The sequence below is a fragment of the Episyrphus balteatus genome, chromosome 1 (assembly GCF_945859705.1).
Source record: "Episyrphus balteatus chromosome 1, idEpiBalt1.1, whole genome shotgun sequence".
Lineage (NCBI taxonomy): Eukaryota > Metazoa > Arthropoda > Insecta > Diptera > Syrphidae > Episyrphus > Episyrphus balteatus.
The window spans coordinates 11,843,265-11,915,353 of record NC_079134.1 but is presented as its reverse complement, the minus strand read 5'-3'; the positions used below and the strand labels follow the sequence as shown (position 1 = coordinate 11,915,353).

Here is a 72,089-nt window from a genome sequence, read left to right as displayed (position 1 = left end):
TATACTAACAGTAATTTTTTTTGTTTTACCATATTACAACATTTAAAAAAATAATGTTTTCTAAAAAAAAAGTACATTTGACTTTAAAAGGGGTACATTTGAAATGGTGGATTAAACCACACATCGTGTGCATTATATTTTTAAAACTATCAGCGAATCTTGCTTGTCTATTGTTTAATTAGAAAAAAAAATTTTGGTTTTAAACAATCTACTAAACAATATAACGAAAAAAAAATCAAAAAAATTATTTTCTAAAAAGAAGAAGAAAAAACAAAAAACCATAAAATATTTCAAAAAATCTCTCCATTTAAATCTTAATCAAAATTAATCGATGTCGATTTATTTTCAAATAATTTATTTAATATAAACTCCTGCTCAAAATTAACGCACACATTTTTCGTCTGAAGTTATACCCCTGCATCTTATTTTAAAAGGCTTTAAAATTCTTTGGTGCATTTTTTTGTGTTTTGTTATTGTTTAGCAAGTCGAAAAAATGCTAAACTGCAACAGTATTATCAACCAAAAAAAAGATAAACCAAATTTAACAATTCAAGGTCTGAAAACTGATTATAAAATAATTTTTATTTTTAAGAAGAAAAATTTAAAAAAAATGGAAGCGGGTGAAGGTTCTTTCCCATAATTATTGTATGCAATACTTGGTATAGTCTCCTCTAGCGCATATGACAACCTGGAGTCGTTTGTCCATTCCACTAATTAACTTTTGAAGGTTTTGTTTTAACACTTCTTTCACTGAAGTTTTCAGTTGATCAAGACTGCTTGGAGGTGGATTTCGGTCGCGAATGCATCTTTTCAATATTTCCTACACATGTTCTATTGAATTCAAATCCAGATTTCTGTGTGGTTAATCCGAAGCTGGAATATTAAAATCTTGAAGATATTCTCAAACTACTCTAGCATGCATTATCGTGCATCAGACTAAACTGTGGACCAAATCTAGGGGTGATTGGAACCAGATGCTGTTCGAGGGCATCAGTCAAGTATTTTTGGGTACTTAACTTAGGTCTAGAAAGGTTCGCTAACTCCGTAGGTGTTGTAAAGCAGATTTAACTCCATGAAATTTTATGACTCTTCTTTAAAAGGCTCGCGGGTTAACAGACAGACTTCAGCAAATCTCTCCCCAAATCTTCCCGACAAACATATTATTCCATACCTTTAATTTAAGATCACTATTGTCTCATTTGAGAAAATAACCATGATGCTGTGGCATAAAGTAATAGCAGGACTTTACTTTAAAATAAATAGGATGTGCGTTAAATTTGAGCAGGAGTGTATAATTCCCCAAAATCAACGTAAAACTGTGCGCACATTGCAAAAGTCAAAGGTGCCCCGAAGGAGCCACAGAACTGTTTTTCTTTTTTTCCAATAATTAATACCATTTTTTTTCAAAGCTGGTTTTAATTTACTTAATTTTAAGCTTAGTGCTATCAAAATATTGATTCACCATTAAAAAAACTGTTTTATTAGGTTCAGAAATCGCTTACATACCGGTGGTCAAAAATTAGATCAGAAATACAGAAAACACGAAAACACGTGGTACTTCGCGAAAAGTTAATGAAAGACTGCAAAATTTCGCAAAATTTCTTTAAATCAAACTAAGCTTCTTTCTTCATCCAAACTATTGTTAATTAAGGGCACGATCATACCGAAAAACGCAAAGTCAAATGTGCCCCGGTGTCAAATGTAGCCCCGCTTACCCTAAGTAAGTTAGTAATTCATACAAGATAAGTTAGTTTAATTCATACAAGGTTTAAATAGAAATAAAGAATTTTAAAGCTTTGACAAAAAATATTTTTATTATACAAGAATTTCAATTTTTGTTTTCCAAAAATTCAACAAAATAAAAAGGCCCAAAGGCTCTAGAGCTCAAAAACACTTACAATTTTTTTTTTTTTTTTTTTTTTTTAACATCAACAGAGTAGGTATAAGACTCTAAAAAACGATTTTCGTCAGTCCGTGCGTCTGTTCTTTTGTGTATGTATGTATTTGTACATCGAGTTAGAGCCTTAACGGATGGATGGATTTTCATGATATTTGGTAAAGATCATTTTTAAGTAATTATTTCATATTTAGTTTTGTTCTCTACTCTAAGTTGATATAAAATTTCAGCCACTTCCATCGTTTTAAAATCTATCTCATAAGTGTTCCAACTATAAATAAGCACGCTTGCTTTTGATAGGATTTAAATACCAACAACAATATCAGACTTCAAATTAATTTCTGTAATCTATTTATTAGTTCCCATTATTGATATGTCAAACTCAATGACTTAGTATTTATATATCAAAAGTTATTAAAATCAATAATTCTAACAATAATAATATAATAATAATTCTTTAATTATTGTGCATTCTTTTGAAGATATAAAACATACATGAAACTACACCATGATCTTATCGCAATTCAAACTATTGTCAATGTCAATTTAATAGATTTAATGGTCTGTCAAGAATGTTTGTGGCTTTTGTTTGCAATTTTTAGAAAGTTCACTCCACACATGCTAGATTTCATTGTCACATTAATATCTTATAATTGCACTTTTATTAAGGCTTTTGTTGTGTTAATATTCATATGTCATAAAAGATCTTATCTTTGCATGTGTCAATAAAAGGTCGATTTAATATTATTAATTGGCTTACTCGTTTATTGGTGTAATCTAAAGTACCTGTGTATTTTATATCGAAAAATTTCAAAATATGTTGGTAACTAGAGACCTCAAGATTTTTCTTAGCGGAAATGGGTTTTCCATAATAAATAAATCTTTTTAAATCCAAACACGTGTTAATGTTTTTTAAGCCGACCGACGATATCTTAGTTAAGTTTGTAGATAAGAACTTCTAAAAGGTATCATAAATATTTAAGTTCATCATAAATGGATACTTACTTTAACTAGTCTATTAGATTTTCTATTAAACAGTTCTTTATTCCACAATTGCCTCAATTCTGATGGAATTTGATTAAGTCAGACCAATTCCAATCAATTAGTAAATTAATTTTGCTGTATTGGCGTATTTGAACAAAATTAAAAAGCAGAGATATGAATCAGTCGATTAAATTAAATAATATAAACTAAATAGCGTTTATTCATTGGAGCAAAACAATTTTATTTAACATGCCCCACATTTATTGTTTGTGTATGGTATTTTTTTAATTACGTACTCAATCAACTTGGTCTTGAACCTGTCAAAAATTTTAAACAATAAGTCTAGATTTATGTATTTTGATTGTGCAATAAAGTATTATTAAGATATTTAAATGCTTTTGTAATTTGTGTGTGTTGTTCAAGGCAAAAGTGATCTTGTTTGTTTTATTTATTATGTTTTAAGTCATGATTCTATTATGTTTCATCCTGCAATAAAAATCAATTTCTAAGAAATCATTATTGGGTTGAAATAGATTTCCTGAATAAACTCTGAATATTGTTGAGGTTTTTCTTTGTTATTTTTCTTCATTCGTTTTTAATTTGCGTAAGATAAATCCATTTTCGATCTAAATTAATATACTAACCACAAAATTGTTTTGAGTCATTTGATAAAAATGGGGAAGTTGGAAGCAGAAAATGAAGGCGGATCTATCTATCACATATTTTAATATTATAGACTTTGTTTCTATAACAAAAAAATTACCGGATAAAAGTTTAAACAAAAATAATTTTTTATAAGATTCGAGTCGAATTACAAAGAACATTTTTTATGAATAGTTTTTCACATCTAATTTCCCCAGTAACATTACCAGTGGCAACATATCTTCTAGCGACATGTCCTTTAGCTACATGTTCCCTAGTGACCCCTGTCTCCAAAAGAAATTTCCGCTGACAAATTTCCGTTGAAGTGTATCTTACAGTGCCCCACAGTGAGATGACCTCAAGAAACATATCTTCTTGCTACATATATCGCCTAGCTACATGTCTTAGGAAAATATGTTCGCCAACAACTTGTCATTTGAAAAGTATCTGCCAGTGACATATCCTTAAATGAAATTAAATGACGCCGCCCAGCAACATATCTCCTAGCAACATGCCTTCTAACACATGTCTTCGGAAGATATGTCCACCACCACCAGTTTGATGACTGATATCGCAGTCCAAATAAAATCGTAGAAGTTTGAAACAAAATGAATTTTAAAGTCAAATAAATAGCCTTTCTAAAAATAATATAATCATAATCATATATAGTGGAGTAACTAAAGCTCAAAAATTGGCAATATTAGGGAACCCGGCCGAACAGCTTAGATTTTGATGATCTTTTTTTTCAAACGTCGGTAATTAAAAATACTTTAAAGTCTATAGATTAAAAATTGCCGGTGTTGCCGTTTTGATTTTATAAATTTAATTGAAGTTTTTTGTGAACAAAAACAAATTTTTTTCAAAATTTTTTCTTAAATTTCATAAATTAATTGATGCCAAAAGATTGTCTAGGAAATTCAAGGAAAAAAAATATATGGGAGTGAGGGACAATCTTCCATAGTTCAAGCGATAGATGCAATTTTCTTATTAATTGACTTCAAACACAAAAAAAAAATATTTGAACACAACGGCAACACCTACAATATTCAAATATACATTTTTTAAAAGCTTGAAGCTTAGTCATATATGTAAAATTAAAATTAAGTTAATTGAATGAGCGGCTTTTGAAAGAATGGTAATTGAACTCAGATTTTGAAAAAAAAAAAATTATTGAAAAAATTTTAACATGTCGTTTTTAAACTTGGTCGTAATATGAAATGCATTTATTTTCAAATTTTTTTGGCCGCATTTATTATGATTTCAAATTATAAAAGGAAATGTCAATATGTATTACGGTTTATGAAAAAAATTAAAAAGTATTTCATTTTCGAAGAACTTTTTTTAATAAAAGTTTTGAAAAAAATGTAACTTATTTTTTTTTTTAAGTTCAACATCTAAACATAAAATTATTTTTTATTTATTTAATAACCCTTACTGTTGAAAGTTAAATAGCAAAAATTTAAAGTTCCTATTTACCACAGTCTTTGAGAAAATTAATTATTTCAATGCAAAAATTCAGTTTTAATAAAAAAAAAAACCATTGAAATTGAAGTAATTTTTCATTTTTTTTCAAAAGTGTGATATATTTTACCTTTTTGGCTTCGAAATTCAACTGATAATATTAATGGCCAAACATTTAAAAAAAAAAAATTCATATTTTATTAGAAAAAGTTTGGAAAAAAGTCATTTTAAATTTTTCTAATAATATTTTTTTTTTTTAATTCTGAGTTTGAGGACCATTTTTTCAAAAAGTCTTGATTAAATTTAGTGGATTTAAATTTAAGAGATAAGAATGAGCTTCTGGCTTTTTAAAAATGTATTTTAAAATATTGTAGGTGTTGCCGTTGTTTTCAAAATATTTTTTTTGTGTTTGAGGTCAGAATGTTAGAAAATTGCATTTATCGCTTAAACGATGGAAGATTGTCCCTTACTGCCTTTTATATATTTTCCTAAAATTACCTAGAGAATCTTTTGCTATCATTTGTTTTATGAAATTTAAGCAAAAAAAATGGTTTTGTTCAAAAAAAATTTAATTTTAATTTTAAAAAACAATACGGCAACACCGGCAATTTTTAATCTATAGACTTTAAAGTATTTTTAATTACCTACGTTTGAAAAAAAAAATCTTCAAAATCAGAGCTGTTCGGCCGGGTTCCCTAATAATTTGATTTAGTTACTCTACTAATAATCATTTTGTTAGAACAAATTTTCCCAATTTCTTAAGAGAAAAGTAAAAACAAAAATAAAATTTTAATACAGTAAAATAAGGAGAAAAAAGGGGTAAATCTCGGAATGAATGTTAGTAGAAATTTTTTTTGCTCAATATCTTCCTTTTGCCATTCTATAACATATCTCAAAAGTCTAGAAAAATCTCATGTCCGCTTGTCGCGATTTCAAGGTCAAATCGCGAAATGCAGATTTTCAAAATTAGCAAAAATAGGCTATGGTATTATATACACATATGATACATGATTTCAAGCTATTTTTTAATGCTGATTCCAAAAAATCAAAAATCAAGACAATCTGACGTCTCTGGAAAAAGTTATACCTGTTTTTCATCTGTCAACTCATATTATTATAACAGTTGCAAACTTACTGCCGACAAACCCTTAAAAGTTATGGTAGATGAACCAAATTTTGCATGAAGATTTTAGAATCCATCATTATTAAAAATCAAAACAATCCATTACAAAAAATATATATACCTACGAAATAATGGTATTTTTTTATGGAGCGGCAAATTTTAGGATATGCACTAAAGAAGATTTTTGTTCATCTTAGGAATAAGTGCTAATAGGCTAATTTTTTCATTTTAATCTTTGTTTGGATATTCTTTAACTACCCTCAAAAATCTAAAAAAATCTCATGTCCGCAAGTCCTAATTTTCTTGGTTTGAAGATAAGGTGCAGATTTTAAAAAATTAATAAGAAAAGTTTAAATTTTTATATGTATACCAACATAAGCGACATGAGTTAAAGGTATTTTTTAACACTTATTCCAACAAAACTCACAAACAAGTCAACCTGACCATCCCTGAAAAGTAAAGCACCTCATTCATGTTGATCTGACACAAATATCTGAAGTGTAGTTTTTCAATTTTTTAAAATCTGCACCTTATCTTCAAACCAAGAAAATTAGGACTTGCGGACATGAGATTTTTTTAGATTTTTGAGGGTAGTTAAAGAATATCCAAACAAAGATTAAAATGAAAAAATTAGCCTATTAGCACTTTTTCCTAAGATGAACAAGAATCTTCTTTAGTGCATATCCTAAAATTTGCCCCTCCATCAAAAAATACCATTATTTCGTAGGTATATATATTTTTTGTAAGGGATTGTTTTGATTTTTAATAATGATGGATTCTAAAATCTTCATGCAAAATTTGGTTCATCTACCATAACTTTTAAGGGTTTTTCGGCAGTAAGTTTGCAACTGTTATAATAATATGAGTTGACAGATGAAAAACAGGTATAACTTTTTCCAGAGACGTCAGATTGTCTTGATTTTAGATTTTTTGGAATCAGCATTAAAAAATACCTTGAAATCATGTATCATATGTGTATATAATACCATAGCCTATTTTTGCTAATTTTGAAAATCTGCATTTCGCGATTTGACCTTGAAATCGCGACAAGCGGACATGAGATTTTTCTAGACTTTTGAGATATGTTATAGAATGGCAAAAGGAAGATATTGAGCAAAACAAATTTCTACTAACATTCACTCCGAGGTTAAACCCTTATTTGACTGGATTATTTGAAAATTTTGGTTTTTGAACAGTTCTAACGATTTAGCTATTTTACGATCATTTTTTACTGAGATACAGCCTATCGAAAATCACTAAAAAAAATCACGATTTTTTGTTCACTTAACCCTCTACTGCATGAATTATGAACGAAATGAAATAAAAATTTTTTTAACAATTTTTTTAGCTTTATTAGGGGTTGAAAAAAGGTATTACATAAATTTTTTTATTTTTTTACATATATATAAATTTTTAGAAACATAAACCATATATGGGTTAGTATGCAGCAAGTCAATTTCCAGCAAACAATTAATAACCCATATATGGTTTAGTATGCATTCAAGGTATGTTTTGTAAAATATGTTTTTATTACATTGGACTTTCCTTACTCATGGAATTTATTCAAACTCTTTCTTGTATCATTGTTGCAGAAGAACACCTTCATTTTCTACATGTACACAATACGTTTTCAGTCCCGAAATTTGATATATTGGTGTTTTTGCCATTCAGGGATATGGTCGATGTTTTCAGTTAGTACTGAATTCAACGGCTTTTGCCCTTGGTTGTTGTGAGTGAATTGGAGTTTCGGGATTAGATGGGGCTGGACTTCCGTGACTTGTATATAACTCCCTCAGCTTTGTTTTGTTCCATCTCTGCTTTGATCACATGCCAAAGCTGAAGGGCATCATCTTTTTCGTGACATTTTAGGTGTTACAGATTTGCAAAAGTGCTCGGAGATGGCTTGTTTGATGTTAAAAATTGCCAGAATCTGAAGCTAGATCGTCATCACTTCGAAAGCCATCACCAGTTTTAGCATTAACACACTTATTTTTTCCATAGAAAGTCTTCCAATTCATTTTACAAAAAAAAAAAAAGTCCCACAAAAATCAGTAATGTAAGTCGCCAACGCATGATAACCCATATATGGTGTTTTGGAAAAAACGCCAAAAAAAGACAAAAATTATTAAAAAAACAAAAAACAAACTTCTTAAACATATAAAAGTATAATAAATTCATTCGAAACTTATTTTTAATTGGATGCAACTTACTTATTTCTTATAAAAAAAGACTTGAAAAGTTCACACTTTTATTCACTGATTTGCACTTTAGACATGCTCTTGGTACCATGAGTTTATTTCAGAATCACGACTCTCTTACTGATAATAAAAACCGGTTAATTATAAAAAAATAGACATAGTTTTATTAAAGTTTTTTCTTTTTGACATTTGATGCAATATAACAAGAATAAATCGATATGAAATCGATAAACCATATATGGGTTAGTATGCGGTAGAGGGTTAATTTTTTGGGCTAGTGTATTTACTCTAGCAACCTCCTGTTCTTTAACGTTAGTTTGAAGACATTCCACTTAGAAACATGTCCCTTTTCCAAAGGATGCAATCTCCAAATCTATAGTATAAAAGTACCCTACTTCCTGTCAAAGTTGACAACCCATCTGGTTTCTTATTTTTACTTGCGATATAGGTACTATAGACTATAGGGCAAGTTTAGGATTCGTAAAAAAATCGAACTCGAGATAATAATTTTACATGAAATTACGATGGTAGAGAATGCCAAAAAAGTTGGTCCGGCAATTCTGTCTGTCTGTCTGTAGGAACCTCGAGCTACAGCCTAAACTACTAGAGCTATTTTCTTCAAACTTGGTAGTTAATAGTTTTGGGTAGTTCCCTAGAGGACAAATTGAAATTTTTTTTTAGAACCAAAACTAACGGTACCTGTGATATAAATTAAATAGAAAAGTTAATTTTTTTTAAAAACGGCTCTAACGATTTTGATTAAAATTTTTGTGTGTAGTGAAACACATAAAAGCTTTCTTTGGAAATAAAAACAATATTTGTTGTACCGTTATTAACGGTACCTGTCATGGAATGGTTTTTTTGATTTATGAATCTCTCGTAACCAAAATTTTTATACAGAAACGTTTAAACAATCATTATTTAAAAAATTTAAAATTTTTTCAAAAAACAAATTTTTGGATTTTTAAAAAATATTTCAAAATTTTTTTTTGAAAAATCAATTCTTGTAAATTAATTATTTGTTCAAAATGGCATACCAACTTTTTTTTTTGAAAAATATTAGAAAATTTTTATATATACAAAATTATTTTTTTAAAAAACGACTCTAACGATTTTCGAAAATTTTTTTCTAAAAATTCCGTTTTATACAAGGAATAAAATGGCATACTTAGTTTTTTTTTTGTAAAAGATCATTTAAAGTGGTATTTAATTATTTATAAAAACAGATTTTATTTTTTTTTGCACCACTTATAAAATTCCGTGCAAATAAAAAATTTTAAATATTCCCTTATTTTGTTCAATGAAAAGCTTTAACATTAGAATAACTTTTACCATAAGAGCAAGTACGTGCGACCCAAGTCGTGCAATTTATTTCTTTAAATCTGATCAACAAATTTTTTGTTTTGATGTGCAAGACCACCTTTCAAAAAAAAAAAAATTACATTGTATAACATACATACTTCTCATTCACAAAATAAACAACAAAAAAATACTGCATTCTCTTTGCCATGTTCCATTTAAATTTCATTGCCCACAAATATCCATTAATAACTCAGAAAAAAACATAAACCAAATAACGGAACGGAGTATACAATGTATCTATACAACTTTTACTGTTTTTGCACTTCATATGAGCATCATCCAACACTGAATATCAACACCAACATCATCCTACACTATATGTTACGTCATTTTCTCCAGAGCCTCGGCAACGTCAAGCCTCTTCAACTTAATATTTCAACAACAGGAACAATGCTGTTCAGACCCCTATACCCCACAACAAAATTGAAATTGGAGTAGGGCATGATCTCCTGGCTTAGGTTAATTGATGACCACTACTAACTGCTTTGCCTCTCTGCTGCTTCGTTCGTGTTGTGGGGATAACCCATAAACAGTTCTCGTACATCACAATAATATAATGTATCGAAAGTAAAAGTGGTTTGTCGACAAAAGTTGCTGATCTTTTGAGCTGAGTTGAGATCTTATGACGATGATAAGATTCACAAAGGTGTGATGGTGTTAAAGACAAATATTCCAGATTATTTTATAAGTACCTGAGAGACAATGTATTTTACCTACTCGCGTGTATATATCCTTAACCGGTTGTGAATCATTCTATTTATAGATCCGTTTTTATATTGTTTTGTTGATTAATTCATCATTAATTGTGATATTCCATTTAATTAGTTGAAATAATATTCATAAAATAAAATAAAATAAAATAAAATGTGGAAACCCCAATTGTGGATTAAACTTCCGTCCGGTCAATTAATATATCAATGTTTAGAATGTATAGTAAGTAGATGATTGATCTGTAGGGTATACTTTGTAGAATTTTAAATGAGATTAGTTTTGATAGTTTAATATTATTCAAAATTAATTAAGTTCCTTGAAGTTAAAATAATCAAGGGGATGTATTTATTCAGTTTATCAATCAAGTTTTGAATTACAAGGAAAAATAATATCATGCTTATTACTTTTTAAGTGATTCGGAAAACATAGAAGTGTTGGATGGATTACCATAATATAATAATAGAAAAGATCTATAAACAAAAGAGTACCTGTGTTTAAGCACTTTTTGTACCAAATTAGAGAATTAGTAGCTGTTTGTTACAAATTTCAGTAATTTATAAAAAAAAACACAATTAAGCTTTCTCATATGGCAATTTTAAAACATAGTAACAAAGTGTGTAAGTCTCTCGTGACTCCCTTAAAGTTGAACAACAGAAACATTACCTATTTTCAAATAAAAAATTACAAACTTCAACTTGTCTAAAAATGGAGACAAAAAACAAAAATTTAGTTCATGGATATTAAACCATCATGCAAAATTTGGTTACTGTACTATAACATTTAAATGGTTTTCTTTAATAGGTAAGTTTGCTGCTGTTATAAAAAAAAAGGTATAACTTTTTTCAGAGACGTCAGAATGACTTTGATTTTTTAAAATTAGCCTTAAAAAATACTATACCATTGTCTTCTATCGCTAATTTTCCCCATCTCGCGGTTTGACATTGAAAATCGCGACTTGTGGACATAAGATTTTTCTAGACCTTTTAGGTAAGTTATAGAATTCCGGAAAAATTTAATTTTGCATTTATTCAAGACAAAGAGTAGGAACATGAAAATGTGTGCCGTAAAGAATCCGAGTAATAGAAGAATTTTTATTTACAATCTGAGAGCAATAAAAGGTTTTTGGGTACCCTTATTAATGATTCTAATAAATAAATTCACATCGATCAAAAATTATGTTGGTCTGCAAAATGATATTATGAAAGATTAGATTTTCCTGAATCTAAATCTGGTTTCAGAAAAATTCTATCATGTACCATTTTTGTAAAAATGATTTTTGAAAAATGTGGGTAGTTTCTAAAAAATCACCTTTTTAGATTCACTTGAACTTGTATAAAATTAAAACTATTTGTCGCATTGAGCTCAAATTTTGAGGACTTATCGATTGAAAATCTCAAAAAAAAAACTACTACATATATCTCAAAAACCAGAACTGACCGAAATTTTTTGAGTTCGGATTCAAAATCAGCACATTAAAGTTCATTAGAAAAGTATACTTTTGTTCTAGGGAGAAAGATATATTAAATTTTAGAGATCAGTTTCTTTAAGGCAAGATATGCCAAACCTACTAAACTTACTTAAATTAAGATATCTCGTAGAAGAAAAGAGTTATTGAGAAGATTGAAACTGAATTTGAAAGAAAAAAATAAGTTCTTTCATAAGCCATAAAAATTTTAATTGAAAAAGATTACATTATGCCAAATTTTTTTTCGAAAACAGCAAAAAAAAAATGGGTTTTAGAGATTTTCTAACGGGAATATCTAAAAAACGTGACGTGCAAGATATGCCAAACCTACTAAACTTACTTAAATTAAGATATCTCGGAGAAGAAAAGAGATATTGAGAAGATTGAAACTGAGTTTGAAAGAAAAAAATAAGTTCTTTCATAAACCGTAAAAATTTCAATTAAAAAAGATTACATTATGCGAAAATATTTCTTCGAAAACAGCAAAAAAATGGGTTTTTGAGATTTTCTAACGGGAATATCTAAAAAATTCTGACTCCGGATTCGGAATCAGCATACAAAAATCATTTAGAAAAGTATAGTTTAATTTAAAGGAGGATTTCCTTGCAGACCAGTGTTATTGGTTCACCAAACCACAGCCACCCGGAGTTTGCGGATGAATTTTTCCACCATACGGTTAAGGTTTGGCGGTAAAAAAAAGATTATTCGTTAAAAATTTAATTTTCAATTTTCATCGTGTAATTGTGGTTCGGCTCTCAAAAAACCTTACCTAGACTGTAGTTTGGCATAATTACATATATTTTTCCTTGGGCTACCAATCTATGTATAAAACTAATTAATAAAGGTAAATAAGTGTTATTGACAAGACAGCTATTTAGCTATTATGAGCCATTAGTATATGATATAAACACATAATGAAACATCAGGAAAATTTGTCAACACCTATGATACGTATTGTAATAGCGCTATAATAAGGTTTTTCTTCGTTCAACATTACTCATAACGAAAATACATTCGATAGGGAACGAATACTATTTGTGTGATATCTTTAAACTTTAAACCCCCATTTCAAATGAATGTGCATAGATAAAGTCCCACGCTTAAAGTCTCAACACGATCATCATCTGTTCACTACGATAAACTTCAATTTTCATTCGGTGTGAGAATGCTAAATAATCTAACATAGCGTATGATGCGCAATCAAATGTCATACTAATAACACTACTTAAGAAGCAATTTACCTTAACTAAGATCTAAATTGAAGTGCAGTATCGTATCGGAAAAAAATTATCGCCTACATCAACACCAACAACCATTTGTTGTGACGTTCAATATACCCAATGACCAGTTCATTGACTAACCCTGAACAAACAAACAAACTCTATCAACAACAACTATTTTATATTAAAATGACATGCAAAATAAAAGCTCAAAGACTAATTAATCATGCCTTTCGAATTCAGTAGGGCTTATAAAGACTAATAAATTATAAAAAAAAAGACTTCTGAATGAAACAGTTTTGTCAAAAAATTATAGCATGTCTAAGCCTTTTTGCTATAAAAAAAAAGCAATATAATTGTGCCTACGGTAGAGTTTCGGTAGCCTTGATCTAGCCAGAGGTATCTATGTGTATTGTATGTAGAACCGTGCGCATTAGTTCCGAACGTGTTACCAAGTTAAAGCTCAAAACACCAATCACGCAGGTGATTGGTGGAGTGGAGCTTATAGGCTTGATAAAATGATATGTCGTTTGCTAAAGGGTCCGATCAGTTTACACATTTTTTAATTAGATTTTTAATTAATTAGCTTAGAGTGGAAAAAAAAGTATATCATGCCTCAGAGGCTGATAATCCGTCATCGCCAAACATTTTTCAAGTTATCTAGATAAATTGGCGTATTCTAGCTGTCAAATACAAACAGAACTAAATTTTGACCTTTGGGCTGATTTGAATTTACCTTCCGTCCTGTTTGTGAGTGATTTTGTGTTGTCAGTATTGTAGGTAAATGACGTTTGTTGTATATTGTTTCAACTGTCACTTAATGTCTCAGTGCTTTTTTCTAATTATAGTCCATATTTTCCTTGTTTCTATGAGTGGTGTGGCTAAATTAATTCAAAACATAACAATTCTCCGACTGCAATAATTTCAAATAAATCAAATTTCTTTGATTAGTATGCAAAAAAATATCGAGTGTATGTGACAATTTTGACATTTGAGACGTTTGCCACAATACGGCCGCAGTAGCGCTCTAGTTATGCTGATGTTTGCCCCACCTTAGAGGTGTGTATATGTGTGTTGGCGTGCGGGGTAATGAATCTTAAGAAAATACAACACTTAAGGCTTGGAAAATCCTACCGGAATTCGTAATTTTCTATTTTGATTTCTATCTTTGATTTTCTTGTGCAACGAGAGAAGAGAACATAATTTTTGCTCTGAATAACTTAAAATGTTGATTGACAGCTAGCAGAAAATTGTTTTGAGTCGCGCGTAACGATTGATTTTGATATAGACTGCGGTGTGGTAGAAGATAGATAAAAAAGTACAAGTGACAGTATCTTGGGGCAAAATTGAAATGCAGCTAATTGAAATGTTTATTCATCCTGTCAGCGCCTCCGAGGGAGGGCACTCTATGAGTCAGTATGGTTTTCAGCTTAGGCAAGACCAGTTTTGGAAAATTGAAAATCAAAAATGATTGCGTTGTTTGACAGCTGTCACACTGAATTGATTTTGTATGCACAAATAATAATGTGGAGCAATTTTGTTTTTTCTATATAACATTGAATGCATCATAACGGGAATTCACGTCACTTTGAAGCTTGTGAGTAATTGCGTTGCTTGTTAAGCTTTGCAGACACGAAATTATGATACGGTGACATAACAACGAAGGCCAGGAAGTCATAATCCATGGTGACGAAACCATTAACCTTAAAAAGGACATCGATCTTTTGAACAACAAGTATATATATTTTTGACCTTAAGAAATCTTAGTGCAAAGACGCATTTATTGAAAACCCCAGTTCATAGTGAACATTACATTACAAGGATGGGAGTTCAAATTTTGTGATAATTCAACATTTTTATGATAAATCAGGAAGCTCAGTGAATTTTCTTAGACATTTAAATGATGTGTGATAAGTTCCTAAATTATAAGGGATAGATTGTTCTTTGCGGGATTAACGAAAAGATTGGAAAAGGTACAGGGCAAACTATGATAGTTGCAGGGAGACTCGTGATATATTCACTGCCTAAGTCAAACTGTGATATTTACCAAGAGAGTATGCGTAATTCCTACTGTAAAAGCTGTGATATTTACTTACTGTGCACCGTGGTACTGGCAAAAGAACTGCTTTATGTTATGTGCGGCAGAACTAGTGATATTTTCGGGGGAAGGTTGTGATACTTTCTTTTGCAAACCTGTTGTTCTCTGTGATATTTATCATGGCAACCAGTGATACTTGTTGGTAAAACCTTTAAAACAAACCCAGGCCAAACTGTAATACTTACCAGGGTATGCGTGATATCTAATCTACAGGGGCAACCCATGATACTCAAAGGCACAGTCCGTGATATATAAGGGGGTAGCTCATGATACTTACTGTTGTAACTTGTAAACCGTGATACCTACCCTGAAAAACCTGTGATATTTACAAGGGCAACTCATGAAAAAAATACCATACCATCAGTGAAACTTACGAGTTGATGCATTATGTTGAGCTTATAGGAATTTCGAAGCTCGACGCATCTAAATGATCGCTGCTCGGGCTGTGTGAGCTATGACTCGAACATAAAATTGTTCATGCTGTTAGTATGAAGATAACAGTTGCTCCAAAGTCGGGAAGTAGGACTGCTCTTATAGCCTTCAAGAATCGTTATCAAGTCTATGGCCATTTTCTGCTGTCTAAAAAAATGTGAAATGTCACAATATCACAACTAACGAAACAAGATAGAAATGTCAAAACTTATCAAAATGACAAGTGTGAAATGAGATTGAAATTTCTTAAAACGATATAAATGCACTTGTATTGAACCTACAAAGTTTGTAGTATTTACAACTACAATCATTGTTTTATCGTTACAAACAAAATCATAACACAAATTTCTATGCCCATCATATAGCTTACCTTCTTTTCTTTATGTGTGGAGCCTCTATCAATCATCCTTAGCTGCGCTATATGCTTCAATTAAAATCCCATTATGTGATTGAGGGTCAGACCCACTTCTCGAAAGAAAAAAAAAAAAAAAAAATTCAAAAACATCATGTAATGAATGAATTGTATATCTTCGGTCTCTATGCAAAATAAGAAGAGGTAATCATCATCGAATATGCGAACAATGTCATTATGTCGACACTTTTCAACAATGGTTATTCGATTCCAATTGGAATCCGAAATTAATTGATTACATGAGGTTTTTCCATCTGTATAGCCACTAGCCAGCCATCAGCTCTATCATATTGCTTGTGTCCGTCCCGTTCGTCATCATGATGGGCTTCGCATATTTTATTGATTCACAAGTATGGAAGAAGTTACTTTTTTTTAATTTTTTTTTTTTATTTTGAAGAAGATGATCAGAAGACTTTATAGAATTACATAAGTCACGTGAAATAAGGCAAAACAAACATAAAAAATCACTCTTATCGCTATTAACAATGTAACTTGAATATCTTAATTGATCTGAAGAAGATTTGTCTAGCCTAAAAAAATATAAGCATAAAAAATCATCATCTTCAATGAAGTTGTAGAAGATCATCATCTTGTGTGTTTTGAGTTCGAAAGTCAAGTCATTTCACTATCGCACTTCAAATCGAAATAAGCAATAAGATATACCATAAACTCGCAAACTGATGAAATATTCGTGCTTTACACCAAAGAAGTCAAAAGTCGACATCATGTGCCATTGTAAATTTATTAATACAAAAAAACAAATTAATTGATGTTGGACATCTTGTAATGAAAATAAAAAGATTTTGGATTGGAATATGATTATGAAGAATAATTGTTGTTTTACCATCGAGAACATTATGTCCAACAACATTTAACGGGTAATGATCCCATAGTTCAAATCTTTGGGTCAAAAAAGTTAAACGTTTTATCTTAATTTGTGTGATGATAAATATAAATAATTTTAGTAAGCGTTATAAGAGTTATGTCTGGTTATTTTTTTACATGGTTTGGAATTTTTTTAAGTTTGCGTTTTACTGTCTTAAAAGTGGGTATTATGGAAAAAGTCACCAGGAACAATTTAAAGAACATACAATTTGGTATAATTTCAGCGCAAATACAGAGCAAGTAGATCCAAAACTTCTTCAAAGTATCAAGGTCCTTTTTTTTATTTACTTCAAATCTTATCTTAAAATTCAATCATTGATACTTTTTGTACTTGATATATGTTTTAGGTAGTCAGGAATTTGTAGATGCCTGACAATGACAATTAACTAATATAAAAACACGCAGCTTTTATTGCTGTTAATCTACAGTTTGATAACCAAAACAAATATATATATAAATGTTTTCATTATATCAACCCATGAGTTATTATCGATCACAATGTAAAAGGCAAATATAAAGTTTCAATTTACAGACAAACAAAACAACATAATGTAATTGCTACTCCCTCACTCTGTTTTTTTTTTAAACTAAAAGTGTGCTTTGAAAAAACACCCCTATATTTTTTATGTATATTCCTCTAAGTAAAATCAACAACTTAATAATTTACATAAAATTAATACAAATACAATATAATTAAACCAGTTGTAAAATATTTGTTTACTTTTCCGCAATTCTTAGTAACTCCCCTTAAGTTCTTAAAAAATATACTCACCACTATGCAACTATTTAAAATTTAACTCTCATGGAATACTCACCACACACATACTTATAAAAATCATTTAAAATATTAATACAGTCTCACTGATTTCATGTTATGTTTTTTTTTTTTTTTTTGTAAATTACACGAGAGGTGTAAAATGTTCACATTGCAGTCAGTTACAAGAATTCAAAACCTTGCTCTCTTAGTGTACCTTCATTCAACTTCAACTTCAATACAAGTATCTTATAAGTATCGTGGTTGCCAATATATAGAAATTTAAAAAAAATGCTAATTTTTATTCCATCTTTAACTATTTAAAGTTTGATATTACTTTAACTTGATTTAAACTTATTTTCAATAATATCTCAAATTCGATCTTTGTGCTCTAAGCTATCAGCTTTAAAAACTTTGAACCTCTAAAAATTTTTAATTTAACTCATGCTAATTTATATTATCATAAAAACTGTGTAAAATTTAAGTGAATGTAGTTTTCAATATCAAACTTGATTTAATTTCGTTGAATAAAAACCTCAAATTTAAAAATCACATAATGGCAACCATAAACAGCAGTGAATGGATTACTACCACAAAATCACACGCGAGAAAGAACAAAAAAAAAAAATCAATAAATTTAAGTTAACAATATTTTTTTTTTTTTGCTTCAAAACTGACATTTGCATAATAGTTTTAACTGCCGCACCGTTCAGCTGATCAGTCTTATTCGAATTGTTGGCGCGAGCGGATGACAGCGGCATTTATTGGCGGAGTGTCTCACGATTATATTTATTTTTTTTTTTTCTTACTAACGATTTTTTTCATTCTTCCCCGAACTAAAGACGTTGTCTATAAAGTTTATGTCACACTTTTTGTTCACATTGCGCACCAATGTGAGATAAGTGGATGAAAATAAAAGTATAACTAATCGATGAAAAACCGTGTGCGAATGTGCATTATCAAGCATCATCACACAGAGTGCAGTCAGTAGCATTAACAACGTGTGCGACGGCATTGAATTTTCTCAGAAAATAATAAAAAATATAAAACAAATAAAATTATACACGAATAATAAATAAATCGAGTTCGTTGCTCAGCTCTTTTGTTTGAATCAATGTTCGAGTGTTTGATTAGATTTTGTTTGTTTTTGTGATTTGAAGTTATGTTTTTTTTTTAACAAATATACAAAAATGAGATAATATTTGTTTGACAAGTGAAGAAATAATAAACGTGCTCTGGCATAATTTAGTTCCAAAGCGTTTTTTGAGTTTAGAACAAAAATGTTGTGATTTTTATTAAAAGTATAGATTTTATTTGTCTCAATAAAATATGGCGTTAGCTAATTTTTCATTACCTTTTGGTAATGGTCTTGCAGCGCATAATTGGGCGGCAACATTAAGTCCAATTCAACAAGTTCAACGTAATTCAAATACCAACGATTTATTATATGGCCCGGCTGGCCATCAGCAGCAAGATGAATTACCTACAGATTATTACAAAAATAATCCATATTTAGCACCACATGCACAAGAACAGTATCAGTATAATAATAATAATAACAATAATCGACGTAAAGGTGGTCAAACTTATTTGCCACCTATTCCACCAACAAGTCCAGGAGTTCCTACTCGCCAGCAGAGCTATGATCAGCGACAGAAACCACAACAATTTAGCCATCAAAATCAACAAGGAAATTATCAACATTCAATAGGATCTCAACAGCCACAACAACCTTCAACAAGGACCTATGGAGAGAATAATTACTCTCGATTTCCACCAACACAGCCTCAACAAGTGTCACAAGCAGGAGCTGCTGTTCAAGTCACACGTTCACAACAACAACAATATTACACAAGTTCATACAATACTCAAACTCATACTGCATTTGCGGCTGGAACTGCTGATGCTAGTCAGCGGGAAGTTGAAGGAGGTGGATATGGAGTAGCTAATCAACCAAATAATAATGATCAAGATGAAGAGGTTGAGACGGCTAGACCTCCAGTTAATACACCTGCCCCAATTATCCCTGCTTCTGGTTCTGGTGGCGGTGGTGGTAATCCGAATGATCCTTATCCGGAACGTCCACCGGGATTTACTAGAGTTCAGGCGGGACAGGGATCTAGAACGCAAGTGCATGCTGTATTGGATTATGATGTTGAAGAAGGCGAAGAAGATGACTATTACGATGCGGAGGATAATGGATCACCAGTTAGTAAAAGTAAGTTGAAATTTTGATCTCTTTTTTTTTTGTTTGGTTATTAAAGGCAAATAAATAGGTACTATTGCATATTTTGACCATATTTGTGGATCTGGATTTTTGTTTAAATTTTACGTAAATAAGAACAATCAATGAGTAAAAGAATATGGGTACCAAAGCCCAAAAGAATGCCTAAGACTAAACTAATTAAAAGACGACCAGTGAAGGATAGAAAAAGAAAAGTAGAGTATCGCTGGATACAAAAAATTAAAGACCAACCTTTACCCAACGAACAACTAAATATTTTTTTTTATTTGTAATAAGAGTAGGTACTACATACTACATTATATGTATATAAGAAGGGCGTTCGTTATTTAGGTTTTTTTCGGGAATCAAGTTCCTAAGTGGAAAAACTGTTTCTAAATAATAAAAAAAATTCCCTAATTTTTTCAGATTTTTATTTTGACGCTAGATGGCGCCCCAAGAAAGTTATCTTTAAATTAAAATTGAAACAACTTAAGAAATGTTTTTATTTTTGTCGGACTTCAGCTTTTGTATCATTTTATCACTTTAATTTCCAACAGTGAGATAGCACAGTAGTAGTGACCCAAGAGTTGTAGGTTCGATCCCCAGCGACTGCCAATTTTTTTCTTTTTTTTAATAAATTGATGCTTTTTTTCAAAGTTGAAACAACTTTGATTTAAAAATGTTTTATAACGGCAAACCACTTTAAACTCACGGTGTTCTACTTTGATTTTAAAATTTTCATCTTCAACGCAAAATCATTCCGAAAACTAGTTGAATCAAAGTGGTTTTCGTTGATTTTAAGTTGTTTTTTCCCTCAGTGTAAATGTAAACATTTTTGAAGATGTTCTATTCTATATTAAACACCCTTTTCAAATAGGGTTTTATTTTATTTTTCATGCTACTCATATGCTTGTTTTAATAAAACATGCTTGGTTTAATAAACCCAAAAAAGGCATGCATGTCCTGACTAAACCCCTAGTCCTAGAAAAATGGTTTATACCTGTTTGAAAAGGGTGTTTAATATAGAATAGAACCTCATCATTTTTACATTTAGGCTATATCTAAAAAAATGGCCTAATAAGTCAACATATACTCATTTCAAATGACAAAAAATTAGGGGATTTTTTTTTTATTTAGAAACAGTTTTTCCATTTAGGAACTTGATTCTAAAATAATCATTTTTATCAAAAAAACAAAACCGACTTCCATGATTCAAAACGGGGTTTTATGGTTTTTTTTAATAGTTCCTATGGCTTTCACTGAACGAAATTAAAATGGGACCACACTGCAGCCACTAGCTTTCCAATACAAAAAGAATTATTAAAATTGATTGACCTTGTCCAAAGTTATGCGGTAGCAAACATAAAAAAAACAAAAAAAAAAAAAAAAAAATACAGACGAATTGAGTACCTCCTCCTTTTTGGAAGTCGGTAAATAACGAACGCCCTAAGGAGGAGGTGTGTACCCTCCCATAAAACATATTTAATATATTTTTAATTTCTGACGTTCAACCGTACAAGTAAGCCGATATCAACGAATTTTTGTATAAAAAATCCATTACCTAGCCGTAACTTAAGTTGAAAAAAAAGCAAATTATTCTTTTTCGTTGATTCTGCCAACATTTTAAATATTGAGTTGACAGCAGAAAATCATTTTTTTAACTGTGAGGAAAACCAAATTTTGTATGTCTCTACCTTTACTACAGCCCAAACTACTATAATGATTTAGTTAAAACTTGGTAGTTATGTATTTTGAAGGATTCCCAAGAGGAACTAAAATTAACGGCATTTGCCGTTCCTAAATAAAAAATATTGTTTTTCTCAACAACGGCTTTCATGATTTTAATCAAAAAAGTTTTACTTTGTTTTTTTTTTTTTGTTAACAATTATTATTAATCTTTTTTTATATATTTTTTTTTAGTGAAATTAAATACAAATTTTTTAATTATTGATGCTTTAAATATTTAAGCATTTTAAGCAACTTTTACAAAAAAAAAGAAAGTTCGTGCGACATATTTGTGCGCTTTAAAATAGGTTTTCGAGGTAGGATTATTTTAAAAGAATTTTGTCGTTTGGTTTGAGTTATAAATGACCATTATGACATAATCCCAAACAAATAAGCAATCAATAACTATATACCAATGATATTCCAAATTTTCGGACTTGCTTGTCCAATATAATGAATTCACCATTTCGAATCAAAAATGCATTAAAATGCATATGGGCTCAGCTCTTTATCGTCGATAAGTCCAAATCATAGAAATAGAAATTAATTAATTGGTTGATTCATATTTACTTAAAGTCCCATTAGACAGATTTTGCAATTTAAACATTTTCGTCTGAATTGTACAATTTCCCACTTTAACGGTTCGGCAACTTCCCAAATTTTCCCAATATGTAACTGAAACTTAAAACTTTGGAACTAGGAATTTGGTTAACCCTCTGTAGACACACCTCTTTTTTGCGAATTTGTTTTATACTTTTTCATGGCGCTAGAACTTTTTTCGGTCTCACTATTTTATGGAGAATCATGTATGAAATTGACATAGAATTTTCCGAGGAATTCGAATAATGTATTCACATTTCCAAAAAAAATGTATTTTCACCCTTATAAAGACACTTTTCTGTGACCACTTTTCATTTTTGTCCTGCCAAATTTGCACCCGTGTGCCGACAGAGGGTTAATGGAGAATTAATAAATTTGTTCAATCTTATTACAAAAAAAAAAAAATTTTGCCTACAAATTATAATTTCCTAATATTTCTTATCAATTCAACAAATTGAAATCATGTTGACTTAATGATATATAATATTAATAACAGATCGACGATAATAACAGACATTAAACAATCTACATTTAACATGACTCTTAAATACAATTTTTGATCTTTCTTGCGTCTGATCTACATGCATCGTCTAAGATCTAAGTCATAGTAAGAGCATAATTTACTCGACTCCAATTGCAGCAGCGGCAAGTTGCAAATTTCTGAAAACTCGTTGTCGATATTTAATTTGACAATCTGAATATCGAATAAAAATACTTTATTTGCATCTGACATTTACTCGAAAATTAAATTGATTTTAATATGTCTTCTGCTAAATACTTTTGCTGCTGCTGTTGTTGCTACTACTTCTAAGCTCATGGCAACATAAACCACTTTAATTGTGGAATTTTTAGAATGTGAATTGGATTGGCAATGATATCACATATATAGCCACATATGAATTTAAAAAATAAAGTAACAGGTATATAACTCATTAATAGATTCCAATCGAATGAAGTTGCTATAAAAAAGTTTTTTTTGATTAATTGAAATCAATTGAGTTGAAAAATCGATTTTCTGCTGCTGCTGGGCGGGTTCTTTAATGGTTCTTAGCATAAAGATTAGTTTTGTTTAGTCGAGTTGGTAGTAGTTCAAGTGTATGTAAGTCATACGCAATTATTGGAATTAAAACTGACATATATGGAAAATTATTTCAAGAATTTTATCGGCAATATAATAAAATTGCCGCACATAAATAATGATGTGTGAGAGGAGGACAATAATTTCATAACTTGTCATGATCATTGTAATTAATTTTGATTGAATAAAGAATATAATATTTCTATTGAAAATTATTATAACTTGAGGTCAAAAATTCTTATTTGTTAAATGAGTCATCCAGTTCTTTCACTTATATTTTTATTTGGTGCAAAAATGGCAATATAACTTTTTTACTTGCGATATAGGTACTATAGGGCAAGTTTAGGATTCGTAAAAAAAATCGAACTCGAGATAACAATTTTACATGACATTACGATGATGGAGAATGCCAAAAAAGTGGGTCCGGAAATTCTGTCTGTCTGTCTGTGTGTCTGTCTCTATCTGGAGCTACAGCGTAAACGAGTGAAGTGATTTTCTTCAAACTTGGTAGTTAGCAGTTTTTGGTGATTCCCTAGAGGGGAAATTGAAATTTTTTTTTTATGACCAAAACTAACGGTACCTGCCATATAACGGAAATAGAAAAGTTAATTTTTTTCAAAAACGGCTCTAACGATTTTGATTAAAATTTTTGTGTGTATTTGTATATTTTTTGTACCGTTATTAACGGTACCTGTCATAGAACGGTTTTTTTCGTTTCTGAATATCTCGTACAACATTAACCCGATTTAAATAAAAATTTTTATACAAAAGTGTGTAAGTAAAGACAATTTTAAAATTTTAGAAAATTTTCAAAAAACGCATTTTTGGTTTTTTAAAAAATATTTCAAAATTTTTTTTTGAAAAATCAATTTTTTGAAAACGGATCAATGAAAAATTTTGAAATTTAGTTTTTATGTGTAAATTAATTATTTCTTCAAAATGGCATACCAACTTTTTTTTAAAAAAATGTTAAAAAATTTTATATATAAAAAATTATTTTTTTAAAAAACGGCTCCTACAATTTTCTAAAAATTTTTTCTAAAAATACCTTTTTATACAAGAAATAAAATGGCATATTTGTTTTTCTTTTTAAGATAATTTAAAACGGAGTTTAATTAATTATAAAAACAGATTTAATTTTTTTATAGTACTTATGAAATTTCTTCAAAATATCAAATTTTAAATTTCTTGAATAAAAAGCTTTAACATTATAGTTACTTTAAGCATAAGAGCAAGTACGTGCGACCCCAGTCGTGCAATTTATTTTTAAATAACCCCATATTTTGGGGTTATATTTAATTTTTATAAATTCTTCCTTATTTCGTGACCTTTCTGTAGCCGACGAAAAAGAACAAAATATTTTAATTTTTATATTTCGAGTTCTTGCTAAACCTTGATGTTCACTTTCAGTTTAAAAAACGTTAAGGATTATTTGTGTTTAAATTTTATAATTTCTTAAATTCTTAAGAATTCCATAAATGTAATATGTTTATTAACTCAACGTTCTGATGATCAAGGGGCACGGTAGTGCCCAGCCAAGTTCTCTAGCAACTTTGGCACTACACCCTTATTTACAGGAAACAACTCAGGCCATTTTCGACTCCCCTCTAACTTCCACACCAAAGATGCTAGAAATTTCAAACTCGCTACATTTATTGAGCATGTCAAAACCAAACTCCTCTTCCCACTTTCAACTATCGTAGAAACTTGAAATTTTACACGGTGATGGGACTTGTGGTGTATACATAGGGAAAAATCGAAAATTTGAGATTTTCAATTCAGAGGGCGTGGCATCCGCCCATTTCGGCTGAGTTTTCATCAAATATTATAGAGCACTTCTGATTATCGTAGAATCTTGAAATTTGGTAGAATGGTAGAGCTGGTAGTTTATACAAAGAAAAAAATTTAAAATTTGAGAATTTTAGCCAGGGGGCGTGGCAACCGCCCATTTTCACTGAATTTTCATCAAATATAGAGATTTTCAATTCTACAGCCATACCTTGCAAAAAGTAGTGAAATCACAACAAAAACATTACTGTTAAAAAAGGAGCCAAGTTCTACTATGTTGAAATTATGCTGGCACAAAAAGGACTGAGATGTAAAAGTGTACCAAGTTCTAAAGTTTAGGTTCAAATTCGTTTCAATAAAATGTTGATTGTTTACTTGGCAATTTTTGAAATAACTTTAAAAATCGGTAATTAAAAGAAAAATTGTCAAGAGAACAATAAAAATTTTAAGGATACGAATTTGAACTAAAACTTTAGAACTTGGCTCCTTTTTTAACAGTAATGTTTTTGTTGTGATCAATATTACTTAAAATATTAATAAAAATGAGTAATGTAAATGCACTCACGACCAAAACATGGAAATTGAAATAAAGGTATTTCATAATTTCTTTTAAAGGTTTACTCTCAAATACTATAAGATCATAGGAAATCAAATTTACAATTGCAATTGAATGCTAATCGCATTTAAATATAATTTAATTGTGTTGACATTTAAAAACTCCTAAAATGTCTTTTAATTGTCGTGTAACCTTTAATATTATGTAAAAGGTAAAAGCATGGTGACTGCAAATGGGCTATTGTTATTGAGTTTTTGTTTTAACTTTTATGAAGATGATCCCACATTATCTAAGAAGTCAAAGTAAAATAAGTTCGAATAAACAAAGGAGTGAAAAGAATAGGGTATCTATACCATTCCTTTTTATGTACAAAGTGTTTTAACTTTACGTGCAAGATTAATGAAATAGATATTAAATAAAAGGCATGATTGTGTTGCATGTATTGGATGGAATTATAGTAGTAGTGAAGATTTTGAAAAAAAAAAAAAATAAAGTCTGATTATAACCGTTAAGTGTATTAAAAACGGTCACTGCATCCTTGTATAACTGCCACATACAACTTAATCTTGAGTGCTCTTAGCAAACAAGTATGAACTCCTTTTTATGAAGATCATTAGAACAGTATCGAATAAATTACACCGGCACACAAAATAAAAAAAGTGTCATGTACCAGGAACCAGACCTATCTTTCTATATGTTTTTGGGCACGCTGAATCCGAATTTCAAGTCTGTTTGGCCCGGTCACCCTCCAGTTTTGAGCTGTGACTGCATTTTGTTTGGGTTTTTATGACTTTTTTTTGGAGTTTTTTGCATTTTTCTCAAAACTGAGGGGTGTTCGGGCAAAACGGACTTGAAATTCGAATTCAGCGGGTCCAAAAACATATAGAAAAATAGGTCTGGTTCCTGGAAATGGAACACCAAAAAAAAAGTTGTATGTACCAGGAACAAGACCCATCTTTCTATATGTTTTTGAACCCGCTGAATCCGAATTTCATGGAATTATCCTGTAATAAAATTTGCTTATGCAAGTGTATGCAATTATTCATAACACCGGCACATAAAAAAAAAGAAGTGTCATGTACCAGGAACCAGACCTATCTTTCTATATGTTTTTAGGCACGCTGAATCCGAATTTCAAGTCCGTTTTGCCCGTTCACCCTCTAGTTTTCAGAAAAATGTAAAAAAGACCCCAACAAAGTCAAAAAAACTTCCTTTTTTTGAGTTTTTTGCATTTTACTCAAAACTGTAGGGTGGCCGGGCAAAACGGACTTGAAATTCGGATTCAGCGTGCCTAAAAACATATAGAAAGATAGGTCTGATTCCTGGTACATGACACTTTTTTTATTTTATGTGCCGGTGTTATGAATAATTGCATACACATGCATAAGCAAATTTTATTACAGGATAATTCCATGAGAGCTTATAGGCATATTTTGACATGTTTTTCGCCCTTATTTATTTACCTATTCAGTAAATTAAGTATTTTAATACATTAACACTTAGTACCTATATTAACTTGATTTATTGTTTTTAATAATAAAATTATTCTTACTATTGTGCTATCCAAGAATATTTTGAAATAAGATGTAACGGGTGTGACTTTCTAACGTCACACTAATCTAAACATCAAGAAAACGGGACATGTTTCTATGTTTCGCCATTTCGCTTCTTGGACAAACAAAATGCCTTCTCAATTTCTTTAAATACTTATTATCAAGGCTTAAGCTTCGACCACTTATACATGTAAAGATCCAACTTGTGTTTATAAGATTCATATGCTGTAATATTTTAATAATCCTTGAAATCCTTTAAAATCTTTCATAAGTAAAATGGAATCTCTCTGATTTTTCGCATTCTCGAAAAAAATAAAATTCACGACTGGGGTCGCACGTACTTGCTCTTGTAAGTTCAAAGTATCTTTATCTTAAATATTTATTGAAATTTTAAGATTTTGTTTAGTGTCGAGAAAAAAATAAAAAAAAAAGTCGAGATTTAAAAAATAAAATTAAAAAATTTGTTTTTTTCAAAAATGTTTATTTTTTTATTTTTTTTTACATTTTACACTTCAAAATGATGTCTGTAAATTTTGGATAAAATAGACTTATAGATATGAACAAAAAAAATATATCGATTTTCGAAAAACGGCAATGCCATATTTCTGTTCTCGTTAGAGCCGTTTTCGAGAAAATTGCAATACCTCGAAAACGTTATAAGGGAGATATGCGTTAAAAGGGAGATATTAAAAAAATAAAAAAAAACGGGTCTAGGGAATTTCGTAAAAATCATCTGTACCAAGTTTCAAGAAATCCATCCATCCGTTTAGGCCCTAGCTCGATGTACAGATGGACGCACAGGCGCACGGACCGACGGCATGACGAAAACCACTTTTTTGATCTTCTCCATCATCGTAACATTGGTTTTGATTAAAACCTCAAATTTTTTTTTCTACACGAAACCAATACTTGCCCTTTAGAGCAAGTAAAAACAAATTTATAAAAGCGTATGAAAAATTGATAATAACTCAATTTGTGCGGTATTGATCATCATTATTTTGATTTCTTGATGTATCTTTTTCTTCATTTCATCGTTTCTAAATAAAACTCTATTAACTTAATTTCGAAATACTAGCAGGGTCTCGTTTTAAATAATTCAAAGACACCCTCCATTAAAAGCAAAAATTAAAACCAACTGTTATAACTTATTTGGTAAGCTTATAGTTCAATGAGATCACTTTTCAAAGTCCCACCTACAACAATAGATTCAACAACTGCATTTATGAAACTCACTTAAAATCGACACCCAAAAATAAAAAAAATTGGAAATTCTGAAGGCCCAAAATATACACTACAAAACCACGTGCTTCGTCATCTTCCTCTCATATTCCATCAACATTTTGCTAGATTAATTTATTTACCAGTTTTGTTTGTAAAAAAATATATCTCTTCTCAAACATATCGCACTTTGGGACTAATAACCGCCTTGCAAGGTCATTCGACAAAAAGTTGACAAGGTCGATTACTAAACTAGGTCATCCTCAGCATCACCAGATACAGAAGATGAAACCTCAAAACATGGTAGATATGGCATAGCGCGTATAGCGTCGATGATCTCTAACATCTGGCTTTGTGTAGGTTTTATTTGTTTCTTTATTTATCTTAACAATTTGAAACCGTGATAGCCGTGAGAATTACTTGTTTATTCAATCAATTTGTTGTTGTTGTTGTTTGTTTTTATTAATTTCGGTACCATTTTGGACGTTTATTTTCTTGCAGAGATGTTTATTGGTTTCTTTCTTCTTCTTCTGTTTTAAGTTTTAATAAAAAAAAAGTCAAAGAAGTTTTCGATCATCAGCATCACTCTGGTTACGGCCTTGAAAGTGATTCATGTATCCAAAACTGGCCATAGAGTTATGATGCGTAAATGATGAGATGTCTATGAACCGCACAGCTATGTATGATCACGCGCCGGCCCGGCCGCAGGCGTGTTTTCTTGCGAAAATCAATTAACCACAACAACAACAACGGAAAAAAAACTCACTTAAAGAAATAAGTGAGACACCTTTTGTTGAGTAAAAAAAGGTTAATTTTTCAAAAGTTAAATAATTACAAGAAATTCCTATAGATTTGGAAACTTTAATGGCTTATTAATTTTTGCAAATTTCACAATTTCTATAGGAAGTAAATATTTTTTTGTTCATCTCTTTTTTTTTTGCGGAAGTAGCTAAAAAAAAACGAACGTATTTTGGCAAAAAAAAAAAAAAATCAGCAATTAAAACCTCTACATGGAAGAAGTGGGTTAATTTATTCTAAAACAACTTTTTATGGTTAAAATCTAAGTTAAAATATGCAAAACTATGCGGATACTGGTGTATTTTTGGACTCTGCTGTTTGACTAGAGGAATGTTTGTTTGAATATTTTTGGATGATTTTAATTGAACCGGCGCGACGTCTCGTCGGAGAGAATTTGCTTCAAAAAACTTTAAATAATTTTTTCTTGGAAATTGTTTCTCCTGTCGGCATTTTTTTTTTTTTATTGAATTGTTATTAAAAGGGTATTCACCCAATTGCGTCAATAAGGAAGTAATTAAAATGTGTGTAAAATAATATGTAAGTTGTTTCTTGTCATAATTCTCATTATATGCTCTTATCAATTAATGTTTTCTGAAAAACTTAAAAATTATGATATCTACATTCATAAGGGAGATTGAAAAATGTTCCTAAGTTTCTTTCACCGATTCATCGAAAAGGTCTTCGCTCGAAATAAAGCCGGGTTCTAAATAAGAAATGAGACCAACTGATAGAAAACAAGATTTTTGACTTGGCTTGGCAAAAAAATTATTTTTTTTGAAAATTCAATAATAAAAAAAAATTTCAAAAAAATTATTTTTTTTGAAAATTCAATAATAAAATATAAAGAATAATAAAGGGCAAAGAAAAAAAATGTTCTATAGTAACTCTCTATCTACGGCTGATATTACTTTTGTTTTGTACGATTTGTATTTTTGGGACTTATGTCCCACTCAAATGGGATATAGTACATATGACACAACATTATTGTTTAAATATTTTCTAGAAGAGATGTCACATTAGACCCAAAATTCTTTTGCGGAATTTAAGTCCCCTCCATTCATCTAGACATGTTGGATCTTATGTCCCACATATACTAAATTAATATGTTAACATATTATTTAAACGCGTAAGTATTGGTATAGGTACCAAACTGAGTTCAGAGGTTTTTTCAATTTGTGACTGGAAGTCAAATTATATTTATGGAGTAACATCAAATTGCAAATAAATAAAATGCACGACTGGGTCGCACGAACTTGCTCTTAGAGTTAAAGTTGCTTACATTAAAAAAAAAAATAAAATTCGTTTAAAAAAAATAAATAAAATAAAATCTGAAATTAAATTTCCCTCCAAAACAAGTATGCAGTTTTGATTGATATAATGATATATACTAAGATGCATTTTTAGAAAAAAAAATTTTCAAAATTGTTAGAGCCGTTTTTAAAAAAAAACTAATTCTTTATAAATAATTTTTTGGAAAAAAAGTTTTAAAATAAAATTGGTATGCCATTTTGTAGAAATCACTAATCACCAAATTTCAAAAAAATTCAATGTCCCATTTTCGAAAATTTGATTTTTACAAAAAAATTTCAAAATTTTTTTAAAAATCCAAAAAATTAGTTTTTTGGAAATTTTATTTTTGGTTTATATTAAAATTATATAAATGCTTCTTCACAAAAAGTTTAGTTGAAATCACATAAGCAGTTTCGGAGATAATCGGATTTGAAAAAAACAGTTCTATGGCAGGTACCCATAATAATGATTTTCAAAAAAAATTTTTGAAGTTATACTTCTTATGGGAGGGTGGGTATGAAAATTTACTTTTTGACAAGAATGTCAAAGGGATTATGACGCGATCACCCTGGGTAGCAGGGCTGTCGTTTCACCTTTAGAGTACGCAGTACTTTAGTATTTAAAAATGCAGTACGCCGCAGTACGGCAAACATAAAACACACAACACGTAGCAAGTTACATGTTTCATGTGGGAAGTTGCATGTGGCAAGTTGTATGTGGCAAGTTGCGTGTGGCAAGTTGCATGTGGCAAGTTACATGTGGCAAGTTGCCAGGGTTGCAAAAAGCTAACATTTCAGCTCAGCTCACAGCTCAGCTCAAATTTGAGCTAGGTACCATAGCTTAGCTCATTTGAGCTGAGCTGAAAGTGAGCTGAGCTGAAAGTGAGCGCCCCAACTTCCAACGCCTATATCTCGGAATTTTGAAAAAAATGAAAAAAATTTGTTTGATGCCAAAAGGTAGCGGGGACTCTAACCTACATTTGGGTACAACTTCCATCCCTGTAGGTACACGCGTTCTCAAACCAGGAGAACTTAAAGGTAAAAAAAAAGTTAAGCCCGATTCTGAAAAAATAGGCATGATGTGGCGGTTTAACATGCAAGGCGATTTTTTAAAAATCTGACAATGTGCAAAGCGTAGGCCCATGACACAAGCTATCATTTGGCATCACTCCCAAAAATTGCTCTCAAGCGGCTTAGCTTCCAGGAGCGTTCAAAGATTCGGGGATTTTTCGAAAAAAAAATTTACCCCAACTTTCAAACACGATTTTCTCGGAACTTTGAAAAAAATCGAAAAACCGGCTTATACCACTTTCGGGTAGCTGAGAATATAAGCTTTCATATGGCATCACTCCCCTGTCTCTAGATCAGAGCCTTCCAACGCCTATATCGCGGAATTTTGAAGAAAATGAAAATAAAATTTTTGATGCCAAAAGGTAGCGGGGACTCTAACCTACATTTGGGTATAACTCCCATCCCTGTAGGCCCACGCGTTCTCAAACCGGGAGAACTTAAAAGTAAAAAAACAATAGACACGATTCTGAAAAAAAAGGCATGATGTGGCGGTTTAACATGGAAGGCGATTTTTTAAAAATCTGATAATGTGCAAAGCGTAGGCCCATGACACAAGCTATCATTTGGCTTCACTCCCAAAAATTGCTCTCAAGCGGTTTAGCTTCCAGGAGCGTTCAAAGATTCGGGGATTTTTCGAAAAAAAAATTTACCCCAACTTTCAAACGCGATTTTATCGGAATTTTGAAAAAAGTCGTAAAACCGGATTGTACCTGATTTTTTTTTATGATTAAAAAAGAAATATTTTACTAAAAAAATAGAAATATATTTACTATTAACCCTAGAAAGATAATCTACGTCTGTAAGACGTATGGCGTGTAAAGAACTGTTTTATCTAATTCAATTCAAATTTCTGGGTTTTTGTTAAATTGATTTGATTTATTATATCATTTCTTTAAAATAATCTAAGTAATGAGTTAAATAAATATGACAAAAAGTGTTAACATAAGACCAAAAATCTTTTTTAGAATCATACGTCTCTGAGACTTATATTATGATTATCTTTCTAGGGTTAAAAAAACCAAGAGAAAGATCACGAAAAATTGTTTTATTTATAAAAATATCCATGTGTTAAAATAATTCCATTAATAACTAGAACCAAACATCTTGAGCTATGGTGTTTTATAAAAGTTCAAAATATCTTCATATTTCATTATACTTTCCAAATAAAAATCAATGTATCCTCTCACCCATCACAGCTCAGCTCAGCTCACTTTACTTTAGCTCACCCAACAGCTCAGCTCAACCATCAGCTCAGCTGACTTTCAGCTCAGCTCAAATGAGCTGAGCTATGGTACATAGCTCAAAAGTCAGCTAGCTCAAAATTTGAGCTGAGCTGTGAGCTGAGCTCAGCTCACTTTTGAGCTTTGTAGCAACCCTGCAAATTCCATATTGCTACTACTAGTGCTGAAGCACACACAATTCTCATAAAATAACCATATCGCACATTTTATGCTCAATTCATTTAGTTTCGTTAAGCGTATACCGTACGTTCTGAACCGCACAACATGTGTAAATTTCACAGAATAAATTGAAAACTACATGGACGCAAGGAGGACGAAAGAATTAATTTATTGTTCACTTGATAAAAATGTAAAAAAACGATGTGTGGATTAATTAATTTAATAATAGAAATTAAAAATATCAAATGAAATTCATTTACATATACTGAATGAGAAGTGTAACTTCAGTCGCGTGTACATATGTACACACACTCTTTTTTTTCATTGAAAGATAGACCTTAGTTTAAAACAAAAATTTAAATTTTTTAAACAAAATCGTTAGAGCCGTTTTCGAGATATTACAATTTTACTAAAATCGGTATATGACAAGTACCGTTATTTTTTGGTAAAAAAAAAATTAATTCCAAAAACACCTCTAGAGAGTCGCAAATAACGCTACATATCAAGTTTGACATTAATCGGTCCATCCGTTTAGGCTGTAGCTCCTTATACAGACAGACTGACAGACAGACGGACTTCCGGGACCCACATTTTTGGCATTGTCTACCATCGTAATGTCATGGAAAAATGTTATCTCAAATTTTTTTTCTGTACGAATGCATAACTGGGAGACGGACAGAATCCCGAAATCCAAAATCCAGAAAGACCAAAATCCAGAAAACCCTAAATCCCGAAAACCCCAAATCCCGAAAACCCAAAATCCCGAAAACCCAAAATCCCGAAAACCCAGAATCCCGTAAACCCAACATCCCGAAAACCCAGAATCCCGAAAACCAAAATCCCGAAAACCCAAAATCCAGAGAGGCCAAAATCCCGAAAAAAAAACAGAAAAAATAAAAAACTCTTCAAAACTGTGTTTTACTGAAATTTTAACTGAAACATAAAATTAAAACCAATTAAAAACAATTTAAACATGCAATTATTATAAGTTAAATATTAAAACTAATAATTCTTTTGATTTTAGTTCAACGATTTTCCAACTTAACTCAATCATTACAAAGCATTGCTGAAATCACAATAAGAACTTGAAATCATGTAAAAAAGAGATATTAACGGAATCATAAACTTATATTGTTTTTTACGTAATAACACCTTAATTTCACACTTAGGAAGGATTGTTTTCGAAACCGAAATCCCGAAAAATTTGATGAAATGAAAAATTTGCGCAAATTTTTCATTTTATATTAATTTTCAGGATTTCGGGATCCCATTCGGGATTTTGGGTTTTCGGGATTCTGGGTTTTCGGGATTTTGGGTTTTCGGGATTTTCGGTTTTCGGGATTCTGGGTTTTCGGGATTTTGGGTTTTCGGGATTTTGGGTTTTCGGGATTTTGGGTTTTCGGGATTTAGGGTTTTCGGGATTTTGGGTTTTTGGGATTTCGGTTTTCGGGATTTTGTCTCCAATCCTGCATAACTATAGTACCTATATCGCAAGTAAAAACGTGCGATGTAATGTCACACCTGATAATTTAGTTTTAAGAAAGGGATTTTTAAAAAGGTAGAGTTTAGTTGAAAAACTGTTGACATTCGTGCCTATCTGGTGACCTAATGTTCTAAGGTAGCTGCTCACCCATCTTCGCTGCTCCGCTTAAGCAAACTATTCGAGCTAATTTGTCGCTCCACTTGGTAAGTCACCAGGCAGGCATAAATGTCCCTCCACCGATGAAGGGGGTTGCAGGAGGCAGCACACCTTCACTATAAGCTTTTCACTTTTACACGTGCGTCTTAATCTTTTAAACGTTTTCAACTTCACTTAATTTATTTTTTACTAAAATTATGGAGCAATATCTAATCTTCTTACAAAAAATTATGGGCTTCTCTTTCCCACTTGAGTAGGTCACAAATCCATAATGAAATTGTGTTATGTCCCACTGGCATAAAACATAAGCACTCTATCATCAATGTCCTGTAGACCTTTGTCACTGCGTCGATATAAATTTGTTTATAATTTTTAAAACAATTGGGCTCAGCTTCAAACTCTTTTTACGCAACTAAGAAAAATGTACATCAATTTTTGCAAATTTCTTATAGAAACGCAGCGTTTTATGTCTACGGGACATAAGGCCATAACGATCTTATTTGCCAATTCACTCAAAATGCAACATTTCTTGCCTGACTATTTAGCAACATTTAGGTACGATGGTAAAATTATTATCAGATTGTCTTTTATTGTGCACCGCAAAATAAAATAACAATTTCAATAAAATATCTTAACAAATCAATCATAAGCAATAAAAAAAAAATAAAAAACAAAACAAAACAGACACAAGAAAATGTTTTTATTTACATAAGTAATTCTTCTGATGGCGCACCGCAAAGAGAGTATAGTGAGATTCAATGAATTGAGTAGTAAGTTGTCTTGTTTGCCTACACGTCTAGATGCGATGTTGTGGATGATGACGATGTTATTGTTGATGATGATTATGATGATGACTTTTGTGTCGGCTTCTGTCAGCCTACATTTATGTCGACACGACATAGACTACTGTTACTACACTCGTATATATGGTGCCGGTCGGTATTGTTCAACACCGACTGACTACACGACAGTATGCATTTTAATAAACTTCAAAAAGTGTACGACGAGTATAATCCTGACAATATTGTCGGTAAACGCCACAAGCTGTCGTCAAAATGCCATAAGAGGAGGAAGTTTTTTTTATTCTATTCATTCGTAGATATAGTTATTCATCAAACATTGCACAAGACCCCATAAAAAGGCGGACAGCTGAGTTGAGAGTCGTGCTTAATTGCATCAAAAAAAATTATAAGATTGAATGAATGATTTTTTGGAATCGTCATGTATGAAGGTTGTATCTAAAGCAACAAAGGTACCATCACATTTTAGTACTTTTTTGGCTTTTTAATAGAGAACAAAAGTTAATGCAATGCATTGTGCAATATTAGTATTCATGAAAAATACATAATTTTTTGATAATCAAAACAAAAAATTTAAGATTTTTGTTGCAAGTTCATAATTTTCAACTTTATGGGTTTTCCTTTTTAACGCAAAAGATTTCCGAGATATTTGTCACTTTAAAAAGAAAAATTGCATGTTTGTTCCATTATAACTCCTAAAATACTAACCTTAATTTGACAATCAGGGTATCGTTGCAAGCGTCTTGATTGTCCAAGAGAGCGTAGAGCGTCTTTATTAGCTAGTGGTTGTACATTAGGGTGTGTCAAAATGCTAAAGTATGGAATTTCCAAATGTCTTCTTCTTCTTCCTTTTTCTCGGCGCTGTTATGATCTCGATGTCGAGGGGATCATAACTATCCCACGTAACTGCTTCACACTAGTGATCCGCCTGTGGGGTTCGCCGGGTTGACCTCAGAAATCGGCGGCAAGCCTCCCGGTTTTGTATTGTTCCATTTCTAAGGCCAACTGAATGCTGGTGGTTTTGCATTTGCTTGTACCAGGAGTTTTTAGGCCTACCTTTCTTTCTATTTCTATGGAATTTCCAAATGTAATAGCTTTTAAAAGTTACATTACTTGTCAAAAATAAATGCTGCGTTTACAATTTTCATTTTAATTAATATCTTTGGCTAACTCAAAATATAGGAAGAAATCAAAGAAATTTGAATTTTTAGAGATTTTTGAAATAAATGTTATAATAAATGCGCCGTTTTAATACAAAAACAAATATATTAAATATATATCTGTATAAGAAAAAACTTTTAAGCTTATATAGTATGTTGGAATTGAACAATTAGTAAAGAAGCTGCGAAATAATATGCGAAGGAAAAAATAAATTTTTTCATATAAAATCGTTTTTTTCCTAACAACTTGAACCGATTTGAGCGAGCCAAAGACGAATGATATTATGAATTTTTTATACATATTATTAAACCTTTGACCCTAATAAAACTTTTGACCACTATCACATTGCTAAATTAGAGTACTTTTTTTCGGCCATACAAAAGTGACACACCCTATTGTACATAGGTTGCGTAGCGTCTTTTTTTTGTTATAGTTCGCTCAAGAGGAAGACTTTATGAAATCAAAATTCTCTTTAAATGAACAGCGGCCCTTTACAATATTTTAAAATTAACATAATTTGACCAACAAAATAAGTTCAAAAACTAAAACCAAGTTGGTTCATGAATATTGCATCCAAAGGACCCTTATAAAAGAAGTTTATATAGCTTATAACAAGCGGACATGTAAAACGCTTTTGACGATACCTCAGTTGTGAAGTTATGATAAGCGGTTAAGAAGTTATGAGGGAACATATACCCACCTCGGCTAAATAATTACAATAAATAACACAATTTTTAGCTACACCATTTAAATTCACAACATCATTTCCCTGACTATCAGTATTATTCTATAACAAAACCAAAAAAGTCCTTTTTTGGGTGCAAAGCACATCTTTACTGCGCAAGTACTCAGTATGATGCAACAACTGATGCACGTGCAACAAGTACAGATAATCACCAAAAAAACAAAAAAAAAAAAACTGCAATTTTTGTTGGTTTTGATATCTGGTGCACGTCGAATTGTGTTAAATTTTAATAACGAAAAGGGTGAAAGTGTGTGCATTTTGCATAATCACGCATCACGAACTCATTAAAATGGATTATAGACATATTAAAGGAGGAGTTGTTGTTTTTTTTGGGGCATTTTAATTGTGTCAAGCTTTCACTTTTTTTTCGGATTGTGTAAAAACTGTTGAACTAGTTTTGAATCTAAAGTATTTATGTGTACTTGAATGTTAAAATTTATTTGCACTTTTTTTTGAACTGATTTCTTTTGTTTTTATTCATTTTTCAGATGGAGATAAAAAAGGAATGCCAACAGTTACACCAATACAAGGACCAATATTTTTAAAAAACGGTTCAGTACCGGTAGTGCCATTATTTTCTTATCCTACTGTTAATAATGGAAGTTTCGTTCAAATTCCGGTAAGTTTTTCTAATATTATTGTTTCTAAGTGTATTTTTACAATGTATTCGAAGAATGATAGGAATTTCTAGGGCTAGTAATTTCACCACCTGTCGTTGTCGACTTTTTTTTATTTAATTTGATTGACATATGAAAAGGATTGGCAGATTCTTTCTTGACATTGACATGTTGTCAAACACTTAACTTCTCCAATTGAAGAATATTTCTGTGACAGTTTTGTAAATACAACATTGTGAGTTTTCAAGGCAGAAATGGGTTGAAGAATTCCATGAATATTAAGTAAATGATGAAGAATTATTAACTGTTGAGGGAAGTATAGGGTTAAGGGTAGGGTAGGTATATTGATTGTAAGAAAAGCTGGAATGCTTGTTTTGGTTGCGATGATCGTAATATAATTAATTTACGAGCATCATTTCTTTCGATGAGAGTTTTCCTATCTATGACAGCTTGTTGGGTGGTTTGCACCGTTAGGTATACTCAACTTTCATTGAGATGTTATCTCTGTTTATTTTAGAAAAAGTCAAAATGCAAAAAGTTCTCAGATTAAAAATAAAAGAGAAAACAGCTTAACAAATTTTTAGATCGACGAATTTCTAAATGGAGTACAAGCGCAGTAAATATTATCACTTTACAGCTTCACAGATTGAGAATGCAGCTATTGTTCAGATTGGGAGTTTGTTACTTATTAAAATCTTGTATATCGGAATGCATCCATATTAATTTTTTAAATGTGATGTCCGAGGTCAAGAGGTATAACTACACACTTAAAAAGTATTTATTTCAGACTTCCTATATACAAATTTGATAAATGTAGGAAGTGTAAAAAAAAATTCATTATCATAATGGCCATTTTTTTATAAATATTTTTTTTTTTGGTAAAAATATTTTAAAATAAATTTTGTACCATTTTGTAGCAATTGTTAATCAACCCCTAAAAGCAAAATAGCCCCGTTTTCAAAAATTAGGTTTTTAATTTATTTTTTTATCAAAAATAAATGTTTAACAATATTTTTTTATTGGTATTAAGTATGTATATATAAATGCTTCTGAGTAAGAAAAATCGTTGAAATTAAATAAGTCGTTTGCAAAAAAATGGCAACGGAGTTACGAATAACAGAGTTATGCGCGACAGAGTTACGGCCGTCAAAGTTACGCGGAACCGAAGTTACGAAAACTAGAGTTACGAATTCTAAAGTCATGTTAAGCTATGACATGTGATTTTTGGGTTGGCAACAATTTCGAGGAACGATATGGAATTATGGAAACATAAATAAGAGAATATCGATTCTCATTAGTTATTTTAATAGATTTTAACGAAAATGGGTGTGGTTTAATCTTTTTATGCAAAAAACAACCCCATTCCTTGTTTATTTATTTGACACATAATAAGTTAAAAATCAAACAAAAACCCCACCTAATAAAAAGAATTCTAATATACCTATATATTGGCCATATGGGCAGGTCTTTTGTGTCATATTTATGTACCTGCCCAACTATCAGAATTTTATGTTTTTTTTTTGGTTCGTTAGAAGATTGTCACCCCAATTGCTATTGTCAACTATAGTTGATGTATATTAAAATTTAATAATTGAGTTTAAAAAGACAACGAATTTCAGTATTTATCATCAATTAATACCTGACAATTGCAGTAAGGATGACCTATCCAATCAAAATTTTACAAGATTAAATAACACCCATTTTCGCTTTACTCATTTAGTTCTGACCAATAAGAAAAATGTTAATCTCTTGTTTGTATTTCCATAATTCCATATCGTTCCTCGCAATTGTTGCCAACCCAAAATTCACATGTCATAGCTTAACATGACTTTAGAATTCGTAACTCTAGTTTTTCGTAACTTCGGTTTTGCGTAACTTTGACGCTCGTAACTCTGTCGCCCGTAACTCTGGTATTCGTAACTTCGTCGGTTTCCCGTTTGCAAAATATTCACTATTTTTGAAAAATGCATAACTAGATACAAAATCCAACTATCGCAAGTAAAAGTATTCAATTCAAATGTTCGCATTAAATAATTTGTCGAACATTTTACAATTTTGACATTAGCCTTAATATAGGTATTATATGTAGGTATGTAGTTGAAATAGATAATGAAAAGAATATGAGTCAATATTTTAAGTAATACGACGAATGTTGTGTACAAAATTTTTAATGCACATAATTTGCATTTAATTTTTAATGCAATTTTTTTTATTGCAGAAAATATTATATTTTAATTTGTATTTGGCAAATGTTAAAAAAATTTCTCGCACACTAGCAAAAACTAATTATATAGTTTTTAACCATTGCTTAGAATCAAATCATACGTTTTCAATTTTTTCTATGCTTTAAAAATATTGTGAGGCCAAATTAGATTGCAATACATGGTACATATGCACTCGAATTTCACATTTGTTGAACATTTTAATCCACCGAATAGATCTAGATATCCTCATAGATAGATATATCCGCATCCTTGTGTTGGGTCGAATAACATCCTTGCCTATGCACATTCCATCTAAAACAGCATAGGAAGTTGTTTCGCACATCCAAACTGTCATGATTTGTAAGTTGCTTTTTCTGAATGCCTGGTGCTGGATGTGAATTCCCCAAAAATAACTAGTTCACTGAAAACCAAAAAGGACCCATCAGACATCCGGGCCAAATACAAAACAAAAAGTTTTAGGTGTTCCTCTTTCAAAAATTTGTGTGGTGTACTTACCCCACACAGTTGGATCTAAAAGGATTCGTTGGTCCTTGATTCATTTGAAAATGCCATACCTACATAACAAAGTTGTTGTAAGTAAAATTAATAGCAACGGTTTGTTTTGGAAATAACGTCTGCCTATGGCTTAAAATATATGATGGAAATAGGTCAGGAGTGGATTTTGTTCGTATTGTTAATAATAGACAGTGTATTTCCAACCCCTTTAGTCTTAAACAATACCATATTTGCCCTTTATGATGAAATGTCGAGTTGGAATGATTCATAGTCGAATAAATTAATCTTTATTCATACGATGTTGACCATTTTTAAATGTTTTAGGTTTTTTTTTGTCAAAAAATAAAACAAAAATATCGTCATTGAAATCTAGACGCCATAGTGATTGACAGCCCTCTCTCAACCCATCCGAAGGAAATGAATAAATCTCGCCAATACATAAACCATTTTTAAAAATTCTCAACACGTTTACTTAATTCGCTTTATAGCAAACTATCTCATCTGAATACACAAAATGTCATGGATACAATACTCAGCGGAAATACCCTTTTTTAAAAGCCGCGTGTCACCAAAAGTCTAAAAAAAAACACAAAATAAAACAATTTAAATGAGTGCAATCAATTTCTTCAGAGTTGCATCAATCTTAGTCATCCATTCAAGGGTAACCACGTGGGGTGCTGTTGTTCTTTTTTTTTTCTGTTAAGACAAACGTACATCGTAAATTTAAGAAAACAAAAAAAAAAAACATAAACCTTTAAGCCACAGGGTTGACATTCAAAAGTTGATTTCAAAATGTTACCCAACATGACTTCTTACAAATTGTTATGGTGGTGTCATACAAGCCAAAGCAACAGAGAGCACAAACAATAAACAATGTGTTGTCTGCGTGAAGTCATATTCTTGTTCGCTGTCACTAGAAATTTGTTTTTGTTTTTAAAAAGACTCTGCGTTTGGGTGACACTTTACTCGAATATATGGCTAATGGCAATTGTTTTATGCATTGACATTTAGCTAAAGAAAAAAATATTGCCAATTGCGAAATTGTAAGTCTTTAATTTGGGACTCTTTAACCAATGTATTGGACCTCAAAGATGGAGTGTACTTGTAACTTAAGGTTATTGATTTTTTTTTAATGTTTGCAACTTTTTTTTTTATTATTTTTGTATAGGTTTTTACAAACGAAGAACTTAAGAGAAGAAACCATAATGCAAATGAATAAAAGAACAGACATTTAACATGAACTAGGTATATTAATATATATTGTGAAAAGAGTGAGTTCCAAACTTTTGCCTAACTGTGGGTGGGGTGTATTTTTCCAGAGCAAGAACACAAACTAGTGTAGCGATTAGCTTTTGATGATTCGTTGAACTTTTTCAGCCATATTTATAAAAGAATTTTAAAGGTTGTTTAACGTTAAACAACTTCTAAATAGCTTTTAAGTACAAAATGTGTATTTATAAAGAATTTACACATTTAAGAAACGTTGCTTAACGATTGCTTAACTTAAACGACATTCACTGCGTTTAGAGCTTGCTTAGAGCCATTTTAAGATTGATTTGACCACATATGAATTATTACTAAGATCGTGAGCTCAGTATCATGTTATTAATTTATCTAGGGTGTGGGGTGATGACTTCATTTTGGTTTGAAATGAAATTATTCCCTAAAAGGAGCTTGAATTTTAAATTCAAATCAAAGAATTAAAGAATGTTAAAAATAAATAAAATGGTTAGTACAAATGAAAAAAATCAATGCTGTCTGGCTTTGCTCTGTGCATTTTATTAAGGAATCCGACGAAAGCAAACTCATCGTCAACGACCTAATCCTTTTTTTTTTGCGCAGTCAAGGCTAAGAATTTTTTTTTTACAAAAATACATACCCTCAAATTGTCAAAACCACGTGATGTTTCTAAAATGTAATAGTATTTTGTACTAGATTAGTCAATTCCCCTTCATTTTTTGACACAACTATCGTTTAGTTAATCATCTGTGGAAATTCGATTATAAATACAAATTTAAGCAACTTTGCTTAAAGGCGAATTAAATATTTAAGCAAGCTTAACGAAACAACCTTTGAGAACCAGTTTAAGCTAATCTAATAAATACCGCTGTTTGTTTTTAAACCAAAATTAACAGTACCTGAAGACTTGCAAAATTTAAAAAAAAAACTTATTTTTGATGTTAAAAAAAATCAATTATTTCTTTAAAAAATCGTTTTTTTTTTTTAAGAGGACCATGTAAGATACATATTGTTACCTAAAAAATGTTTATCTTTGAAAATTGGAAAAAATGTTTTTGGACGAAAAAATATTGAAAGAAAGGGGAATGTCAAAAAAAAAAACCTGCTGGGGTCGAATTACGGCACACGATTACAATCATACGTTAACGTTTTGACTATTTATGTCTCTATTTAATTATTAGAAAACGATACCCAAGTAACAATTTAGCTTTCATAAGGGTCAATGCAAGCTATTTTTTGGCTTTCATAACAAGAAGGACAGGTCTTATGCAAATCATTTTGGCGCATTTTACCGAAATTGCATAGGACTTTCCTTCACAGGTAATCCACAAGCTAATAGCTTGTGACAAATAGCTTAAAATGGCCTTACGGAGGTCTTCCTGCAGAGGGTTTATCTAATGCACAAACCGGATTACTTGCGTAGGATGTTATAATAAGGCCTTATAGAAGTTGTTGTAGAAAATGTTGAATTTATGCATAAAAAAAAAGAATTAATTGAATTTTACTTCATTTTTTTTTTTATTTTCTTTTGATTTTTTCTGTTTTGCATTTTCTACATATAATTTATTTATTTAATTTTTTCCTATTTTGTTTCTTTTCCTTTTTTGGAAATTCCACTGCTTTTTCTGTTGTTCTGAAATGATGAGAATATTATTTTAATTGAAAAAGAACACATTTTTTTATTTTCTTCACATCTCCCGGGCCAGGAATCGATCCCAAGTACCTCTGCATACCAAGCCAGCACCTTTTTTTTTTTTTTTTTCAAATCATTTTTATTTTTCATCATCTTAAAACTATTTTAAAGCTAGACAAAAATTCATAAAAACTAGCCTACTTATCAATTACTTACAACTAACTTACTGGCCCTATACGGGCACTCTAAGTTATACTTCATTTTTCTTAATACTAATGCCTTTCGGCCTTAAAACTAATTTTATTCAAATATTTATTTCATGGTTTTATTTTTTCCAAGAAATAATTTATAAAAAACCAGCACCTTACCAGTAGACCATGCTCGAATATTAAAGATGAGTGGAAAAATGGGAGCTAATTGAAACCTCACATTGAAATGCAATGTTTTTTTCTAATGCGTTACAAACATTGCATATCTGCAGGATAAAAACTTTCCATACTTAAAGGTGAAAACATTGCATACTCTCTCTTGGAACAGGTCTTATAGAGGCCTTCTGTCACTTGAAAATACAAGGCTTCTTTAGAACGGTTTAAACAGGTCTTATAAAGGTCTTCTTTAACTGATATTGACAAGGCTTCTTCTTAACACTTCTAGATAGCCTTAAGGAGACCTCCTTTCTTTCCAAAATGGATGACTTGCGTAAGTAAGCCTTAAACTAAACGTATACAAACTATAGCTTGTGGAATCGATCAAAATGGACCTTATGCAAGTAAAATTGTTACTTGGGTAGGGACACATAGCAACTATTCGTTAACGAACGTATGCCGTAATTTGACCCCAGCATCGATACGAATAAGATAACAAATATGAAATTTTTTTTTCAAAAAACCATTACCGGAACTTGCTATGACAATTCTTATTTTCAAGCTATAAAGTGTTTTTTTTTTCAGCCAAAAAGTTTCTTGGTTTTAGTTCTATGAGATGCAGCATCGAAAAATACCCTAAGATCATGTGCCATAAGCTAAGGTTGATTTTTAAATGACGGTGTTAGCTTGTTTTTGGCTAAAATGCACATGATAGACAAACTTTTTTGGGACATTTGTGACAGATTTTTTAAAATAAAAATATCTTTTCACCTAAAATATTTTTAGAGACTGCTTAGATTTTTGGCTCCTGTTAAAAATAAAACATTTTTTATACCTACTTTTTTTTTATGTGGATTTTTTCTTGGAATTTTATCTTTTCTAAAAAAAAAACACCGTTTCACCAAAGTATTTATGTGAGGACTTATTGTTGTTTTAATAACATTTTTCATATATTTATACTCCTCAAAAATTTGTTAATAAATAAATAATATACTTCGAGCCACATTTTCAACCGATGAATATATTTAAATTGATAGTGATTATTTTGTATATTAGAATACCTATGTTTTTCCTATTAATTTTGTATATTTTTCTTAACATATTTATTTTCTCACCTTTCTAACATATCTTTACAAACGTGATATAGGTACATATCATACATATTGTAAATGTACTCATAAAAACCTTTAAATAGGTTAAAAAATCAAATTTGCCAAGTTCACTGTGGCGTATGAGTGTTTTTTTTTCAAATTTAATTTATTACTTTATTTGTTTCGCTTTCAGTTCATTTTTTTTTTACACTAGCTCTCATTTCCCACGATTTCAGATCGTTTCTCACATTTGTCTATGAATTCATATTTATCAGTAAGATTGATCTTTCCAAGTCGTTAAAGGTCAGTAAATATGTTAACAACCCGCATGTTGGTCTTCTGGATATCCTCTATCCATCACTTTGTGGTTTAGAGTGCAACTTCCATAAGCAATCTGTCTTTTTAAACAAAAATAAACCTTCGGTTCGGATATGATTGAAATGTTGGGTCAACATATAGTTTTATTTTTTCTTGTCTTAAAAGATTCAAGTTTGAATATGAAACAATAATAATATTCTATGCAACATAAATAGAGTGGCCAAACTAATAGACGACGTGCCAAATGGTTGGTTATAAATATTGTTAACTCTCGCTCAGTCTGCTTGTCACACACACGTATTTTAGTGACGTTTGAGTTGCCTGCCTGCCGTCCCAGGTAATTAATTCGATAACGTGATGTGCTCTGCTCTCGTGGCACATTGTTCAATCGTAATTCAATGATTTTATTGGTCAGTGGAGTGCAAGAGTATAGCGTTTTATATTGTGTTACATGTTCGGTTCAATTAAATGGCGGTAGACAAAGTTTTGTTTTGTTTTTACCGTAATTATGATGATAGTAGCGGTGACTTGGATATTAAGTGCAAATGGGAGTGTTTTTTTTATATACATTTTTTAATTCATTGTAAAAAATGCCGGCTATAACTCGATGACCATGAATTTGATTTATTTAAAATGCAATTCAAATGGATTAGTTGCAAATAGGTGTGGGCAATATGTAGTCTACTGGAGTGCGATTGTACATAAAAGTGCAGTTTTTTTTTTTTAGTTCAGGAATTTCAAACATAATGTACAGAATTAATGAGCTAAAGAAGAATATGTTTATGTATGTGTTTAAATTTTTTCAGTCATTGCTGAAGACAAGTTCAACCGGATAAAATTGACAGATTCTCCCGCCAAAAAAATTCAAGAACCATTGTACTGGATTTATCGTTTTTTTTCCTCAATTTTTTGTTTGTTTTTGTCACCAATTTAATTAGTTTTGACCGGTTTATCTAGACTCTAGAAGCTTAAAATTATGCCGACAATAATTTGTAGACATTTTTACTCTTAAAATTAAATTCATTTTTTTTTATTACAACCAACCGCCAGCAAATAAAACAGTGTCCACGAGGTGTCAAAAGATGTAACTATGATTCACTTGACAGATTTTATGCTAATTTTGAAACCACAAACCATCTCGAGGTGTGAAAGAAAATAAAATTTAAATGAAGGTTATTTGGCAATTTTTGACTATTGACCTTCTCATTAATATTTTTGAGATTTTGTTGTTCTATTATTTGCAGTGATTCAACTGTTTGACGTCAAGATGTGACGTCAATAACCAAATTTTATGTTTTTTTTTTAATTTAAGTTATTTATTAGAATTCTTAAAAGTTGCGAATTTTATTAAGTTTAAAGAAATAAATTAATAAATACTTGTTCGTAAAGCCGGGTTGTTTTCAAAAAACCAGTTCTTACATTTCAAGCGGAAGCTCAATGTCCTTTTTCATTCATAAATCGGAAATACATAATCTTAAAATTCAAATCAGGTATAAATATGATTATTTCTCAACTTCACTTTAAAATAAAAACTATGTTTAAGCATTGTTTGTTTTGTTTTAAGTGAACACAAATATGCAGCGGAACCTGTCTAAAATAAAAGCTTAGGGTAAAAGCGGGTGAGATGGCATACCTTTTTTGTTTTTGTAATATTTTACAAAGTAAACCACATTTCATATTTCTAACAATGCAAAAATGTTCTATATTCAATATCCAACGTATTATTTGGTTTACAGAATTTTATATTTTAAATTTATATTTTTAAATTAATATAGAAAAAAAAGTTAAAAAAAACCATCTCCCCCTATAGGGTGGGTGAGATGGCGCATAATTTTGTTTTAGGTTTCTATTGCCAAATTTATTGCACAAATGGTTGAACGATTTGAAGGAGTCAATAACCAATGCATGCCATATAATAGATTGCAACTAGTCGTCTTTTTTATAAAATTTGAGCTTGGCTGAATTACTTAAACAAATATTTTGAGGGTGATATGGCACATGCTAACACTATACTCTATTGAAAAATACTTGTACGGAATGCGTAATTTCACCTGCAAAAAACTGCGCCATCTCACCTTTTTTCGCATAATTCCTATTCGTAAGCACCCATAAAAAGCAGATAGATCTAGAGCTCAGATTTCACGCGCAATCTATAACTTATACTCTCTTGTTTGTATTGGTGTATCAAGGGCATCTAAGATCCCAACGACTCACAAAATATCGGAACAAAAAAAAAGAGTGAAAAAAAAAATTCGAAAAAAATCATCACATGATTTGCTTTGAAATTTTTTTTATTTTTTGTATCAAAGACAAAGAAACGAATACTGGCTACTTCGATTTAAAATATTTAAAGAAAGCTAAAAATATTTTTCATACATTTTTAGAGCAATAAATGTAAAAGATATTTAAAGTACGCCATCTCCCCCGCCGCGCCATCTCACCCGCTTTTACCCTATTTATTGTGCCGTGATTTTTTGTTTTTTGTAAAGGGTAAAATTTTTCTATGATATTTAAATGTTTCAATGTGATGACAACAACATGGCAACTAGTTTTTAAACATTTAAGTTGAGTTGTGCAAATATATTTAAATATTCATAAATTAATAAGAATTTTGGGTATTTTTTTGGTAAAGTCTGTTTGCTTTTAGTTAAAGCTTGTTAGGATTATTGTTATTAGTTTTAGTTTTGTCGGTGGATAGATTGGAAATAGTGCCTAGTGAGAATATTATTTCGTATTATTATGTACTCGTAATATTATGATAATCAAGTAGGTACAAATAAAGTGTTCTACTCGGCATACAATAAGTTTAATTCGTTTTAAAGAATTGAGAAAAATATTTAAGTAAAGTGCTTTTGGAGTGCAATGTGGTCAAATTTGATTGTGAGTCGATTTAGTAGTTTTTTTTTTTTTTTGTATATGAAATATAAGAAATTTTTTGTGTTCAAAATGTCATGGTTTGAAAATATTGACTATTGTGTCACCATTTCATTGAACATTTGCAGATAAAGTTGCTGGCAAGTAATGATATGGTCAAGTCCGCAATACATATCTGAATAAGAAAAAAAATCTTGATTTCCTCCCATTATAAATTTGGAAGATGGTACATTTCCACATCTCGATTTTTATTTTTAGAAAAACTTTTTTTACCAAAATCAGTTTAAAAAATTGTATAAATAATTTTTTGAAAAACATTTTCAAAAATCAGAAAAATTATTTTTCTCAAAATTTAATTTTTGATTGTGGCCTAGTAAAAATAGATTTTTCAAGGAAACTTGATATAACTTTTTTTTTGCAAAATAAACTCAGAATCAATTTTGTAAAATATAATTTGTATGCATCTAAAACCTACCATTTTTAGAATAAATTAAATAGTGAACGTAGGAATCTTCAGGACTTTTCACTGATTGAAAACTACTCTAATACCAGCCTGGTATACCAAAAACCAGACTATTACAATTCTTTTCCTTTCTATTTTTCATCTAGGCTTAGGTACACGGTTTTAATATTTAAACAATATAAATGCTTGTGTATAAAAAAATTCGTTCAAATTGACTTAGTGGTTTGGGAGGGATTTAGAATTTAAGACACGGTTTTATGGAAGGTACCGTATACAACAATCAAAAGAAAGAGCTTGTCTTAAAACTAACGCTTGGCTTTTTAAACCAAATTGTTGTAGCACTTTTTGAGAAAATTAATCTTATGTAAATGACGTTTTTTTTATTATAAAATTGGTAAATGCAACAGGTTCCCTTAAGTCCTTTAGTCTTAAAAAATTAATTCCAAAAATCTTTCTGATCAATCTTCAAAAACAGCTACATAACAAGTTTGAAGAGAATCGACACATCCGTTAAGGCTTGTAGCTTTTTAATTATACAGATAAACATTCTTTATCATCGTAATGTCATTTCTAATTATCATCCCAACTTATTTTTTACTCATGCATATTAAATTTTTAATTAAAAGCGGTTAGAAATAATATGTAGATTGTCAACTTTAGTGTAGAAAGTTTTATGCGAAAAACCTTTATTTTTAAGGCTTTATTTCAAATAGTTTTTTTTTAAATTGCGGAAAACAAAAAGTCTAATGAAAATAAATCATCTTAAAAGAAATGCACAATTTTTGTATCAAGTCAAATTGACGGTAAAAACCATTTTGTACTTATTTTTGAAATTATCATATCTTCTAAGCAGTCTGTCCAAGGAAGATAAGTGTCAAAACATTTTATGTAGCTATACTGCTTAAAGGTTTTATACTGCTTTGTGAAAAACCAATGTTTTCAACATATGGCCTGGAATAATTTATGACTGGGTCACGATTAGTTTATTAACTTTCAAATATTGTATTTATAAATTTATATTTTTATGCTTCAATAAAGTCTAATCTAATCTATTAACTTTCTCGTACTTTTTTTGGCAAATAAAGACAGTTGCATTGCAAAAACCTCACTTGTGTTTGTTCGACAGCAAACTTACATTAGTATCAAATTTTTTCAAGAACGACAATGAGGACCAAATTCAAATCAATAGTAAAACCAGTTGGTTTTCTAATCTAATCTTAATCTTTAATTTGCCTAAACATATTCTTATATTTTAACACGATATTCTTGAGCAATGATATTTTTTTTAAGATGTTATTTAAGAATCTATTTTAGTGTATGTTCCTGCCCTTCGTTAAGACATCGCCAACGCAACAAAAAATAAAAAAAACCATGAAAATAATATTTTCACACTGTCTGAGTAGTGTAATCATTCTGGTGTTCTAAAAGATGTATCGCCCAAACTTCAATAATCACGACAATGACACCCAACGCAAACTATTTTAATGACAATCATACATTATGTATAAACTTTAAACTAATTTACTGCATTTAAAAACAACAACAAAAATCTTCAGACATTAAAAGTAAAATAAAACTATAAAAGTAACACATTTTGTCAGACTATTAAAATTTGCGAATACGTGTATTGAAAGCCTAATCAAAAAATCATAAAAATTGTGCAATTTGTCCTCACGATGTCGATGAGACGATACGTTGAAGCTACTCAACCATAGAGTGTCGATTAGAAGGAGGGACTTTTGAGAGTAAAAATGATTTAACAAATATCAATGCCTTGAATAAATCTTTAAACTTTTGTTCTGAATGAACCCAAAAGAACTCCAATTCAAAATATATTGAGGCAGTCAAAATTCTCAACAAAGTAAGTAAAGCTTAAGTCTAGTTAGGTACTAGTTAATCAACCAAACAGACTTGTATTAAATTATAATCTTGTTGTCTGTAGCTGAGAAAATGTGTTGAAGAATATAATTTATGATGTTATTCATAAAGTCAAGTGCATGTATTGAAATGTTAATTATCTATAATAGAAAACAAAACTGAATATTTATAAGTCTAGCCTGAAACGTATTGTGAATATTTGTTTGCTTTATCGTAGATCAGTCTGGTGTTTGTATAGTACCTATGCTTTTTAACTAGAGAATTTTTATTTTTTTTGAAAAATCATTATTTTTTTTTTCCAATAAAATTGTATCTTGAAGCTTCAAGAATGAAAAAGTCTTCAATTCTTAGTAGATTAAGGTTTATCTTGAGACCTTTTACAAGATAAATCCAATAAAAATGTTTCAATAAGTGGTAGGTCACTGGGGCGTATGCGTAACATTATTCATATTCGCAATTACCTACATATTTAAGAGTCTCTTCTGATTGGCATTTCCACATACTTTATTATTTACCTGTTTTGCTTCATTAAAGCACCTATTTTCGAAAGTTGTCAGGCAAACTTCAAATACAAAAATAAATAAAAACAAAAAAACCTTGATTGAAAGATAAACCTTTAGTTTGCATCTGCAAACATAACGTTTTTCATGTTGCCATTGTGCGAACATTATATACAAAAACTAACAAAAAAAAAATAATGCATTATTTTTTGTGGTTTAACCTTAAAATGACAATCAATCATCTTGTGTTGTTGAACTTCAAGAGCAATCTCCATTATAGAAAGGAAATAACTGCAGCTCAGCAGCTGCCTGCATTAAAGGTAAATGTGCACTATGCTATTCACATAAGCCGACATTTTTTATTTGTGTACAGAGCATAAAATGTTTTTTTTTTTATTTTTTTATTCGAGTGCAAAATCAACGTGATTTGTGTTTTCGCACACATCAGAATTTGTTATTGTTTTTTTATGCCAGTCAAAAGTAATTATCAACAATTTAACAATTTACTCAGATGATGGCAGTTAATTTATTTGACAAAATTGTAAACATTATGAGTCACGACAGTCATTGGAAGCAAAAAGATGCTCAAATCTTTGAGTGCGAAGTGGCTTTAGAGTGCGAAACTTTTTCAAACATAAAACAACACCGACAATGAATTGCAATTTTTAAGATGTTTTATTTTTTTTTTTTCAATGAAAATGCGTGACAATCGTTATAAATTTTGTTACTGAGATTGTTTTTTGCTGACAGACTGGCAGTAAAAAAAAAAAAATACCGACAACATAATTTAGTTTTGATAAAGCAGAAGCATCAAACAATCTTTAAAACGTGTAAGTCGTAAATGTTATAAGTTCCAAGTTGATAATTGGAATTTTTTAATTGCACTTAATAAATCTTGGAAATACCTCATCTCAATGTGCTAGAACATTGAGAAAAACTTGGATAGATAAACAGTATTAAAATGCGAGATGAAGCAATAAAATCGGGGAAGAACATTGTAAAAAAAATATTTTTCCACACTAAACTGACCGACTAAAATTCACACAAAATTACAACCCCTAAAACAAAACAAAAATCACACAAGTTGAGGGAAGTATAGATTTTAATTAATTTTAGATACATAAAAGCTTATCAAAACAAGAATATCAGATATCAATACCTGTCTTATAGAATTTATAAAATCAATATCACGGATTACGAAATTCAGAAATAAAATAAATAAAACCAGAAGCCAAATTTAAATCAACACACCATTTATAGAATGCGAAAGTCTGATTTATGACATTTGCCTAGTAGGCAGCAGTCACATAAAATTATTGCTCAACACTGGGAGCATTATCTTTGAAAATCTTAAAATAAACCAGAACAGTGTTGAATCCCACACTTAAATTAATTTATTTATTTGTTTTGTAAGTAATTTGAATGATTGGTAACTATTGATATTGGAATTGAAATCAAAGAAGGTTGTCTCAAAATGTACCTAATGATTTTTTTTAAGTGATACCTACACCTCATACCGAGTAATATTTCAATGAACTTTTTATGTAGTTTTGTGAAAGAAACATAGATCGTTGCTATGCAAAAAATATATCTACAAAATAAAATTTATAAAAAATATTATTTATTAAAAAAAAAATTAATTGCATCGGCCGGGAATCGAACCCGGGCCGCCCGCGTGGCAGGCGAGCATTCTACCACTGAACCACCGATGCTTGTTGGGAAAATGGTGGCTAAAAAACTTTTTGTTATGTTGACTTGATTTTCCACTTCAAATTTCTCAAGATGGGTAATGATGAGCATGGAGGATGATGGTCCATGCAGCCACAGTACACAAGATTATGGCGCACTGCTGCCATAGAGGTAGAGGATGGCTCTTGAGATAAAAATTTTAAAAGTTATAAATAGCATTCAATAAACGTAACTAGAAACAAGGAATCAAGTTCTGCTTTTAACTATTTAGACCAGTGCCAATCATTTTTGAAAATAAAAAAATGGTATATGAAAGGGGAAAAATAAATTGCCCACAAAAAAATTGGGGGAAAGGGGGTGGGTGGGCGAAAATGTGGGGTGGGTGTCAAAAATCATGGTTTTGTACGATTTCTGTCAAAATTATTATCTGCAAAAGTTGTAGGTAGTATAAATGTCTACAACTTTTACTCAAACAATTTTTTTCTATAACCTCAAAAATATTGAAAAAAAAATGCAAAAATACGATTTTTTTATTTTTTATTTTTATCTTTTATATAAATAGTTGGATTTTAACAAAATTTGGTTAAAAATTACTTTGTTATGTTTTCTATCTATTAAAAATGTTTTTTGAGCAAAAAGTTAATTTTTGGATTTTTGACGAATTTAATTTGAAAAAATAGCCTATTTTTCAGTCAAAAAAGTTACCGAAAAAATTTTTGATTTTTGAAAAGTTTGGAATGCAATTATTTAGCTTAAAACCGTTTTTTAAAGATTGTGTGGAAAAAATATACTTTTGTTTTAGAAAATATTGAGAAAAATTGAAAAAAAAAAAAAACAAAAAACGATTTTTAAGATTGATTTTTCCGTAAATGACAGTAATATTGGCGAGAAATAATTTTCAATAGAAACCAAATTATACTTTTCTAATGGTCATTGACCCTCTCAATTTGAATCTAGCATTAGAATAGTTCAAACGTGCAAAGTTTTTGAGGTATTATAAAAATATACTTTGATTTCTATAAAAAAACTTTTTGACTAGTGAAATTGAACAAGGCATTCGATTTTTTCTGCCCTGTTTGATTTCACTAGTCAAAAAGTTTTTTTTTATAGAAATCAAAGTATATTTTTCTAATGGTTTTTTGTGCGCTGAGCTCGAATCCGAAGTCAGAAAAATTCTATCACATTACATTTTTGACATATTACCATGTCAAAACATCAAAAAAATAGTGTTTTGCACGTTCAAAATTCAATTTTAAAAATGTTTTTTTTTGTTTTTTTCAATTTTTCTCAATATTTTCTAAAACAAAAGTATATTTTTTCCACACAATCTTTAAAAAACGGTTTTAAGCTAAATAATTGCATTCCAAACTTTTCAAATATCAAAAATTTTTTCGGTAACTTTTTTGACTGAAAAATAGGCTATTTTTTCAAATTAAATTCGTCAAAAATCCAAAAATTCACTTTTTGCTCAAAAAAACATTTTTAATAGGTAGAAACATAACAAAGTAATTTTTAACCAAGTTTTGTTAAAATCCAACTATTTTTATAAAAGATAAAAATAAAAAATAAAAAAATCGTATTTTTGCATTTTTTTTTCAATATTTTTGAGGTTATAGAAAAAAATTGTTTGAGTAAAAGTTGTAGACATTTATACTACCTACAACTTTTGCATTTGACTTTTTTCGATAGGACGTCTAATTTTGACAGAAATCGTAAAAAACCATGATTTTTGACACCCACCCCACTTTTTCGGTTTTCAACCACGAAATTTTTTTATTTCGAAATTTGATGAACACTTTTTCTCACCATCTTCGAGGTTGAGTAGGTAAGTTAGCAATCTTCATTCAATACTCGACTCAATCAAACTTTTTATGCAAAGTATAATGGCTACAAATAAAACAAACGAGCGACATTTTTGAAACACACAGAACCGTTTTATTGTACTGTTAAATATTTTTAAATTTGGATTTAAAAAAAAATATTTCTATTTTTTTTTTCCATTTTTTTTTTTGAAATTATAAATAGTAATTTCTTAAAAATTTAATAATTTTTTTTAATTTTCTTATAACATTTAATTAAAACTTATTTTTTTTTTACATCAAAAGCTTTAACATTATTAGAAATTTTTCACATTAGTTGAAAAAAAATGGATCACAAGAATATCAATGCCTGTGAAAAAATATTCTTTCAAAAAAATAGAATCGATTACAAATTTAAAACTAATTAGGTAAAACTGTCATTTTATGTTTTTTACTTTTCCAAAGATTGATTGTTGGACTTAGATTCGGTAGAATTTTTTTTTGGAATTTCGTTAGGAATCAAAAAATAATGGTAATTTAAAGAAAAGATTAATCTTTTCAAAAACAGCTCCTGTCCTAAGATGTCGAGAAAAAAATAATTTGCACTCTTTTAAACAAGATCTATTTTTTGGTATAAAAACGTTTTTTTTTTCAAAAATAACTACTGCTAACCGTAATTTTATATTCAAAAGATTTTCAAAAGACTTTGGCCTTGTTTCACAATATCATAATACCTGGCTTTCTTTCAAGTTTTAGCTATACTTAGTTAAATAACTTGGAAGAAAAATACATAATATGAAACATGCCTAACAAATAAAAAAAAAACATAGTTAAAAAGGATTAAAATTTGTTTAATTTTGTTTTTTAGGACATGCTTTAAATTTTTTATTTTTTCAGATTAAATCATTAAAAAGAAAATAAGCCGCTGACTATTTTATATATTTTATTTAATTTCAGATTTGGTGGACAGCGCTTTCAGTTGCTCTAGGTCTAGATGTTAGAGGTGATGTTATCAAAGGAGTGCCATGTATTAAACGATATCATCAATTATTCTGTCCAACAGCAGGAAATAGCTACCCAATGTAAGTGTACCGAAACTTGTTAAACTTTATGCATTTAGCTATGTAGAAAATTTTATAATTTCTTTCAATTTCTTTTTTAAATAATTATAAGAAATGTCTAATTGAATGTCGTTTTCGATTGGCTGTCCGAAAGCGTCCAGAATCATTCAAAAGACTTCTATAACTGTTTCATTCGCACGAATATGACAAGCAGAACGCTTCTCCGAAGAGAAACTCAATTCTTGATTTTTCACCAATACAAATACTAAATTTCAGAATTGAGTGGAAGCAATTCAAACTGTTTTATTGGATCTCAGAATGAGTTAGTCTTTGAGTGAAACCAATCGAAAACGACATAATTTAAAAAAAAAAAAAAAAACAAAAACAAGTTAAGAAAATATTGAATATCATTTTACAATCTTTTTGTTGCCTTATTTTGATTTCTTGGTGCTTCAATAACCAAACTTAACAAATATTGCTTGAAACTTTAAAGAATCATGCAATCATCCCTTTTTTCAATTTCAAAACCTAAACATCATCTCTTGAATATGATTTCTGAAATTATAGTGAGGCGGCTTAGCATTAAAAAAGAGTTCAATCGTGCACTTTGTGATAAAAGCATGAAATTAACATCGTTGGTAGTACTCAATTTAAGAGTTATTTTGAGATATTGGGCCACCTTGTATTCCATTCGGAAGGGTAGATACAAGACTTTTTCTGTGTTGCACTCGATTTGTTGCATATCGTAGTATAGGCAATGAAATATTGTATTAATATGATACATGATTTCGAGGTATTTTCTTACGCCCGATCGAATAAAATCAATACCAAAATGTCTCGACCATCATGTAAAAAGTTATTGGACTCTTTATGAATTGTCTTTTACTCAAAGACCAAGAGTCAAAATATTATCAAGTACTCCTTGAAAAAAAGTGGTAGGTTGATAAAATTTAGTGTGGACTTTTCTAATACGATAGAAAAAAATAATAAAATATGTCCATCAAAAAATTTCAGGTCAAAGGGTGTTTTTTATTAGCGAGAAAGAACACTTTTGAAATGGTACCATTGCAACACATGGAAAATTTATGAATTTTTTTGAATCGCATATATATTTTATACATCGTATGAGAATCAATAATAATCAAAAAATGAATTATATTTACCATGGAATGTGGAATTTTCATGCAAAACTTAAATTACTTGCTTTATTTTTTTATTGAATTTTCATACACAGAGAAAAATATGACCCGCTAAAAACTAACAGATTGCCATATTGTTTTACCGTCCATACATTTCATAAGTAAATCTTATTAAAATCAACGATTAATAAGGTTTTTTTAAGGAGATTTCTTATTATTTTTATAGAGAAAATCTTATTAAAATTTGACTGAAAAGTTGATTTTTTTTTGCAAGTTATCACTAGAACAAAAATCGCGATCAATATTTTCATGGCAGGTTGGTTCAGGTGGTAAGGTGGGCGACTAATGATTTGAAGTCTCCAGTTCGATTCCCAGTCTGGTCATCGTTTTTTTTATTTTTTTGCAGATTTTAAAACAATAAGGAAGACCCGATTGTTTTAATAAGGTTTCCTTCTTGGATGAAAACCATAGAGAAATCTTATTGTTTTTGTTCTATTTTATGTGGTCTATTTTTCTCTGTATACAAATTAATGTTTTGAAGGAGTGAGGTGCAAAAGTAAAAGTATGAAAAATAATTGTGCAGTTTGTGATAAAAGGATCAAATTAATAGGATTGTTAGTACAATATGTAACCCTCATTTTAAGATATTGGGCCTTTTAATATTTCACCTATGAGGATGTACATGAGCCATCTAATAATCACAAATTTCACAAAACTTCATTTAAATTGCTTTCTGTGCATCGTTATAAACATCTTTAAAGGTAAAATATTAAGTGGCCCAATATCTTTAAATGAGGGTTATATATTGTACTAACAATCCTATTAATTTGATCCCTTTGTCACAAACTGCACAATTAATTTTCATACTTTTACTTTTGCACCTCACTCCTTCAAAACATTAATTTGTATGAAAATTCAATAAAAAATAAAAGCAAGCAATTTAAGTTTTGCATGAAAATTCAACATTCCATGGTAAATATAATTCATTTTTTGATTATTTTTGATTCTCATACAATGTATAAAATATATATGCGATTCAAAAAAATTCATAAATTTTCCATGTGTTGCAATGGTACCATTTCAAAAGTGTTCTTTCTCGCTAAAAAAAACACCCTTTGAACTGAAATTTTTTGATGGACATATTTTATTATTTTTTTATATGGTATTAGAAAAGTCCACACTAAATTTTATCAACCTACCACTTTTTTTCAAGGAGTACTTGGTAATATTCTGAATCTTGCTGTTTGAGTAAAAGACAATTTATAAAAAGTGCAATAACTTTTTACATGACGGTCCAGGCATATTGCTATTGGTTTTATTCGGTCGGGCGTTAAAAATTACCTCGAAATCATGTATTATATTAATAAAAAGGTTTCATCAGCTATACTATGATATGCAACAATGCGGGTGCAACACAGAAAATCTATTGTATTCCTGGATGGAATACAAAGTGGCCCAATATCTCAAAATAACTCTAATATTGAGTAATACCCATGATATAAATTTCATGCTTTTATCACAAAGTGCACGATTTAGATGCTAAGCCGCCTCACTCACTATTAGTAAAATAATATCAATAAAACTTCAATATTTTTAAAGTTTTAATGCGCGGATGGATAATACTTCAACTTCTCAAATTTATTTGTAATCTAAAAATAAGTATTTCCTAAAATTAAGAAAATGATTTCATGGCAAATAACATACATTCATATAAAACCAAAGAGAATCCCAATTTTATTAGTCACAAATAATAACTAATAATAATAACCAATCAATCGTAAAATTTTTCAATAATAGCCCGTAGTCATTCATAAAACAAAATTTCTGATGATGATTCTCCTGACCACCGACAGTTTAACTTCAAGCCATTTAGAATTTACGTCATAGCTCGAGAAAAAGATTTTATCAGTGTCTGTGGCGGCTGGCGTTAAAGTTTTTCTTTCAATAATTAGTAATTCATTAAGTAAGCAAACGCGATGCTCATCATGGTTTTATTTATATGAACAAGAGTCAACTCCCCAATCAATGTTATTAGTCAAGAGGTTCTGCCTCTTAAGATTGATTTTGTTGATGATAGATATACTTTATTTATTTTTGCTTTCAATCATAATAATAATTAAATCTTTTGAGTTTATTAACCTTACAACTTTATGATGATTTAAATGATTTAAATGATGCAATCGAGTTTGACTAACTTTATCCTTTCAGTGACAAAATTGAGCGATTTATTGACGATAATAAAGCACTAATGCGACGGATGTATGGAGATTTTGAAATGAATATGGATTCGGGTGGACCTAAACAACAAACAAAACGAAAGCGACGTTTTATTGATGAACCGGATATATTCATACCGCCTGGAGCATTTCCTGCTGTACCGGAAGATATTGACAGTGATCATGAACCTGATCGAGGTGATACGTATTTTGGAAAGTTGAGGAATAAACGTCAGTCTAATAATCGAAGTCCTAAGCCACCATTTAATAATAATAATGCTGGACAGGGAGGTTCTTCAACTGGAAGGTGAGTGAATTGAGTAAATTTTTGAGTGAAAAAGAGAATATAAGAGTTTTTTTTTTTAATTTTAGATTGGATGCTTGTGAATCAAAGATAGAAATCGTTACACCATACTGGGCCTCAAACTCAGCGGGAAAAATTCGTGCGATTGTCAATACGCAACATTTCGAACAAGCGATACATCAAGAAATTTGCTCGTAAGTAAAGAAAATTCTATTTGAGTGTTTTTATTTTAATCTCAAAATTTTGAGTGAAAATTAAAAATTGTCAAAATTGTCTCAAATAAAAAAACATCGAGTTTTTGTCACAAAGGAATTATCTGACGAGAATTTATTTTATGAGTAAAAAACATAAACTTTATTTTCAAATTCAGCTCAAATTTTTGAGTGAAAATAAAAACTTCTCAATCTGAATTGAGTTTTCAGAAAAAAATTGTTGTAAATTAAGCGAAATCAATACGTTAGTTCAAAATATACTCTTTTTTTTTCAAAAACTCAAAAATTTGGAGTTGAAACTCACAACTTCCACTCAAAAAATGTCTCTAAACCTTAAACTAATTTTTGTATATTTTAATTTTACAGAAAAGCCCGAACACCAAGATGTGAAAAAGACTGTGGCTGTGAGCAGAAATACAAATGGCATCGTTTATTAGCCTACGATCCTGATAATGATTGTAAAGGTATTTTCATGGATTGGTTTTTGTTCCCATCATGTTGTGTATGCAGATGTAATCCTTAACAGTATCGATGTCATTTTAAACATTTAAAATAAAAATAATTTAGTTTCTTAGGTTAGGTAATTGTTTACTAACTAACAAAGAGAACAAAAAACTAGAACACATTTATAATCATTTATTAACAATAAATATTAAGAAAATAGTTACATGTTAAAACTACAAGTTTTTGTATTAAGTATATAGATATGAAAATTATTAAAAGAAAAAATTAATAAAAGATGTATTGCAATTTAAAATAATATAAGTTAACAGTAATGGAAAAAATTCGAAAAGTTATTTTTATGTAAATAAATAAATAAGAATTATTAATTTTTTTTTTTAAATAACTCATAAGATTAAGTGATAAAAATGTGTCAAATTTATTTTTTATTTCAGTTATCTTTCGTTTTTTTTTTTTATCAATTAAGATTTAAATACAAGAAATCTTTTCCATTGTTACTTTTAAGATATTTAAGGAAAAATCACATTAGTAGATATACATTATTGAATATAATAAAAAAGTAAAACGAATTTGAAGAAATTTGTTTTTGATATTTAAACAGCTTTTTAGATATGGTTACAAAAATATCCTAAGACTCGAGTGTCTAACCCAACATTTTTAAAAATTAAAAAGAAATGTCAAAAAATTTCCTAGTTTTTCCGTTTTTTGTTGATATCAAGTCTTTGAAATTAGTTTTGGGCAAAAATAATGTATTGTATATGACTTACATACATATGTCTTGAAACTTATTTGAAGCTTATTGAGACTTATTTTTGATTACAATATATGTTTTAAATACAGTGGTATTTTTTTTTAATAGTGAACTGGAATTGGTTTTAAATATTTAAATTAATAGACTTGTTAACTCTTTAATATCTTAGGGTAGGAAAAAATTTAAAAAAAAAGTTACACATACGCCACAGTGACCCTCAAAATTAAACAACAAAATTATTGCTGGATATACATAATGACAATGATAATGACACCCAACTATCAAAATGCACTTCTCATATAACTGGCAAAGAATGAGCAAGTTCAATGTTTTATGGTGGATTGCCATTTTTTTTTTTTTAAACTTGACCAAAAATTTTTGGGAAAGCAAAATAAAATGGAAAAATTTGGGAATAATAATGATATTTCGCCATTATTTTCTTATAAGTACTCATATTAAAATGGGGTATTAATATTATTCCATCATTAACTGCCTGTCAAAATTATACGGTTATTCATTTTAGTATGAAGTAATAGGGTACGCTTTGATGTAAAAAAGAGTCCTAACTATACTTATGTATACAGGGTGTCCCAAAATTCAACGTCGAAACGAAAATGGTGATAGGGTAGGTGGTGAAAGTTATCAGAAAAATAATAAAAAATATCGCAGCCATATTATTTCGGGAGTTATGGGCATTCGAAAAAATGGTCACCCTGTGACGGTTTTTCATGTGCCGTGACTACAAATCTTAAGTTTTCTCAATTTTTTCTTTGGTTACGTAAAACTGAATAACTCTGCTACCAAATGCATTCAAAAATTTTAACTCAGCTACATCAGTTTTAAAGCAAATATCATTTTTTTGCCCAACTAAGTAGGGGAAGTTGGGACAAAACCGCCCCTTAAGTGTTTAACCGTCTTAAAAACCAATAAAAAACATCTTTTAATTAAAATAAAGTGTTTATTCATTAACTCTAGTGTTATTTGTAGGAAATATCATCATTAAAAAAAATTAAAAATACTGAACAAAAGATAATACGTTTTGAAAAAACATCTAACAAAAAACCGTCTTGCCTCCACGACTTCAAGACTTCTGTTTCTATATTAAAATTTGGAATCTTTTTGCAATAATCACAAACGTATGCTATATTTTCATCAGTTCCCAACTTTTATTACAAAAAAAGAAAGAGTTAAGACTTTTAAATATTTCATTAAAAAAAGAAAAAATTTCTTTTCACACAAAACATGACGATTTAATGAAAAATCACCAAATTTACTATAACTTTTCGGGATTTCAACCAAACTTGCTCATACTTACAGACATAATCGATCTTACCAGAAGCCATTTATTTTATATTAAAAGTCCTGTCAATTTAATATTTTTTCATACAGCATAGTACAAAAACCGTAGTGCCCCCATGGGCGGTCTTGTCCCCACTTTTTCCTCACTAAAAAAATTTACATGACTCTTATTCAATGAACAGTAGTGTAAAAAAAAAATGCACTACGATGTTTCGGCAAGTTACCTTAAAAGTTGGTGTGTCTTTTCAAAATGACATAACGTTGTTGAGAATATTCCATAAATAACCGAGATAGATTTTTTTTCTTAAGAAATCCGACTTTTTTTATTAGGTAATTTTTCCATATTATTTAAATTTTGTACCCTTTCAGAACCGAATTTGTAATTTTGAAAGTAGTAAGGTGCTGATTTTTTTGAAGACAAATTAAACTTAGTTAAACTCTTAAAGTAATAGATGGTAGACTACGTTTAAGCAAAGTCTTATGAATGATGAAAATAGTGGGAAAAACCTATCCGTTTGGTCTTTTGACCGGAAATGGATAAAACGTCTGTCATGGGTATTTTTGCAATCAGGGAGTCAAGGCGGCTACCGGATCCAATTGTTTTTAGGTGGATACCCTCACTAAATAAATTTTCAGAAAATATGTACTTTTGATGCAATTTTACTCTGCAAAGGCGCAGAAACATGCTGGCAGACTTTCGTTTTCGTCATCACCATGACTAGGACTTATTCTAACATTAGGTAATATGAATTGAAATGAAAATCTGCTCCCGGTCTATTATATTATTTGCTGTTTTAAGTGAATTTGGACATATTTTGGTTTATTAGATGTCATTACGTCCTGTTTACAATGAACAGTCCAGGAGTTGAACTTTATCGATCATTTATGGGACGAGCTTAAACGAAATGTTAGAGCAACAAATTTAGCTTCATTGACAGTATCTATGCATTTAAAACTACAGTGGTAAAATAATGGGAAGGAAACCCCAAGGATACAGTCAAGAAACTTATCACGTCAATGAAAAATTGATAAGTAATTATTGCAATATGTCTTGCAGTTCCAGTTATTATTTTTATAAAATTTAAAATTTCTTACCACACAAATCTAAATTTAATATTCACCTTGATTTTATTTTCATGAAATATGAACATTGTTCCCTAACGTATGCAATATTTTAACGACTCAAATTATATTAAAAATTATGCTATTCTCAACACTGGTTTATGTATTTGCTAAACAGCAACTTACGGCGAATTCATTTTGGTGGTAAATAAGTTAAAGTGGTGAATTAGATTTAAATGTACGTTATTTTTAAAATAGGTAAAAATAAGTTAAATAAGAGAAGTTCTGATTCTAACAAAAATAACAGGCTCTGCGAAATTAGGCCCTAGGAAATAAGGGCCCAGTAAAAAAATGCAAAAAGGCCCCAAAAAAATACACACAAAACAACAACAACGAAATTTATCAAATTTTCGGGTGTTATTTCATTTTTTGGGGCCTTGTTTCATTTTATTTTTGGGGCACAATTTCATTACGAAATAAGGCAACCATGAAATTAGACCCCAACACTTATTTTGGGGCTTACTTTCATTTTATTTTAAAAACAATTTGGGGCTTTTTATTTCATTTTTCATAATTTACATAAAAATGCTATACTAAATTATTTTTCAAAAAAACTGTTGTAAAATTCCGCTTATCAAGGACCCAGAATTGGTAAAGTACCGCATATTGTGGACTCCCTGTTGGTTTTCAGCAATATCTTTACATTGAAAAGCATCAGTAAATAAAAACAGAATAGCTGAAAAAATCGCTCGATTTTTTCAGCTATTTTGTTATTTAATAATGCTTTTCAATGTTAAGATCGTGCTGCAAACTAATGCCTTTCAATGTTAAGACCGTGTAGTAAACCGTCAGGGAGTAACAGAATAGCTACAAGAAATCGCGCTATTTCTATAAAAATCACAACAACAGTTTGAAACATCCTTGAGGAACAATTTTAAAAGTTCCGTCCATAAAGATGGTTCTGTTGGTTTGGGGTGATATTTCATTACCAAAAATAAATTAATTATAAAAAAGAAAAATTGGGGTCCTATTTCATTTTTCTAAAAAAGTTCAAAATAAGTTGGGGCTTTATTTCATTTAATTTTGGGGCATTTTTTCATTTCGATGGGGCTTTGTTTCACTGGGGCATATTTTCACTATGAAAAAATACCCCAATTTGGGGCCTTATTTCATTTTTTTCTTTTGGGGCCTTATTTCCTGGGGCCTAATTTCGCGGAGCCAAAATAACATTAATTGTTTTTTTTTTTGGCAAAACAAAAAGAGTATTTTCTCGGATTCCGTTTATTGTCGGACTCAAAAGTAAGTAATATTTTCCGAATTTAAAATTGGGGCTCTTGTCAGTTTTTTTTTTTTTAAACCAATTATTTTTCACTTAAGTCCTTGATGTTTATAATTAAGGACTTAATTGAAAAGTATCTAAACCCATTTCCGGCTAACGTTGCGTTTTCGCAACGTCATGTTTGAAGACTTCTGGAACATAACTGATTATATTTTTAAATAAACTATAAAAAATTATTTGGAAAGATAGTCAAATTATCTAATCGACCTGTTTTTGGATTTTTTTGTAAAAAAGTTTTTTTCGAGCTTTTTTGGGGCTATGAAAATTCGAGTTTTTAAAAATTTTGAGGTAAAGGGTTCAAATTATATTCTAAGATAGTGCTGAAGTAATTTATTTGAGTTGCCTGCTTGTCAGGTAAGATGAATGCATTACGTTGCGTTTTCGCAACGTTAGCCGAAAGGGAAATAATTTTTGTTTACATGGTGTATGAATAAATTTTATTTGAGTATTTTTATGAAGAAATGAACCAAATAAAGATACACTGGGTAATGAAAGATTGTTGAAAATAAAATAACAAAATTTGTAATAAGTTATACATTATAATTTGGTAATTTTATGCTTTCAAAGAATGGGATTTTGTGCGGTATTCATCGAAGTATTTTTGATGAATTGGGATATAACATTTCTTGGAGGAAAAGCAGTTTGACTAGAACACTTACAACGTGGCAATGGAGCACTTCATTCGGATTTCCTTCCGTTTGGATATCTGGTTCATTGTTTGTTTCTGATCGCAACAGTTAACCCATTTCCGGCGGCTACCAGTTCCAGTTGACTTAGAAACTTGAAATTTTACACACTATCTGTTTTTGGCTCAATTAGGGGAAATCTGAAAAAAAAAACTTGGAAAAGCTTTTGGTTTTCCAGAAAATTCACGTTGCGTTTTCGCAACGTTAGCTGAAAGGGGTATCAAAATTTTTGAAATAATTTATTTTTATATGGAGTATGAATCAATTTTATTTGAGTATTTTTATGAAGAAATGAACCAAATAAAGATACACTGGGTAATAAAAGATTGTTGAAAATAAAATAACAACATTTGTAATAAGTTCTACATTATATTTTGATATTTTATGCTTACTAAGAATGGTTTTTTGTGTGGTACTCATCGAAGCATTTTGGATATGAATCGGGATATTACATTTCTTGCAGAAAAAAACGTATTGTCTGAAACACTTGCGACATCTTTTTGATGACAGTATGTTTGATGTTGTCAAAAAAATGATAAAAGTGACTACTTCATTCAATTCTTATCGTAGTGCAATTACTTAGTGATAACTTCTCTGAATTGATTCCTTTCAAAAATCGATAAACCAAATCAGTACCCGGCAACAATCGACAATTTTTTTCAAGTCTCACAAACAAGAATACCGTCCTTCTAATAGGTAATTTGATTTGTTCTCAATGCAGAGCAAAAAATAACGCTTGTGTTGTATTAACATTCATAGTTCGTGAGAATAGAAGTGGTAAATTGGAGTTGACCGAACTCAAACAAATGAGAAAAAGTCATAGTTTAATTGATTTGCATTCGATAACGAAAATGAAATTGCCCCTGTTCGCTGGAACAACAATTGTAACAGTCTTATCAAATCAATTGATGGATCTACCAATCAATCAGGCAAAACGGTTTGATCGAATAAAAGGAAAACTTGTCAACATTCCAATGCCAAATTCAATTCGTGAAAACATCATAACGATGGGTGGAATTGATTTATATGATAACGCTACAAGCAAATTATCGGATTCGAACTGATCAATTATATTTGACTATCAAATGCGCTGGATGAAGCGTTCCTAAAAGTATTGAAAATATATGGCATTTGCAAAAAGTTTGGTTAGATTCCCTGTTGCGATCAGAATCAAACAATGAACCAGATATCCAAACGGAAGGAAATCCCAATGAAGTGCTCCATTGCGACGTTGTAAGTGTTCTAGCCAAACTGCTTTTCCTCCAATGTTATATCCCGATTCATCAAAAATACTTCGATGAATACCGCACAAAATCCCATTCTTTGAAAGCATAAAATTACCAAATTATACTGTATAACTTATTACAAATTTTGTTATTTTATTTTCAACAAACTTTCATTACCCAGTGTATATTTATTTGGTTCATTTCTTCATAAAAATACTCAAATAAAATTTATTCATACTCCATGTAAAAAAAAATTGTTTCAAAAATTTTGATACCCCTTTCGGCTAACGTTGCGAAAACGCAACGTAATGCTTTCATCTTACCTGACAAGCAGGCAACTCAAATAAATTACTTCAGTACTATTTTAGAATATAATTTAAACCCTTATTTACCTGTAGTTGAGACTATTTAGAAAAATTATAATTTTGACTATATTTTTCAAAAGTTCAAAAATTTTACCTCAAAATTTTGAAAAACTCGAATTTTCATAGTCCCAAAAAAGCTCGAAAAAACTTTTTTACAAAAAAATCCAAAAACAGGTCGATTAGATAATTTGACTATCTTTCCAAATAATTTTTTAGTTTATTTAAAAATATAATCAATTATGTTCCGGAAGTCTTCAAACATGACGTTGCGAAAACGCAACGTTAGCCGGAAATGGGTTAATCTACAACAAATCCAGCGCATTTGATAGTCAAATATAATTGATCAGTTCGAATCCGATAATTTGCTTGTAGCGTTATCATATAAATCAATTCCATCCATCGTTATGATGTTTTCACGAATTGAATTTGGCATTGGAATGTTGACAAGTTTTCCCTTTATTCGATCAAACCGTTTTGCCTGATATAGTGGTGAGTCCATCAAATGATTTGATAAGACTGTTACAATTGTTGTTCCAGCGAACAGGTGCAATTTCATTTTCGTAATCGAATGCAAAATCAATGAAACCATGACTTTTTCTTATTTGTTTGAGTTCGGTCAACTCCGATTTACCACTTCTATTCTCACGAACTATGAATGTAAATACAACACAAGAGTTGGTTTTTTTTGCTCTGCATTGAGAATAAATCAAATTACCTGTAAGAAGACGGTATTCTAGTTTGTGAGACTTAAAAAAAAATTGTCTATTGTTGGCGGGTGCTGATTTGGTTTATCGATTTTTGAAAGGAATCAATTCAGAGAAGTTATCACTAAGTAATTGCACTACGATAAAAATTGAATGAAGTAGTAACTTTTATCTTTTTTTTGACAACATCAAACATACTGTCACCAAAACGATGTCGAAAGTGTTTCAGACAATACGTTTTTTTCTGCAAGAAATGTAATATCTTGATTCATATCCAAAATGCTTCGATGAGTACCACACAAAAAACCTTTCTTTGTAAGCATAAAATATCAAAATATAATGTTTAACTTATTAGAAATTTTGTTATTTTATTTTCAACAACCTTTTATTACCCAGTGTATCTTTATTTGGTTAATTTTTTCATAAAAATACTTTCTAAGTCAACTGGAACTGGTAGCCGCCGGAAATGGGTTAAGCATTCGATCAGGCAAGATTTTTCCCAAGTTAACGGCTGAGGAGGCTTTTTTAGTTCGGTTCAGTCTGTATTGTTTTTTTTTTTTTGCGAGTTGTAGAAAATACTGGACTATAACTCTAGTCAATAAATTCACACAAAAAATTACAAATAAACGAAATGAACGTACAAGAAGACTGAAAACTACTTTTAAGCAATTCTCCATCTTCTCGCTATAAAAGTTTGGATTAAAACACCTTGATTAAAATCTATAATTGAACTTACTTTAACTCCTGATTGATCACTTTTTACCCATTACTTCTGATTTGACCAATGAACTGCACTAACTTCTTGTTACTGAATGCCTAATAGCTTTAGACATAATGCCGTCAATTAGGGTTGCCTATGATGATAGTTTCATTTCACACTTAACAAACCTCATTCACAATCTCCTGATGTAAAAGAAAAAAATTCTAATAGAATAACCGCCTGCTGCTCCACTTTGATCGATATAGTTGAAACTCACCTGCTTTAAGAATGCAGTCATCCAGTTTATATACCTAACCTACCTTCAGAACCATTCCATAACTAGTTATCGATTCTTTGTGGTTCGTTAGAAATATAGTAGGCATTCACTGTCAAGAAAAACGACAGTGATTACCATTAAAAATAGTTAAACCAAAACTCATCGAGTGTTTGCCTCCATTTACTGCTCATAGCTCCATCCACATTGACTTTAATTATAGCGCCACAAAGATAAAACGTGACGACCTGCTGTGATGTGGCACAACGCACTAGCACCCAGCTCCGAAGTGATGATGATGATTACTTTGTTTTTTGTTCTTCTGGAGCTCGTGCCGTGTCCAGGACACTAATGGTAGTTAGATATTATTAAGAATGGGTCAAGTAGAAATGAGAGAAGGGACAGGGGATACGTTCTATGACTTGACTTCGTTATGAGTTTCCTTTTTTTGGTTAGGATTTTTGTGGAATGTGAAAAAAAAGGTTTAAAGGTTTTAAATTAATAGAATTTCGGAACAGCTCCGAAATTCTATAGCGAGCTTAAATTCTTAATGAATAATTTTTTTGTTTTAAAAAGTTTAACGACTTGAGTGCATTCAAAGCCTTTCAATACGACCAAAGTTTTAATTGAGTCGAAATGCATTCATTTTAATGTTGTAAATCCATTTTCTATAGATTCTTAAAGCAAACGGAAGTAAATGAACCCACTAAAGGCCAACAACATATACTCCGCCATTCTTCTCACGCTCTTATAAGTGTCAAAAGCTCCATCTTTTTCTCCACCCCACAGAATGGGAGAAATAAAAATTAATTATAAAAAATAAATAACTCCAGGCATTCCTCGTGGGAGATGAAAGGATTTTTTTTTTTCTTATATTTCTCCAACACACACAGTTATCCCACTTAAAATTGCATATAAACAACTTGTCGTGATGTGTCTGAATTTCTAGATAAATGTATAGGTATCCTGGAAAGTTTAAAAAAGGACATTAACTTTCTCGTTTGAAAGATAAACATAGCTTGTATTCTAGAATTGGAGTCATTTTGGGAGAACATAGTATACGAGCAATTAGTGTTAATTGCGTTTATAGCAAGCTGGGCAGCAAGGATGACATATTTCTTGCATTAAAAAAAGTCCTTTAGAATGTTTTGATTTGAAAAGGATATCATTTTGGTTTTTTAAGGATTTATTCATTTCTTGTATGTTTTAAATGAAAGTTTTTGTGCAAACTTTATCTTTTATTCAACAAAATGTAGTCCTTTCACATCCTTAAGCAGGATTTTTCAATTTACGATTAAAATGGAATGAGTTAAAAAATTCAAATCACCCCTCATGATGACAATGAGATATGAAGAATTCTATTTTGAAATTGAAAACCACGCTGTTGCACCATTCCATTCATTGGAGAGGAAAATTAACAATAGTCCTGACACGTGACCGCGTTCTTTTATTCAATTTTTCCAATGAATTTTTGAGTATCCCAAAAAGTTAACTAACAAAAAAAGGACTTTTCTAAAGAGTGTTAAGGGAAAATTTCCACAAACAAATGAATGTGTGTGTGCGAGAAGATGGTCTTCAAAATAACACCGCAGGGATTTGATGGTTTTAACCATAGTCAAAGCTTACTACAGTGGCATGATGCCTGATTGATGGGTTATGTGTCCTACTGTGAGGCGCACGTTTTTAAGTTCTATTTTTTTTTGTCTACTGTTTTTGTTATTTTTTCAACTTTCGAAAAATCTTTTCCATTTACAAATTTGAGTGATAAAGTACCATTATTGCTATAGGCGGCTATGTGGGTTATTTCGGGATAGACAAATAGACGCCCAGGATTTTGGATTATAAAAGTAAGGTTTCTAATGAAATGGGAATGAGTTGCAAAGTGGAAATATTTTTTTTTACTTGGGATAGACGGTAATGACATGACGATAGCAACCGTAGACCTTTAATGACGCGACGGTATCGATCAATCTAATTTTTGATGGAGATGCTTGTTCAACAGTGATTTTTTTAAAACTTTTTTTTAACTGAGGAAAGTGAAAGGGAATAAGGATAATTAAATAAGAACAAGTTTAATAAATAATAAATTAAGATAAAGTTAAATGTGTGGTAATAAGTTGATACCAATGACGATTTTGCATGCTTGAAAAAGAAAATTGAGACCATGTAAAAAATGATTATATGCCAGCAGACAGTAATTTATTATTTCCAGAATATTATGAATATTATTGTCAATAAAGTTCAAGGTTTTTGACCTTTCTTTTAAATAATTTAAAGCAATATTAGTCGTTACTTAGGTACGTTAAAAAACAACTTGTTTGGTAGAATGGAACTAGTGCGCAATAAAGGGTTTTTTAAGTGATCAACTTTCTTTCGAGCCTATTAAGCTGAATGACCATGCCTTGGTAGGTAAGGTGAGAACTTACCTTCTGGTCATAATAATTTGTCCGAAATCAAAAAATACCGAAATCCTGAAAACAAAAACAGTAACGTAAAAATCTCTTCAAAATTGTCTGTTCACTGTTATGAAACATAAGAAAAAACACCAATTAAATAAAAATTTAAACATAAAACTACAACTTAAATATCACAACTGAAAATTGTATTGGTTGCAGTTCAATGATTTTCTAGATTTCGGTTTTCGAAATTCTCGGTTTTCGGGATTTTGGGTTTTCTGGATTTTGGATTTTCAAGAATGGGTTTTATACATTGTTATAGACTTTCTGGACGGTTTTTCTAGATTTTGGGATTTTTCCCAAACCGGAAAATTTTGTTTTATTTCAGTGTTATGACTACCAAACCAGTTTACAAAAAAGAGGTTGTCTGTAAAGTCGGTTTACGGACGATGATTTTAAGTGATAACGTCGTCAGAAAACAGGTTGTGTGCCAAGTATTTCTTCTTAAGAATAAAACCAATATATGTACAAAATAATTTTTCAATTTTTACAATGCGCAAAAAGTATAAAAATAATTTATTGAAAACAATCATTTTCATAAAAAAAGCAAAAAAAAAACATGAATTTTTATCTTCTACCATTTTTTCCCTAACAACCTATAAATATACCATCTGAAAGCTTATTGTCTTAGTTCAAAATATATATATCGATCAGGTCTATAAGACATCTACAAAAAGAGCTAGATTTTTTTGAACTCGATTAAATTGTATTAAAAAAAGCAAAAAAAACATTTATTTTTATGTTCTCAGGCTATGGAATCAATTTTTTTGTTTGACTCTCAAAATCGTGTTTACGAAAATGATTGAAACTTCGCACACATATATTCGAAGTCAAGTTTTATCATTACTCTATATACTTTATTCCTGTATCTATTAAAAAAAAGATAAAAATAAAAAACGATGAAAATCGGTTAAAAACGGTCAAAAACGTCAAAAACGTGTTATTTTAAAAACTTATTTCTTCTGTAATTCAGTCAAAACTCACTAAACAAGTTTTTGCACATGTATGCATAAGGCAAAAACCTACATGTTCTATAAGTTTGAGATTTTTTGAACGCTCAAAAAAAAGCTAAAAATCAAAAATTACCTAAAAATACCCCTAAAATACAAGGTGTTTTTCAAAAATTCATATTTCGAAACGCAGAGTGTTGGAAAAAAATCCGTATTAGATGCCTAATTTTTTTTCCCTCATCTTTCACCTGGCATCTTTAAAATTGTCAAAAAAATTTTCCTTTACCCAAAATCATCATTTTGTCATAGCCCCAACACGTGTACAACGTTCAAACAAAACGTTATAGCTCAGTATTTTTTTCTTAAATGCAGTTATTCTTAAATTAATCTCATCTATCTATAGCAAAA

The 72,089-nt window shown here is 30.2% G+C and overlaps 1 protein-coding gene and 1 non-coding gene across 2 annotated transcripts; one reads left to right on the top strand and one right to left on the bottom strand.

The window, feature by feature from the left end:
* The first annotated feature begins 18,380 nt into the window (after positions 1–18,380).
* Positions 18,381–60,178, top strand: LOC129905754 (protein spaetzle 3). The gene is made up of 6 exons (XM_055981314.1): positions 18,381–19,862; positions 37,778–37,908; positions 55,433–55,557; positions 58,884–59,198; positions 59,264–59,389; positions 59,774–60,178. Exons 1-6 carry the CDS (start codon positions 18,974–18,976, stop codon positions 59,928–59,930), a joined length of 1,743 nt encoding a protein of 580 aa, XP_055837289.1. The 5' UTR covers positions 18,381–18,973; the 3' UTR covers positions 59,931–60,178.
* Positions 52,629–52,699, bottom strand: Trnag-gcc (transfer RNA glycine (anticodon GCC)). The gene has a single exon. It is a non-coding gene; the product is annotated as a tRNA-Gly (tRNA).
* Positions 60,179–72,089: the final 11,911 nt, after the last annotated feature.

Bases quoted from the DNA above. Each gene is read 5' to 3' on its own strand.
- LOC129905754 (XM_055981314.1), top strand. From the start codon at position 18,974: ATGGCGTTAGCTAATTTTTCATTACCTTTTGGTAATGGTCTTGCAGCG. The intron at 55,558-58,883 runs GTAAGTGTACCG...TTATCCTTTCAG, and splicing joins GCAGGAAATAGCTACCCAAT to TGACAAAATTGAGCGATTTA. The intron at 59,199-59,263 runs GTGAGTGAATTG...TTTTAATTTTAG, and splicing joins GGAGGTTCTTCAACTGGAAG to ATTGGATGCTTGTGAATCAA.